This window comes from Crinia signifera, chromosome 6 (assembly GCF_055691185.1).
Source record: "Crinia signifera chromosome 6, ASM5569118v1, whole genome shotgun sequence".
In the NCBI taxonomy this organism is placed as follows: domain Eukaryota; kingdom Metazoa; phylum Chordata; class Amphibia; order Anura; family Myobatrachidae; genus Crinia; species Crinia signifera.
The window spans coordinates 203,268,381-203,340,469 of NC_139222.1; the positions used below are offsets into that span (position 1 = coordinate 203,268,381).

The 72,089-nt window shown below is 43.5% G+C and overlaps 1 long non-coding RNA gene across 1 annotated transcript; it reads right to left on the reverse strand.

Moving 5' to 3' along the window:
• Positions 1-19,424: 19,424 nt before the first annotated feature.
• On the reverse strand, positions 19,425-58,185 carry LOC146007193 (uncharacterized). The gene is made up of 3 exons (XR_014444273.1): positions 58,078-58,185; positions 30,442-30,553; positions 19,425-19,700 (listed from the first exon to the last, which is right to left on the reverse strand). It is a non-coding gene; the product is annotated as an uncharacterized LOC146007193 (long non-coding RNA).
• Between the last annotated feature and the right edge of the window lie 13,904 nt (positions 58,186-72,089).

A 72,089-nucleotide genomic window follows, 5' to 3' on the forward strand; every position in this document is an offset into this window, starting at 1 on the left:
ATATATTGGCATCTAATTGATTCCAATTCCAAATAAGAAGTTTTTTATGAGGATAGGTATTTGAATAAGTGGGTCATGTGATGTCTTGCAGAAGATACATAATAGTGGGTTGTTTGGCGTAAATACTCCGCTTACGTGCGGTAGCACCGCTTGGCTCCCGTTCGGATGCGGTATTCCCGAGCATACTCTGTAATACTCTGTAATACCGTGCAGAATCGGAGTGTTTCTCCCGCACACGCATGGTTTGTATGTCGTCCGTAAACACGCCCTGTTCTTAAAGAGTGAGTCCGTCCGAATGCGGAGGACCCGTGGGCGTTTCTACGGACGATGGCCGCACGCGGCAGAACACCGTGGCGTGCGGACCGCACCGTAAGAATGCGGGAATATCCGCACCGATCAGAATAAGGGCCAAAGATAGGGGGTGGAAGTAGCACTCCAAAACGACTTAAATAACTGCACTCTTAGATCGACAGCTTAGCGACAACGTTTCATTGGTCTTTATTGATCAATTTCCTCAGGTCCAAATACAATACAAAAATGTGCTTACCTTTATACACCCTGCGTGCAGTGGCGTCTTCCGGGAACGGGACTTCACGCCCGGCCGAATGGCGCTGTATGATGACATCACATTCTGTGAGTCATTCATTCTGTGCTCCCATCACCATAGCAACCTGCGTAAACATAACATGCAGACGCAACTGCGGCTAACACAGCGGGGATCATGTACTACTCTTACTATGAGCTGACAATTATCTATCATCTAGCGCTTGCTGCACAATTAGTATATGGGCAAGCACTGTTTGTGCTAATCACACATGGACCTATGTTACGCAAATATCTTAAGAATAGTAGTACAATAGACAACGCTATTAAGCAAAAAAGCAGTTAGATATATTTAGCAGAGTAGAAAAAAGTGTTGGAAAAACATATAGACAAAGAGTTCCTACTAGTTAAGAAGAAATTTAGCAGAGAAGAAAGAGTTAGAAAATATTGAGATACTATCACTGGTCAATGCAAAGGGGGATATATCTAGTAGAGAAGGATAGCTTGGTGAAATAACATTTACACAAAAGACACAAGATATATCAACTCCTAGCTTCAAATTTGGATCTCACTGTTTATTCTTTAGTGGACCATCAATAAATATTACATATGCTATGGCTCTCATCGTAGTCCTCTCAAGAATTATAGAGAAAAATAGAATGATATATTTAGCAGAGAAGAAAAAGAGTTGAAAAAAACATAGAGACAAAGACACATCATACATACAGAAAGGTAGAAAAATTTAGCAGATAAGAAGAAGATAGAAATATGGGGAGTACTCATCCATTCAAGTCAGAAGAATTTAGTAAGAAGAAACAGGTTGGTGAAGAACACAAATACGTAGACAAGATACTAGAGAGCATGGTCAAGTTCAATGTTGTTAAATCCCGATGGCAAACTTTTTCTATGCCATCTGTAAGAGATGGATATGGCAGGTTTACACATTATAGACTAAATTGTCCCCAGTACAAAGTCTCTTGAAGATGAAAAGGTCTTTGAAGGAGGTACAGATCATAAGAAATAACTCAGGCTCATATGGTCATTCAGGCCCCTCGGAGTTAGTGTCCCTAACCTAAATATCCAATGGGATTACAGCTGCATAAGTTTAGTGGACCTGTCTCCCCCTCTGATGTTGGGGGGGGACATGGTCTATCATTCTGTATCTCAAAGAATTAAGACTGTGTTTGAGTTGGCAAAAGTGTCTCGATACCGGCTGTTCGCTGTCCCCCTTCTCAATCCTTATGGCTGAGCAGTATGCTGTCATTCGCTCTTTAAACATTGTTTCTGTCTTCCCGACGTAAGACATCCCGCAGGGACAGATCAGTTGATATATTATGAATGTTGTGTTGCAGGTAAGGGTATGCTTGATGAAGATCTTCTTGCCCATTAGGGGAAGTGGGAAAGTGTTCCCCGAGATAAGGTATTGGCATGTGGTACAGACACATTTGACACATCCTTTTGGATAAACCCAAACTTTCTGTTCCTAGTTGCAGAAGAAGGAGGTGAATCTTTTAATTTAACATTCTCTGTATACAGTAAATTTGAAAATTTGACAGGGTTATTAAAAGCTTATGTACAATTATACAGCTTACATTGGGCCTGATTCATACCTGATCGCTAGGCAGCATTTTTTCGCAGCTTAGCGAACAGGTAAACGCCGCTGGCCTAATGCCCCCTCCCCACAGCACGAATGCCTGCATTTGCATGCAAGTGGATGTGTACGCTCATAAGACTAGCTACCACTCCTACTGCAATGCTTTGGACACTGACAAACAAACATACTTCCAATCTCTCATCTCTTCTCATGCCACCAACCCTAAGTGACTTTTTAACACCTTTAAGTCTCTTCTGTACCCTCCCCCTCCTCCCCACCGGCTACCATCAGTGCACAAGAACTTGCATCCTACTTTATGGACAAGATTGATAACATCCGAGATGAAATGTATGCTCTTCCTCAACCTCTAACCCACTTTTTTCCCCACCTGAACCCTCCTGCACTTTCTCTTCATTTGAGCCCACAAATGAAAAGGAAGTACAGTATCCACACTCTTCTTATCCTCCTACTCTACTGCCTCTTCACTTAATCTTATACCTGCACAAGTCATTAAAACTGTATCTCCTGTGCTTATCCCAACCTTAACTAAAATCTGCAATCTCTCTCTTGCTACTGGTACTTTTCTATCTCTGTTCAAACATGCAGTGATTACTCCCATTTCTGACCCTAACTCTCTCTCTAACTATCGTCCTATTTCTCAGCTCCCATGCCCTTCCAAGCTACTCAAGAGACTTGTCTACTCTCGCCTCAAACACTTTCTTAACTTTCACAGCCTATTAGACCCACCTCAGTCAGGCTTTCGTTGCCAACACTCCACTGAGACTAAAGTGGTGAATGATCTGGTAACTGCCAAGTCTAAAGGCCATTACTCATTTCTTATTTTTCCAGATCTCTCTGCTGTGTTTTACATTGTTGATCACACTCTGCTCATACAAACACTGCACTCCCTAGGTCTTAATGATACAGCCCTTTCTTGGTTCTCATCTTACCTATCTAAGCGCTTTTTCAGTGTTTGCTTCTCTGAATCTACGTATTTCCTCTTCACTTGTCAGCTGTGCTGAAATATGCGTACTGCGGTGCTGCCGCAGCAGGGTTCCCCGGCTCCCTGAGAAGGGCGTTCCGGGTACTCCTATTGGCAGCGCCGGCATCTTCTATCGCCTGGCGTTGCCGCAGCAGAAGTCCGGGCGCCCTTAGTAGGGTGGCCCAGGCAGATGACGTCATTAAGGCCCGGCCAGTGCGTGTCATCGCCCAGTTAGCCTCGGCATCCCCCAGCAGCCGCCTAGCGGTTGCCAGGCAACAGGGGCATCGGGGATGGCGTCGCCCGGCAGTTGCTTAGCAACCAGGATACACTGGGTGGCTCGCGCCCAGCCAGCTGACTGTGGTTTTAATCACAGTGGGCTGGGTGCACGGCGGGGGCTGATTGGCTGGGCTATCCCTCTTAAGGGATCTGGCCCAGCTCAACCCCGCTGGTGATATTGGTCCAAACAGGGAGTTCTTTGCTCATTGCTGTCCTGTTTAAGTCATGGTTCTGTCCAGTGTCTGGAACATAGCTTCTCATATTGTTCTCTGCAGAGTGTCTGCTGTCCCGGTCCATCTTGCCCCATTTGCTTTCCAGCTGTGTTGCAGCCGTGCAGCATTTCTGGTGCGGCTACCATCCAGCCGTGGTTCAGCCATGGTGCAGCTGCCATCTTGCTGCAGTCATTCTCCAGTCCTGGTCCGGATCCATCTTGGTCAGCGATATTCCCACCGGGTCCTGCCAAGTAACTCCTGGCGTGCATGTTACCATCCTGTGCTGCCGGAGGGTCCGGTCTGGTCACGTAAGTGCTCCATTGAAGCCTGGTTCTTTACCTTTCCCTTCTGCGGGCAAGCTGCCCATTATCCTTAGTCATTTTTGTTTTTGTCTCTGCCCAGCTCTCCGGGGTTCGGAGAGGCTCACATTAGTGGGTTCATGCACATTTTGGGGTACCAATATAGTAAGTGTACCATTTTGTGTTGGCGTGTATTTTGTTTGGTGGCACCCAGTCATTATTTGCTCCGGTGCCTGTGACTTGGTCACGCTCCCGTCCTTGGCCTGGTGCCGTTAGTTAGGGTGTTTAGTCCAGGTAGGCCCTATTAGTTAGATCATCCTTTTGGTCCAGTCCCTGATGGTCACTGTGGGTTTGTCACATCTTAAAACCTGGTTGCTTCGGGGTTGGAGTGGGCTTAACTTGCTCCTTCGAACGAGGCGACTAAGGGAGAAGCCTAGCACCTCGCAACCTATGGTCACCAACCCAGGACGGCCAACAGAGTTAGTGTAGGGCTTTGCCGTGGCCGTTCTAAACAGCGGTCCCGGCTGAGGGCTCTGTCCACCACCATCATCCACACGTGCTTGTCACAGTACTTTAACAGTGGGTTCACACCCAGATCCGTAACATCACTACCTCTGTCAGTCGGAGTTCCGCAAAGCTCAGTCTTAGGTCCTCTGCTGTTCTCAATTTATACCTCCTCTCTTGGCAAACTAATCAGCACTTTTGGATTTCAGTATCACTTGTATGCGAATGATACTCCAATCTATCTATCGGCCCCAGAGCTGTCGCCACTGGTTTTGGGCCGAGTCTCTGAATGTCTCTCTGCCATCTCATCTTGGATGTCTTCTCGACACCTCAAACTCAATATTTCCAAATGGAATTACTTATATTTCCACCAGCCAAGAACAGGTACCATCCTGATATCTCCATAACAGTTGACACCTCGACAATCTACCCTTCCCCACAAGCTCGTTGACTAGGGGTCATCCTTGACTCTGAACTGTCCTTTGTTCCCCTCATTCAATCTGTCGCAAAATCATGTTATGCATCTAAAAAACGTATCCAAAATACGACCCTATCTCACACAAGACACTACAAAATCTCTCATCCATGCACTAATTATATCCCGAATTGATAATTCCAATAGTGTCCTAACTGGTCTTCCCAAGAACAGACTCTTGCAACTGCAATCCATTTTAAATGCTGCTGCTAGGCAGATCTTCCTAACAAGATGCTCATTGTCTGCTGATCCGCTCTGCCAGTCCCTCCAGTGGTTGCCTATATTTTACCGTATTCAATATAAAATGCTTCTACTCACATATAAAGCTATTAACCATACTACACCAGATCTGCGTCTCTCTTCTGCACGGATCACTAGCTCCCATTCACTATTACAGGACTTACATCGGGCTGCTCTCATCCTATGGAATGACCTTCCGTGCACAATAAGACTCCACTAGCCACCAAACGTTCAAGCGTTCCCTGAAAACTTACCTCTTCAGGCAAGCCTATCATATTTAAGTTCCACATGCATAACCCTCTGAGGCACTTATGTATTATATAGCTTCCCTTCTGGACTTGCAACTTGGTGGGACTGCTATGCTATTACTGATGCCTGTCCTTGTGTTTCCCTCCTATGTCCCTATAGATTGTAAACTTGCAGCAGGGCCCTCTAACCTCCCAAGTCTGTCTGTTGTTACCCAGTTTGTTATATCTCTGCTGTGCTATATAAGAAACTGTTAATAAATAAATAAACAATTCACGTACATGTGGTCGCACAGGCGAAAAATCATTCGATCGTCGCTGACCATCGAATTCTTTTTTTCCCCGTTCGGTTATAAAAATCAGTCTAAACTGACTTTTTTACTGGCCAGAGATGGCCGAATTCGGTCCCAAGCAGACATAGACACATCTGCAAGTCAGTGGGTACGCCCAGCGCTTTTATGGGCACGCTCATAAAATGCTGAATGTTCCCCTGCTTCCACAACCCATGCCTTTTACATGGTATCATAAATGTGATATTGTCTGAACTTACATACTGTATCTCTGAAAGGCATACAACTACAATAGACAGACTAGATAGAATGAGGACACAGGGTTGTGATCTGTATGGTTAGCAATGAGCTGCAGGTAAGGATGGAATTCAGCAAACATTGAGCCTGTACACCAGGTAAGGTCATTCGGCATCAGAGAGGAATAGTGCTCAGAGAGGAAATGTAAATTACCTAATTTGTCACAGATTTACATTTTACCACAAACAGTATATATCAGAGATGGCTAACCTTGACACTTCAGCTGTTGTTGAACTACACATTCCTGCATGCCCATTTTGACATGGTCAAATAGAAAAACTGTAGCAGGGCATGCTGGGATGTTTAGTTCAACAACAGCTGGAGTGTCAAGGTTAGCCATCACTGGTATATGGGATTGGTTCTAAATACCGGAGGTCAGAATCCCGGCGTTCAAAATCCCGCCGCCGAAATCCCGACCACCAAAATCTCGACAAAGGGGGGACGTGGATTCCCCCCCCCTTTGCGGATTGCCCCCCCCCTTGTGGGCTCGCTGCACTCGCCACGCAGCAGGCCCGGTGCCTCGCTACGCTCAGCACACTAAATTATTCTCCCTCTATGGGTGTCGTGGACACCCACAGAGGGAGAAAGTGTTGGGATTTCTGCGGTTGGGATTCCGGCATCGGGATTTTGAATTTTGAATGCCGTACGGTATATATATATATATATATATATATATATATATATATATATATATTTATGTATGTATATATATTTATATATATATATATATATATATATATATATATACATATATATATATATATATATATATATATATATATATATATATATATATATATATATATATATATATATATATATATACAAGAGAGAAAGGAGAAAAAGCGCACCAGTGAGTATTTTAAAAGTAACACTTTACTGAAAAATATATATACTCACATACATCGAGTAAAGGAATTGTCAGCTTGCCAGCAATAAAAGTAATTCGGCACATCAGCATGGTGAATGGATGGACACTGCGAGGAGGACACCGCTGGATACGGCGCCCACGCCGAGTAGATCTCAACCTCCAACACCGACCACACGCAGGATACACTGGAGAGCCTCCAACAGGACAGCCACACTTGTCAGGATTCTGGCACGCCCAACTAGTTTCGTCACCGGATGGACTTCTTCAGGGGGTGTGATATATATATATTTATATATAGATAGATAGTGCAAGTGGGTGGGCGGCACTTTCAAACGTTATGTTTTTCTTCAGGATGTACCCTATATATTATATAGATAGATAGATAAAAAGATGGCGGGATTGAGGCAGGGAGGATGGCGCCGGATGAGCAGCAGCTGCTTACACGGCACTGTCCTCCTGTCTGCTACTGCCCGCACCATTCCGCCGCCACCTGCACCCTCTCATCACCTTCCGTACTGGGCTAGGTGAGAGCAGCTAACCCAGCCCTTTCCCGGCCCTGTTCAGACACCGTCCCGGCTGCTGCTGCCTATCTCTGCCTCCCACCACCGCGCTCACCCGGTCCCCACGCTGAGCATCAATCAGCGGCCAAATCCGACGTCGTATTTGGCCGCTGCATTGATAAATTCCTGCAAAAGAATTTCGGAATGGATCCGGCATCAATTGAATATATACCAATACCCCTGAGTCTTTAAAGTACTCCTGAAGTTATAGCCCTTGAATACAGATATTTTAATTTGGTCATACTGCCATTGTGAATCTATATCAATGTGAGTTTTTGTTTATGTGAGTCTCTGTGATAGGGGCCACATCTGTGTGTCATTATATTAGTGGAAATCTCTGTTGTTAAGAGCTGTTTAATATATCTTAAAATAAATGCAAAAATAAATACAACTTTCACGTTTTAATAACTTTTTTTTCTTCTGTGTGTGTGGTTTTGATATTTAAATTCAAATTATTTTTTCCATAAGGTATTAAACATGAGAAACCCACTTTTTTTTATTGGAAGTCTGATAAACATTTTACAAAATCCTATTACATCCATGAATAAGAATTTCGACAGCATGTTTCACTAATATGAATTGTGAATGCAAGCGTCCAGTCCTATCCCTTCAGTTTAATACTGACAATTACCTGGGTGGCTTAATTCTACACACGTAGACCTGTTGGCTTATGCACAATATGATCTATTAGTAGTTTTATGCCTGTTCATTGCAATGTATCTAATCTTTAACAAAAAAAAAGAGTAAAACAAAATGGCAGTTGGCAGGGTTTGAGTGAATGAAACCAAGAAGATAAAAATTACCTTAATTACTGTACATACAATACCTTAAACCACACACACAACCACATACACAAACACACACATACACACACAGAACCTTTCTAAGTCCTGATGAAATACAGCAATAAGTTAATAAAACAAGTTACTAAAATGCATCCTACATTTTGTGCAGTGCTACACAATTTCTAAATTAGTCTAAAAGTAAAATAGTGAAAATTCTAATTAACGCTTTACATTTTATAAAGCCTCTTCAACTTTTTTTTTTTTTACAGTTTTCTCTTGTCTGTCCAATCAGGTGTGAAAAGCATTCTAACGGCATTCTTAGGGCAGTACGGACGTGCAATGGTTAGCATTACTGCCTCACAGCACTGAGGTCATGGGTTCGATTACCACCATGGCCCTAACTGTGCAGAGTTTGTATATTCTCCCCGTACTTGCATGGGTTTACTCCGGGTACTCCGGTTTCCTCCAACAATCCAAAAATATACTGGCAGGCTAATTGGCTCCCAACCAATAAACCCTAGAATGTCTGTGTGTGCATGTACATGTGGTAGGTAGTATATATTGTAAGCTACACTGGGGCAGGGACTGATGTGAATGTTCAAATATTCTCTATAACGGGCTGTGGTATATGTGCGCGCTATGTAAGAAATTTGTTTTTAAGCCCTTCAGTGTTTTTTTTTAAGGTAGTGCTCCCCGCTGGGTGAGTTTTTTAGGGGGAATGCTACCTAAAAAAAAAACACCATGCAGTGTCTAGGGTCCGGGGAGCGCTGATGAACACTATGTCAGACCCTGCTCGGCCCTGTCTCCCGACAACCGGTGTGATGTCGCCGCACCGTCATAGACTGTCACATGGCCAGGGGGAATGACAGGAGAGGAAGGGGACGCACCACTGAGCATCCTGAAACGGGCATCACTGAAGCTGAGCTCAGCCATCAGCTGAGCGGCGCTGCCCAGCTCCAACCAGCGGCAATACCGAGAATTTTCTAGCCTTTCCAGTCTGGGCACTAAGGCATAGCCCGGAAAATTCTCGGGATTACCACTGAAGGGATTATTAAGAAATAATAATTAATCAACCTGACTGTAAGGATACAATCACATCAAATTGTGATCCATTGTGTTTGCAAAACTTCAAGGTCTTTCACTACCATCACTCTATTTACCTACATAATTGTATTTAAAATGGCTTAAAGAAAACTATAATATAGCTTATGTATAAAAACACAAGTGTAGCCCTGATTATAGTGTTTTCAGTTACTATTCGTCTCTAGTGCAATGCTCCAACTTTGTATTAAACAGCAATATTTTTCACGGTAGAATTTTCTGAAATCAAACGTACTGAGAGTTAAAACTAAAGAAAACAGGGTTGTATAGATGTGTACCCAGCTTAAGATGTGGCAATTGCAGTTAACAATGGTATTATCTCCACCGGGAGATATTCCAAAGATACCGATAGAAATACTTTGTTGAGAGCCTCTAGCCACCACCACCCCTCTCTGAAGCGGGGGTTGCCACTATCACAGATGCTGCGGGTAGCACGCCTTACTAGCAACAGGGAAAAACTTTCATGTGAATTAGATCTCATGGTACAAAAATTTGTTCTCAGATAGTATGAGCTGGGTCCCCTGCTTGTCCAAAAACAGCAAATTCTGGACATGGATCCTAAATTGCTCTGGACCCCTAAACATAAGAAAAAAAGGATTCCTTGGGTACATGAGTTTTTATTGTCCAGTCCATTAGTACAGAGAGCATCCAGGGCTCTTTGGCCTATAGTTCAAACGGACAAGGATTTAGTGGGTCTTAACGATCATAAACCACTACTGGCCTACACTAGAGGAAGGAATCTGAGAGATAGGCTGGTTAATGCCGACATAACTAATTACCAACCTGTGATCCCCCCAAAGCCCCTGGGTGCTACAGCTGTGGCATCTGTGCTACTTGTAAATTCATGGTTAGCTGCAAAGAGTTTGCACACCCTCATTGTAATAAAAAATACGACATTCGTGCAGTTCTTACATGTTCGTCAACCTACGTGATTTATATTATTATATGCCCTTGCGGCTTGAGGTACGTAGGCCAGATAACACGGAAATTCAAGGAGAGGATGGCGGGCCCCTCTGTCTGCTATCCATCTCACCTTGAAGGAGGTGGACTAGCCAGTTCCTCGACATTTTAAACAAGCAGGTCACCCCTTGGAATCACTTAGATATTTTATCATTGATCGGTCCCTCCCTTGCCTCGGGGGAAGGGGGGGGTTAGGGCAAAAAGGCTGTTAATTAAAGAGACCCAATGGATACTAAGGTTGGGCACCATCCGACCTGGGGGTTTAAATGACAAAATTAATTGTCCTAACTTTCCTCATTCTAGTGCCATAGGTAGATGATTGTGTTACTTCCCCCGACTTTTTGCAGATAAGGCATTACCCACCGGGTACATTTGACCTGGTATATAGATGTACATGCATTGCTATTTTTGTTTTGTTAGTTCTTTTCATTTTTTGTTTTTCTACATTTATATGTTTTTTAGCTATTATTTTTATGTATCTCTGCTCGTTTTGGTATTTATTTTATTTGTATTGTAATAGTTTGTATATGTGTGTTCACTGATCCCTTGCTTGATTACAGATACACCACCAACGTTGTCTCCGGTCTTCCGGAAGCTGTGAGGTCCCCCAGACTAACTGGTGGAACGCGGAAGTGTGGAGCTGGAACACAGATGGCTGCGGCCCAGGGCTGACATCCGGGGAACTGCAGGAAGCGGGAGGAGGCAGTTCCGGGAAGACGGACGGAGTGGGGCATTCTGATGGAGCTGGTGAGTATAAGTTTGTTATGGGGGTATGCAGCACTTGTTGTCCACATTCTGCATTCATCTTTCCATTGATATTGTCCAAGTTTCCAGTGCCTTTGTAACTCACACATCCCTAAAACTTCAGTGATCCACCTCCGTGTTTCACAGTAAGAATGGTGTACCTTTCACCATAGGCCTTGTTGTCTCCTCTCCAAATGTAACGTTTATGGTTGTGGCCAAAAAGTTACATTTTGGACTCATCACTCCAAATTAATTTGTTCCAAAAGTTTTGAGGCTTGTCTCTGTGCTGTTTGGAGTATTGAAAGTGGGATGCTTTGTGACATTTGCATAGTAATGGCTTTCTTCTGGTGACTTGACCATGCAGCCCATTTTTCTTCAAATTCGTCCTTATTGTGCATCAGAGAGTCCTGTATTTCAGCTGAAGTTATTTGTGGAATTTATTTGCATCCTGAACAATTTTCCTGGCAGTTGCGGCTGAAATTTTTGTTGGTGTACCTGACAGTGATTTGGTTTCCACAGAATCCCTAATTTTTCACTTCTTAATTAGAGTTTGAACACTGCTGATTGACATTCGCAATTGCTTGGATATCTTTTTATATCCCTTTCCTGTTTTATACAGTTCAATTACCTTTTCCGGTAGATCCTTTGACAATTCTTTTGCTTTCCCCATGACTCAGAATCCAGACACGTCAGTGCAGCAATGGATGAAAGGTGCAAGGATCTTTCAGGAGTTCAGAAACTCACTGACCTTTTATACACACACACACCCACTACAAGCAAACAGATCACAGGTGAGGATGGTTACCTTTAGTAGCCATTCAAACCCATTTGTGTCTACTTGTGTGCATGTTATGAGGCCAAAATCTCCAGGGTATGTGAACTTTTGATCAGGGTCATTTGGGTAGTTTCTGTTGTCATTATGATTTAAAAAGGGTAAACACCTGTTTATCTGTTTGTTTGTTTTTTGCTGTATGGGGGGAGGGGAAAAAAGTAAATTATAAGTGATATCTATAAGTACGCATGCTTGTCTCTTCGCATAGTACCAACGTGTGGTTTGGTGGCAATTGCCTCTCAGTTACACGTATTTATCTCTCCTTACTCACTACATATATTATTGTCGTATTGTGCTAACTTTTCCTAGCAATGTACTACTTGAACAAGCTATCAAGGGTCATGTCTTGATCTCACACTAATAATCTTGGACTATGGGCCTAATTCTTGTTCACTCTTTCTGACAAAATCCTACATAGATGGACAAAACCATGTGCACTGCAGAGGGGCTGCAGTATATACTGCTGCACATGTGTATAATGCTGGTATGTACCCTTGGGCTCATATATTGTGTGCAAATCTGGCTCTGGTATTTGCCAGGGACTCCATGGACCTTACTGCAGCAAAGATGTATTAAGACATATAAGTAATTTAGTGATGCTGTATTTAGTTGGAATATCAGATTTTAATGGTCCTTGGTAGCAATGCCCCTTTGTTAGAAAGATTTGGTCTAAATGTCCCCCCCTGTTCATCCCTTGCGCCATCCTGGTTTTCAGGGAAAGAGTGTAGATAAGAATGTGAAAAGTTTTAAGGACATTCTGCAAAATACATTCTTGTAGTTGTCAAGAGTTCATCAAGGGTTGACACATAGGGGTGTTGTTGAAAGAGTTGAAGGCACTGTAGGCAATGTAAGGGGGGAATGATCTCAAGTGGATTATTAAATACTCTGGACATTTTAGAGATTTTCAACGTGATGAGTACACAAAGTGAACATGATCAGATCATACTGGATATGTCATAAATTGTACTGAAAAGGTAATAGGTTTCTAAAGAATATGGGGGAGTAGGAAGTTTAAAAAAAACCCCAGAAGTTATTTAAAGACTTGATAAGAATTTAGCATCTTGGGTAGGAAACCAGCATAATCTCGGATTACTTCTATTGTCTGGCCACTCCAAATCTAGGCAATAATGTTGGGAAAGTGACTGGATGTGCAGGGGTACATTTACTAAGATGGGAATTTTACTGAAGATGGAATGTTGCCCATGGCAACGAATCAGGATCTACTTCTTATTTATTTACCACCTTCTAGAAGATAATAGATAGAATCTGATTGGTTGTTATGCGCAACATCCCATCTTCAATAAAACTCTGATTTTAGTAAATTTACCCAGAAGAGTGTGGCGTCAAGAGTCACGAGGTAGAGGCTTGGGAGACTGAAGAATAATATTATAAACTTTAAATAATTATCCCCCAAATATTTCTGCAGTGCAGTGGGCCTAATAAAAAATTACCCACATGTCTCTTTAATTCTTAAGCCAAAAAGACACAGCAGATGAACCAGACTGTTACAGAGAAGCATCTAAAGCAAAATGAGTTAAAGCATCGCATGCCCACCAACTTAAAATACAGGCAGCCAATCTGGAGTGATCATCATCGCAGGAAGGATCAGCTTTGATATTGTCAAGCACTTGGCTGTTAAATAACATATTGTATGCGAAAACAGGATTGTATGCTCTAAACTGCATGTGGTTCACCATTCATTAAACATGCAATTTAAAATTGTGAAACTTCCACACATTGTTAAGGTGCCCACAGACGCATCGATCCCGGCGTGCGTTCTGTGCTTAACTAGCACACATAGCATCGCATCGTATGCCTTGTGCATGCGATAAAAAGCTAGTACAAAAAGTATGTGCAGCACATACTTTTTGTACTGTGCGATGAGGTGCCGCGGGAGCGCGCACCCCATCGCATAGCATTGCACCGCCGGGATCGGTGCGTGTGTGGGCACCATTAGTAGTATGACTTTTTGTCCGCCAATCCTATGACTTGGCAGTGAAAGCTGTTGGAGACGGTGGTTTCAAATTCATAAAACATTTTTTTTTTATAAAAAGATAAATAATTTAGTTAATTTTAGTCAGTATCCATATAGCGTAGTATAAAAGCTACGATGAGTTTATTAATGAGCAGAGTACCTTTCAGAAATGGTTTTGCTAAATATTTGTGCAAAAATTATTTTCCATCAAAACAAGATAATGTAAAGGGACATATCCGAATCTTAAATTTATAATTTGCTATACAATAAAAAAATCTATAACTTAAAACAAAGGGGAAATCCTTCTAGCTCCGATAAGCTATTTTTGTTGTAAAAGAAGTGAAAATGCTTGCATGCAATAATTCTCCATTGAGTTTATCAGGATAGGTATATTGGGGTGCTTTATTAGATGAACAAGCGTGTTTAGGCTTGGAAGTGAGAGTAATACAGTTAGTTGTATTTGCTATGTTTTTGAAAGTGCCTTTAATTGACCCAAATATTTACTAATACCCACATGTATGCTCCCCAAATTTACTGGGGGCATGTCTTTTACACTTAAAGATTGTTTTTATCTTTTTTCAGCGTTTTAAATTAAATATTGAAGCCATTCAACACATTTTAAGTCCCACGTCTTTTTCATTATGCCCTACAATATTCTGTTATCCTATATTACTTTGCCATTTTAGGGGTTTATGGGTAAAGGCTGATTTCCCTATTTTCACCTACAGTATACTGTTATACAAGTCACCAGTTTTTGCGATTTTCAAATAGGATAGGTTGAGAAATGGGAAAGTTCATACCCGCAATAACATTTTGTTTCAGGAAATACTGTAGGTTCAGTAGCTTTACCCATGATTGCGGATCTTATTAAGCAGCTAATATTGCAGGATTCCCTCCAAAGGGTGAAATCACGTAATTCACAGTAAACGAATGCACTTTAACTTAAACTGTTGCTGTGCATATGGCCACAGAGAATGTTTTTAGATGTTGGAATTGTAAGATTCCTTAACCTAATTATCCCTTAACCCTTTGCAGTCCAATTTTTTTTTTGCAATTCAGTCTGGTTTCAATGTTTAAATAAATTGTCATTTTTTTAATTCAAAAATAGTCTTTATTGAATGTTGAACAATGTTAATGTTCTTATTTTAAAGTGGCTCACCATTGGATATGCTACTAGCGCTAGGGCTGTTGAGCCTGACTTGATGTCGGACCTGAAAGGGTTAAAAACATCATAGTTAAAATGGATTGCTTTTTTCAATTATATACAGTATATTGTCTTTACCACTGTTTCCCCATCATAACAGATAGGCAAAATTGAATAGAAATTGGATAAAAATCAAACCGATTTCAGCCACAGTTGATGCCGATTTGATCCCGATGGGTGCTCCCGTTTTCTCTATATTGAATAGAAAAATAGACTGTGCTGGCAAGACTATATAGTACAGATATAGTACAGATCTGTATTATACAGTCATAATCAAATGCGTTTTGCTTGCTGTGCTATTCGATCCTGATCCAATCCCAACTGATTAAATTGGGATCTAATTGCAAGGCAATCACACCGTGTGTACACTCATTTAGACTTTGATTCATTGCCTGTCCTACATATTGGTGGTCAGTTCTACTGCTAAATCACTTGGGCCTCTTTATTGTGATCATTCTCATTCTCATTCTCCCTATATTGCAGTCTCCTAATGCTAAGGCATTACCTTGGCGTTATGGTGCATTTTGTGAGGATGTTACATGATCTACCCTTGATAATCATTTCACACCACACCTCAAACCCAGGTAATTGCTGGGTCGAGGTACGGTTTAAAAACACTATTCCACAGGATATAAGAAAGGTTAAAACTGGGTAGCCCTGTGATTAATGTGAAAGTACCGGACCCGATCGGAGCCAGGTTGGACCCGAATTGATATCAAATGCGAATGAAAGCGGTTTTATACATATGTGTTCCTTCTGGGTGCTGAGATTATCATCCACAATTCATGACCTTAGAATTCAACTCACAATTTGCAGGCATAAAATATGGAAGTCCTGGAAGTCTCCAATCCCGAAAAGACTTGAAACGTGTTTGTCTACACATCAATCATGAAACAGGAGTGTGAATTATTGACAGCAATGGCAGTCAGTTATCCAGAGCCCTCTAAATTTTATGTCTCCATATTTTGTGCTGGATATCGCGATACTATGGTTTGTGCCAGGAATATCTGCCAAACTTTAGGGAATGTTTTAATACAAAGTTGGATTGTTTTTTCAATAAAAGATAATATGCAAGGACATTGTTTTTGTCTGGTATTCTCCCTTTATCCTCCTGAGGCACATCTGAAAGAACAGAAGTAATAAGAAAAAAGAAGCAGTTTTGAAGTGGTGTACGATCAGCTAAAAATATTCACACAGCTGCAGTTCATATCTCCTATGAGTATACTAACAGAACAAAATCACCAACAGCACTGGACAATTTGACTCCATATTTTTTCAGTTTAAAGAATTTTACAAAAAAATTCTATAACTTTTTAAATATATGTACTCTTTGTTACACATTAATAATTGTTATGTCAACTTGATAAGTAAGAACACCATTGATCTTGGATTTCTTATATAACATATTTTACTGTTTATTTTGGCTGGTTTTGGTGCAACCTTCTCAGAGATCAGACAGCATTACTTTAAGGAATATCAGTTCATTTCATATATTCACATACTGGAAATAGTTTGAAAGAGCAAAGGAAAAAACATATAGTATATTACCATGAGCAAACATTAGTCCATAAAAGTGTTGGTAGAAGTATGGAGTATGCAGCTCCCCTTTTTTTATCTTCTTGTCAGGAGATAATTGGCTGTTCTATTCAACTTAATAAAGAAGGGTGTGCACTATAGTGTATTACATTTACATTTATTTGGCAGGATATGTTTTAATGATCTTTTTACCTGATGTACATTTTTATGTGCAAAAATAAATAAGACCTGCACTAATAATGACCCTGTGCCACGAGTAGACAATGGAGAGACCAACATATCAATGCTTTGTTAATAATAATTGCATATATTTATTATCCCAATAACATTTATGGAAATAACAACATAAAAATATAACTCAAAATAATAATATAATACATCAATAACAACAAATAATAATATTAATAATAATAGTAGCAACACAATCACGACAGAAAAAAAAAAAAAAAACCTACAAATATTATTTAAAAAAGTGGACTTCAAATAGACTAGGATTGGAACCGTAACTGTAATGGTAGAGTGCAATATATTAATTGCACTAGTTACCTCTGGAGCTCTGAAGATACTGTAGTTCAGATGTCTGTTGTACTAGAGGTGTTCTGAGTAAAAATCTAGATGGATAATTTGCCTGTATTGGGATCAGTAACCAAAGATGTCCAATATTAATAAATATACTGTACAGTAATAAAATTGAAGAATCTTCTAGGGAGTAGGGAACATTTATATAGTTACAGCCGAACACATTTTTTAAATTCTGGCATTAATGCAAAAACTAGTGGATGAATTTGGATTGTGTTTTCAAGATTGTATAGCTTAGTTATCTAGAAATAAACTGTGGTGTTAACAGGGGTTTAAAGTGTGGGTGTGCAGGGGGGAGGCACCACCTGTAATGGTGAGGTAGAACATTTTAACCTCCACAATTTTTCATCTTAGTACATCCAACCCATTGTCAGAAAAAGGAAAAACTGGTGTTACTCTTAATAATTTATCAAATTTGCTTGGGAAGGTGTATTGAATTAACTATATATATTCTGTGTTCACAAAAGGAAATTCATCTATTATTCCAAATACATTTTAGTTTTTGTTATAAGCTTATATTTGTGATTGGTTGATTCTTGTAAAAAAAAAAATGTCAAAAAAGAGTTAAAATGTTTTACTTGCTGTATATTGCTTCTGATTAATTTCCATGAGAAATGCTATGTAATGCATATTTTTGCATTTTTTTCCACTGGTTACACCCCGCTAGAATACTCCCAGATGCCATAAGAGTCTGGGATTAGATTTATCACATCTCCCTTTACAATCCTGCCAGTCCACTGCGCTCACTAATGCATGCCATCTCCCTTGCCTACTGATTACTTCCTCCCACTCCTACCTCCATGACTTTTCACTTTCTGCTGCCTTTCTCTGGAATTCTCTACCTCTCCCTATGAAACTCTCCACCCAAGAGTGTAGGGAGGGTGTCTCAGATGGAGCGCAAGCTCCAGGAGCCAAGGAGGATAGAGGGCACTCCACTGGTCCAGTCTAATTCCTCCTCCGCTGCTCTGGTGGACAGTGACAGGACCTAGAAGCTGCTGTTGGGGGTGGGGGGGGGGTGGGTGGTACCTGGAAGTGCAGATTCTGGGAGCTCTGGCACACTGTGCACCTGCAGCCCCCTAAAAATGAGTATGTGACCCGGCCTGGCAACAAGCATTTAACTCTCTCCTGGCAGCAAGCATGTAACCACCCCCTGACAATGACCTTGAACCCCCCCCCCCGCCCCCAGCAACAACCATGTTATCTCTCCTGCCAATGAGCTTGTTTTTCCCCTTTGCAACAAGTATGTAATCCCCCATGGCAATGACCATGTGAAACCCCTGGGTATTTAACCCCTGGTAATGACCATGTAACTCTCCCCTGGTAAGGAGCATTGGGGGGCACTTCAGGGGATATTATGTGTATAAGCAACACTTCAGAGACCATTATGTGTGGAAGTGACACAAGTGGGGGAATCATTTGTATAGTTGCATCTTTTGCTATGAAAAGGAGCATTTTTATGAGTGGGACATAAAATGGAATCAGCAGCATAACTGTGTGTGGCATAATATTGAATAGGCATTACAGTGTGTGTGTGGTATAATATGTAATCAGCATTATGATGTGTGATATAAAATGTTAAAGGCCTTATGCTGTGTGGCATAATATGTTATAGACATTATGGTGTGTGGCATAATGTTTAATAGGCATTATGGTGTGTGGCAAAATGTGTAATGGGCATTAGGGTTTTTGTGTTATAATGTGTAAGTGACATTATTATAAGAAGGAAAAAGGACTGGGGGTTTCGGAAAATACCCATTCTTCCAGCACCTATTTACCTAGCTGTACCTCTCTACAACACTTAAAACTGGTTCTCAAGACCCACTTCTACAACAAACCCAGCTAAATCTTACCCTAACTCTCCATGCTCACTTCTACCCCATCTGTTTCACCCCCTATTTACCCCTTCCCTTTAGAATGTAAGCTCTCACGAGCAGGTCCCTCTTCCCTAATGTGCTTTTCCTTCTCATATTTTTATAATATATATTTATATTTTTTCTCATATTTTTAACTTTGATGGCACCAAATCCACAGTTTTCTGGCACCTCATACTTATTTCAGTGTCATCTGCTAATATTATAGGTTATAGGTGAATGTTGTGTGGTCTAAGCTTGTTATTTTATTGCCCTTACTGGGTTATGGGAAAAACATGACACACTGTATTTTTTTTAAAGGAAAAAAATGTTATTTATAATCATTTTTAGACCACATATACAGTATAAACCTGTGTTAAAGTAGAAATGCATAAATTACACTATGATTTGCAAAATAAATACAGTATATGATTGCAGTTCCACCATAACATGTTTTAATGATTGTTCATGTAGTTTTCTCTATTGCTGTTAGGGAACTCCATCATAATTGTGTAATTCCAGTAGAGCAACTGTGAGATTCTACTACCTACAACAGCTACCCATTGTTTCCTTAGTGTATGACACATACACAGTGGTACTTAGGATGCCAACAGGTCTTGTATCTTCAATGGTAGAGGATTATTCTATTGCCTGGAGGCCACAGCTTGGGTTAGGATCTCAGCAGATGCACACGAAACACAGTTGGAATTCACTTGTACCCTGAGAATGCTGTACTGCACTGGGGTCTAACAAGACAGGAAAAAGGCAAGGATTCAGATAAGGCAAGGAAGATTACGGTACTTATGTAGTAACTGGGCTGCCGATTTTGAAATCGGGTCCATCGCATCGCATCGCACCCGACCAAATCGCATGCGATGCGATGCGATGCGATGGACCCGATTTTTCCATAGGATTCAATGTTAAAATGGACTGAGTCCATTTTAACATGGAATTCAATGGGAAAAAGGGGTCCTTTTCATACCCCTACTATCCAAGTGGGCATGGAGTTGGATATAAACCTGTGGCGAGCGTAGCGAGCCACCGAGCCCGAAGCGTGGCGAGCGTAGCGAGCCCCGCGAGGGGACACAGAATACCGTCCCCTCGCGGGGCTCGCTTCGCTCGCCACGCTTCGGGCTCGGTGGCTCGCTACGCTCGCCACAGGTTTATATCCAACTCCATGCCCACTTGGATAGTAGGGGTATGAAAAGGACCCCTTTTTCCCATTGAATTCCATGTTAAAATGGACTCAGTCCATTTTAACATTGAATCCTATGGAAAAATCGGGTCATCGCATCGCATCGTATGCGATGCGATGCGATATCGCATCGCATCGCATCTGATTGTATGCCTTAACTTAAGGCATACAATCAAAAAATCGGCAGCCCAGATACTACATAAGTACCAAGATTACTTATGACAGGCAGAGTATCCATCAAACAAGCAGAGTATCCACAGGACAGGCACTAGGTACATGTAGCTGGCACATGGAGCAGCAGTTTACACCAAAATATAAACTATAACCAACAGGACTTTGCAGGACTAACTGCCCTTTTAGGCAGCCTTATTGCAGTGCTATTCATGTGCTGCAGGAAGGGGGGAATCACTAAGCACACATCTACATACATGTTATCAAGTATGTAATATATATGAATAATGGATCCCCCAGGAATCGGCAGTACCATGTGGTGCGTGGGAATTGGAGTCCCTAGATCGATAGTTCTATTGGGGCTGGAGCCTTGGTTGGATTTGCATGCGATATATCGCATAAAGAAAGGCCCGCCTATGATATATCACATGCAATCCTGCTGCCCGTTAAGCTCCTGGGCAGTTCAAGGGAATTCTTATGCAACCTCTCCATCCAAGAAGTCGCATAAGTGTATGGCCAGCTATACTTTTTCATGACTTATTATACTGATCTGTATTGTGTATACTGTACATTAAATTTTTATTATCTTTCAACATTGTACAGCTTGTGAAGCCACAAATGGCTATATTATTGCAGGAACTATACAGTTCAGCTACACATCTAGTTTTATTATTACTTTTTGTGACTCCATGTTACATTCTCTTTTGGGGTTTAATATAGCATGTAGTTGTATGTTGATGTCCCACAGAGGATAAATCCAATAAAACAGAGTGGTAAAATTCTTTTCAACCCTCAGGCACAACTGTTCTGATATATACTACAGTGAGGAAAGTATTTTTTTCACATTCTAAAAAAAAAATGAATTGAAGTAAATTGATTATGCAAATACATCACTAACTTCAGAAATGATGGTCAGAAACAGCAATAAGTGGGGTTAGTGTAACCTCAAACACAAGTACACAGGAAAACAATGTATGCCATCTCTGTCTGTGTCACATACAGTATTAAGAATGCTCTAATGTTCTAATATTTGCTCACACATTATTGAAGCTAAGCCATAATGAATTTAATATTTACATGTTAATATTTAATACATGTAAAACAGTTTAAGCCATTGTATTAAATACAACACCAGTTAATTAGATATCGTCAGAGGCGTAACTAGCACCTTCTGGGCCCCATAGCAAAACCTTGAAAGGGCCCACGCCCCCTGCCCCCCTGAGGGTGTCGTGAAAATAGAGAGGTGTGGTCAGGGATAGATAGCACTTTATGGAGGGAAAAGAGGGGAGCAAGAGAGAGTGAGTGGGTCAGGTAGGCAGATGGATAGGAGAAAACGAGAGAAAGTTGATGGAGTGGAAGTGGGTGGGAGCATGAGAAAGAGAGACTGAAAGAGAAGAGAGGTTAGATGAGGGGGAGGTGGGTGGAGAGAGCAGGAAACAGAGAAAGGAGGAGAGAGGGGAGATGATAGATAGAGGGGATGTGGTGATAGGTAGAAGGGAGATATTAGAGGGGAAGGGGGGAAAAGGGGGGTAGCAGGAGAGACATGGAGGGGAGGTAGAAAAAGAGAGGAGGTGGAGGGAGATAGAGCACAGAGAAGAAAAAAGAGAGAGGAGGTGGAACCTGTATCAGTTCTCACCTCCTAATCAAGTATTTTCAACTCCCCACCGACCCCCATTCAGGCTGTCCTGTCCACCGCTCACCACTGTGTGATTGATGTTGTGTACCTGTGCACTGGGGGAGGCTCTCCTCATCCATGCAGAGTTGCCGTCAACTGACAGCTCCGGGTCTCCACCGCTCGTGGGACGGAGATCCTCCTCTACATGCGGCTTTTGCCTGGGTCTCACACTCCTCTTCCACACATCGCTGGTGCCGCGTGTTTCGCGCCGGGGCTGGTCACTAGATAGTGACGTCAAGCCCCAGCAGCATCATAGAAGGGAGACAGGAGGCTGGATCATTATGTAAGCATTAATTTCCCCACTCCATTATGTAAAACATTGCCGCTGGCAGGTGGAGGGGGCATGTGACGACGCTGCTCATTGATGACGCTGCTCATTGTCAGTGCTGACACTGCGACTATGGCACTTCTTCAGTAAAAAAGGGTGCAGGGGATTGCCTGCTGAGCTATGGGGCCCCCCCAGGGCCCGGGCCCCATAGCAGCTGCATCCCCTGCACCCTCCATAGTTACGCCACTGGATATCGTCCTAATGATAATCTGAGAATACTTAAAATAAGTCTCTCACGTCTTTGAAGCATTGTACTGTAGGCAGCCAACAGATGTGGCAAGCTATAAATATATTGTAGTAGCCTGGTCGCTCAAATATGGATTCCACAATACACCCAGAAGAACATAGCAGAATACAAGAAGGCAATGTTTTTTTCTTTGGAGCAAGATGGTCTGGAATTCTTTATAATTTTCTGTGGCAGGGATAGCAGGATTTTCCTGTTTAAAGTTAAACACATACAGTAAGGTCCATACATGAGTGATTATGCCCAGTGTGTATGGACAGTGATGACCGATGTCATCGCTGGGGGGAAAGCCGCTCAGTGCATACACACTGAGCGGCTTTCCCCCTGCTCTGCACTGTCAGCGGGGGGCTTTGCATAGCGCAGTGCTATGCAAAGCCTTCCACAAAGACAACCTGCTACAAACTCTGTCTGGTATGGTTCAGCTATAGTTTTTAGCAAGTTAGGAAATTATCCTGTGATTAGTTAGAGCCAGATAGCAAGGATTTATTTAGATATTTTGTTTTCATTTTTGGGTACTTCTGTAGTTTCACGGCGCCGCCGCGCGCACACTCTGGCTCAGAAACTTGGCAGACTGCCAGAGGCTCTGATTAACCGTGCGCGTGCCGCTCTAGCTCAGACAGAGTGTGCTCGCGCCGCTCTAGCTGTACTGACAGCTACGTAAACAGCGTGGCGCGCTGCCCAGGCGCTGGCAGGTCACTGTGGTACTTGTAGTTCCACAGTGAAATAGGCAGCGCCTGGGCAGCGCTGACAACAGCGGTGGCAAGTGGACACACCCCGGGCACAACGCTGACGTGCCGGGGCTTGTAAAGTACTCACCCCGGCACAGCGCAGTATCCCCCATGTACACGCTAAATCCAATGGCTTGCAGCCTAGATCTAGGCGCTAATGCCCCTGGATTCACACTCCCTGCAAGCCGCTAAGAAGGAGGGGGGCGCCTGGATTTAGGCGCAAAAACCAGGCTCCCTGGGAGCCGCAAAGGTGGTTTAGCATCTAAATTTAGACACTAAAGCGCCTGGATTTAGTTGGGTGGAGGGGTACATCTAAATTTAGACGCAAAAGCATCTAAATTTATCTGGGTTTAGGGGTACACTATTAAAGCCCGTCCACAGTGGCAGTAGTCGACGCAACAGCTGTCGACTGTGTAAATCCCACTATCCACGCCCACCCGAAGCGTGGCGAGCGCAGCGAGCCCCGTGAGGGGCGGCGGTACGCGTCCTACGACCTTTTCATACCCCCACTATCCACGTCGGCGTGGAGTTGAGAATAGAATAGTGTGGCGAGCGCAGCGAGCCACCGAGCCCGAAGCGTGGCGAGCGGACGCGGATACCTTCACAGGTAAATGCGTCCCCTCGCGGGCTTCACAGGTGTCCGCGTCGCTGCGGACACCTGTGAAGCCCGCGAGGGGACGCGTTTACCTGTGAAGGTATCCGCGTCCCCTCGCGGGGCTCACTGCGCTCGCCACGCTTCGGGCTCGGTGGCTCGCTGCGCTCGCCACACTATTCTATTCTCAACTCCACGCCGACGTGGATAGTGGGGGTATGAAAAGGTCGTAGGACGCGTACCGCCGCCCCTCGCGGGGCTCGCTGCGCTCGCCACGCTTCGGGTGGGCGTGGATAGTGGGATTTACACAGTCGACAGCTGTTGCGTCGACTACTGCCACTGTGGACGGGCTTTAATAGTGTACCCCTAAACCCAGCTAAATTTAGATGCTTTTACGTCTAAATTTAGATGTACCCCTCCACCCAACTAAATCCAGGCTCCTTTAGCGTCTAAATTTAGATGCTAAACCACCTTTGCGGCTCCCAGGGAGCCTGGCTTTTGCGCCTAAATCCAGGCGCCCCCCTCCTTCTTAGCGGCTCGCAAGGCGCCTGGATTCAGAGGGTTTTGCGCCTAAATCCAGGCGCCCCCCTCCTTCTTAGCGGCTCGCAGGGAGTGTGAATCCAGGGGCATTAGCGCCTAGATCTAGGCTGCAAGCCATTGGATTTAGCGTGTACATGGGGGATACTGCGCTGTGCCGGGGTGAGTACTTTACAAGCCCCGGCACGTCAGCGTTGTGCCCGGGGTGTGTCCACTTGCCACCGCTGTTGTCAGCGCTGCCCAGGCGCTGCCTATTTCACTGTGGAACTACAAGTACCACAGTGACCTGCCAGCGCCTGGGCAGCGCGCCACGCTGTTTACGTAGCTGTCAGTACAGCTAGAGCGGCGCGAGCACACTCTGTCTGAGCTAGAGCGGCACGCGCACGGTTAATCAGAGCCTCTGGCAGTCTGCCAAGTTTCTGAGCCAGAGTGTGCGCGCGGCGGCGCCGTGAAACTACAGAAGTACCCATTTTTGTTTGACTAACTTACAAAACTGGTTGATGCCAGTTGCATCAAAGTACTGGAGTGATGTATGACCTCCCAGCTGTTGCATCTTACCATATACCCCAGGAGATGGTACCTGTTTTCCTGACCCTCTTACAATATGTTACATTATACATGGTTTATTTTGGACAGTGCTGTTATAGACCTGGTACATTATCATGCATGCATTAGTAATATTATATATTTATCAAAGGTCTCAGACCATGCACTCCCTAATGGTTATCCAAGCCTTTAAGCATGTGCCCCTAGCACTGCATACACCAGTGGTTCCTTCGTGTCTCAGACCAATACTGATGGAGGCACAAGCAGCATGTGAGATCTGCCCCCTGCAGTGCTCCTGTGGATGGGTGCACCTCCTGCATGAATATTCATTTACCTTTCCAACCTTCTCATAGTCCTCATCCACCTCCTCCCAGCCAGGGCCCGAGACCTCCCATCACCCAGACTAGGCACTCTTTCTCCCCACATCCTCCCTGTGGCTCCATGGGCTCCAACTGTATTGATTTACCCGGTACAGTACCGGTTTTTAATGGTCTATGCCGGCTAAAACCCGCTGTACAGATTTGTACCAGTTTTTAGACCTTACAGAGCATTTCATCCTACATAGAAGTGATGAGAAAATAAGACTACAACTCCCAGAATCCCTCAGACAAAAAGCACCACCGATAGCCAATGACATCACAGCTATGGCGGTGACAGCGAGGTTTGGATATGCCCTGTTCCCCGTTCGTTGTCTGGCTGGCAGCAATTACGCTGGGGTCAGGCATCACTGGGTGACTAATGATGGGTAACTAACAACACATTGAGCCCTGGCCTCTCCACTGCTTCCATCAGACTCCCCTTCCCACACCCTCTTTACCAGTGGCTACGCCCCTTCAACATTTTGTACCGATTTTGGTACTTGTTTCCTAGCACGGCCACAATCGGGAGTAATCGTGTACCTCAAGTTAAGGTACAAGATTAACGCGATGGACCCGATTTCCTTTGAAATCAGGTCCATTTGGCCGGCTAAGACAAAATATCGGGGGCATCGCGTCGGTCGGGACCATTAACAATGGTCCCGACGCGACCGACGCGATGCCCCCGATTTCCCCATAGGCTTCAATGTTAAAAAATATTTTAACATTGAAATCGTGTCGGGAAAGGTAAAATATCGGGGGCATCGCGTCGGTCGGGACCATTAACAATGGTCCCGACGCGATGCCCCCGATTTTTCCATAGGCTTCAATGTTAAAAGATTTTTTAACATTGAAATCGTGAAAAAATGTGAAAAATGTGAAATGGGCCAATATGACCCATTTCACATTATAGATGTCCCCGTCGTCACCCCACGATAGACGCCAACACGAAGCGTGGCGAGCGCAGCGAGCCCGCGAGGGGCGGCGGTGCGCGTCCTCCGACCTTTTCATTCCCCTACTATCCACGTCGGCGTGGAGTTGAGAATAGAATAGTGTGGCGAGCGCAGCGAGCCACCGAGCCCGAAGCGTGGCGAGCGCACGCGTATAACTTCACAGGTATACGCGTCCGCTCGCCACGCTTCGGGCTCGGTGGCTCGCTGCGCTCGCCACACTATTCTATTCTCAACTCCACGCCGACGTGGATAGTAGGGGAATGAAAAGGTCGGAGGACGCGCACCGCCGCCCCTCGCGGGCTCGCTGCGCTCGCCACGCTTCGGGATGGCGTCTATCGTGGGGTGGAGTGTATGCCGTGACATTTGGGGGGGTTGGGAATATTTTACATTGAATCCAATGTAAAATCGGGTCCCAGGGACCCGATTTACATTTCATTCAAAAAAAAAATCGGGTCCAAAATCGGTCGGTCGCGTCGATCGCATCGCATGCGACCAAATCGCATGCGATGCGATCGACCCCGATTTTTCCGACACGACCACCCCGATGTAAATCGGTGTGGCCGTGCTAGGAAACAAGTACCCCGATTTTTATGTATGAAATGTTGGAGGGTATGCGGCTCATGATGATAATGATGAAATACACAGGGCCAGAAAGCAGGGGAACCAGTAGTGCAAAGACAGAAAAATTATAATTCTGTTTCATTATAACGATTCTGTATGTCTTTCTCCATATATCTCTGTGCAATAAGGTGTGTTATATTTTGACTTGTGGAAGTATTTATTGACACTTTTTTGTGTGTGTGAAAAAGCCAAGTTATGGCTTGCCCCTCGTGCCAAAATGCTAGTTTCAGCATTGACTAAGGAATATGGGAAAAGTAAGAAGATACATGTTCTGTTACGCTAGCCTTCTATTATATAGAAAACAAACAATATCCAGCTGCTGGGCGAATTCATAAAATTAGCAAACCAATTAACTGATAGCAGGAAGAGTACTTAAACAAACCCTTTCTGTAATGAACATGCAAGCGACGCAACAAAAAACCATCACAAATAAGTCATGCAGCTAATTTATTTTGCAGAATGATAAAGTAATAAAGATGTATTTAACACACATTATTATATTTATTAAATACACAAATTACCAACATACATCCATCCTTATCTTTGCAAAACCAGTCTGTTGTATCTATTCTCTACACCCACATGTCTGTTCACATTAAAACACAGCTCATTAGCCTTTAAAGGGGAAGTAACTTGCGATAAAATATTTTCAGATGTGTTTCTATTTTTGTCTCTAAAAACATTTTACAACAATTGTTATTTTAAGGAGACATTTGTTTGATATTTTTTATTCAATTTTGACTAGTTTTTATGTTTTTTTTTCCCTCCCGCATTAATTTATACTGAAAATCATTCCTCATGGTCAAAATATAAAATTGCTTCGTTCTAATACCTATTTCATACATGAACGTGACCCAGGATTTTTGTGCCTGGGAAAGCGGTGTACCGGAACAAAGCTCAGAGTAGCAGACCCTGCTCCTTACCTGGGTTTGGTATAAGATCCAGGAATTGGCTAGCTTGCCACAGCAGGCAAATTCCTAGCAGTGTAGTGTAACAGGAGTATAAATTGGTTCAATAAAAATCCAGTTGCAGCTACATTACCTTGAAGACCAAATCTGCAACAACTGACATGGCTGCAAGGATCAAAGAAAGTAGAGAAGCTTCAATAGATCACTTTTGTCTGGGACAGCAGAAACCATACAAGCCCAACCTTTCAAAGCTTTCAGAATGATAAAACTCATGGTACTGTACAGTATAGAAGACTTTTTAACTGGCAGAAAAACAAATACCTGCCAAACATCTTGAATCTACCACTCTGCAACAGCCAGAGACATATGGTGTGTATACACAGTCAGATGTGCCTTCAGATACTATCCGCGATCCGATCAGATTGGATCATGGATAGTATCTGAAGGCACATCCGATTTGCATACAAGTCTGACCATATAGTGCAGATCTGCACTATATAGTCAAGGCAGACAAGACTTTCTGCCTTGCGATACGTGAACGAGCATTGGAATCGGATCGGGATCTGAAGGGTTAAAACCCTTGCGATCTGCATCCGATTCCGATCCGATGTTGACTATATCGTCAACATCGGAAGGCAAAAAGTACCGTGTGTACACACCAATAGAGATTATAAATAAATAAATAAATACAAAAAAATAAAGCATCAATTGATGCCTGCTTTTGTCTACACACTAGCATCAATGGCATAAAAGCTTCACACTTTTCCGAGGCTTGGGGGTAAACACTGAAAATGCCTGATTGAAAAATCTTTGCATTAAGCCCTCCTTGCCTACTCAATGACTTGCTAAAAATCAGAGGGATTTAGCACACAAATTACATCAGCCTCATGGGCCAAAGATCAAAATCTAAGACATTGAAACTGGTATAACTCATAGGAAATCTCCATGAGCAAGGAACAAAATGTTACATCACAAGCAAGTTCAAACCAGCTACTCCACAGGTTGTGGCATCTGAGCAATATACTGCAATTATGCAGCCTATCTCTTAAAACTTCCATTTCAACATGATTAAAAAAAGTTTCAGAAGCAGTACATCCCTGGTGAGATCCAAATGTGCCCATTCCTCAGATCAAGGTGCCACACATCAGGATCGATCAAGATAGCAACCATTGACCCTACTGCATGGATATTGTCGACTAGAGTCATTCAACTCCAAACATCAATAAAATCCCACTAAAAAGAAGTACAAATTGGACCATTCCAGTGTATGACAAAAAATTTGACCATGGGGAGAGCCCTACAGGCAAAGTTCAACAGAGCAAAGAGTGACTGAGCATAGAGAAGGGTAATTGTATAAATCCGCTTAGACATACAGTAGCAACAACATTGTGCAATTTTGCAACCTTCAAGACATGGTATCAATTTCAATATGACAATACAAATCCAACATGAAAAAATAAAAAAGGCAAGTTGTGAGAGCCCATGCAAAAGGAAGATCTAGATAGTGTGATACCCCGTGATTCCTGCAAGAAAACTCTATGCATCAATAAAGATACAGTAGGTGCTAATTTTTTCAAAAATGGTACAGGAAACAGGAATATCTCATAGGCAAGCACTTTTCTACATAATATTCGCTCCCAAAGCAAAAATCCATGTACTGGGATGAATCTGGATGTAATTGGAGGTATAGCATCATTCACTGATGACCCTCATGGATAGTATATATGTTGAATTAGCCTAAATGTCCTATTTTGAAAGCTTCTTGGGAATGACACTCAATGGGGAAGGGATGAAGGGGGCCATTCTGATTTTCTCACAATATTGCGAGTTCGGCCCCGTCCCAATGGTTTGGGGACTGCGCATGTGCAGCTCCCCTTTTGCAAACAGCTTTGGCGACTTGCACAGTCACCGAGCTGTTTGCAGGGATCAGGGCAGGCCAGGAGAGGAAGGTGGTGTGGATAGGGGTCGCCCATGGAAAAGCTGGGTGCCCATGAAAATGCTGGACATTACCCATGGGTACCCTGGTAGGCAAATGTCACAGGACATCAGCCGCCTGTTCCGCAGACACATGCAAATAAAAGTCAGTTCAGACTGACTTTTATTTGCGAAGACAGGAGAAATTATTCGGTGGTTGGCAACCACCGAATGTTTTCTCCTGCTGCGGAGACACGCGAGGGGATGTGTTTTCCTTAGCTCAGTAAGCTATGATGTTTGCAACTTACTGAGCCAACCAGAATCAGGGTGTAAATTCTCCATGTGGGGTTGTTCAAATGGCTCTGCCATGTGTCCAAAGCTCACCTACAATAACTCTGCACCTTAGCCCTCAGAACATCAAGTAATTCCTGTGCTGATCATAGGTTTCTATGTAACCCCATTTAAGTAAATAAATAAATACTGCACCCCTAATGAGCAATGGAAAACCAAACTCATATCCTGCCAACAAAAATATTGCTCAGATGCATTGGGGACAATGCATTACTTAAAAGCTCTGCTCTGAGCCAGTTTGGCTGCCTGTTGCTCTGTCAGCCTATATCAGTTGGAGACAGGGCGAGCTTTGCTGCAACAAAACAAAAATTACACTGATGATTCTGAGTACAGGTTAGAATACATTTTTTTTTAAATGAAACATTTACCTTTACTTGAAGTATAGGTCACGAGCCAACCTGGACCTGGCAACCAATGGCTAATCAAAGCTTTGCCCCCAGAATGGGGTATCTGCAAGACCTCCAGCAACACATCCATATCCTTGAACCCAAGACAGGTTATTAAATAACAGACAGTGAACACAAAAACCCTGGTTTTGCCTTATAAATGATTGGCACTTTAAAAATAAAGCTACTGTATTATTGGTGGACATCCTGAATCTCTGACTGTCCCTATTTTACATACCAAGGGCAGGGAGGGAAGGCTGTGGGGACTCCAGACCCGGGCCCCGACAGAAAGGAGCCCAGGACTGGAGTCTATCAAGTATAATTTGTCATAAAAAAGTTCCCATTTCCATGAAACAAAGCAGAGGTTAAGTAGTCCGGCCAGTGCTACAGACAACGGAGGTCTTACCAGGCAAGCCGAAGGCTCAGGAAGCGGAAAGTTGGCCCTGCCTATTTGATCAGTCCTATATATACCCCACAGTAGCAAACTAAGTGCTTCATATGCCAAATACAAAGGTAAGAGGATGATGACAATAGATACCACCTACAATAATTATAATTACATTGTGTCCAACATCAATAATTGCATGTTTTTTTTATCTGTAGTTAAATATGAATACGCATCACATGCTCACTACAGAATGATGTTACAGAGTATAATTGTTTACTGTCACATACATTGAGTGTGGAAAATAGAATCTACAAATAAGATAACCCTACCATCAGCTAGATAACACACTGTAATATTGCAATACACTATATTATAGATACTGCCATATGGATGCATCCACAGCAATTCTATGAAAGTTATCATCTACTCCTTCTTCATGCTGTTTGAAAAATATTTTTACTGCTCAGCCAACCACAAGCGGTCTGCATGGGTAAGCCATTTGTGATTTCAGCTTGTCTGGTTCCATGCAGTTTACTGTTAATTAGTTTAGCAGTTGTCTTTGTTGGTTAATAGGTTTAGTTAAACTTCCCTTTAGATTACATTGCCAAAGAAGATATTATCTGGATTTAGCAGTTTAATAAAATAGTAAATATAGTAAGGCTGCATCTGAAACTATTTTAAATATGTTGGGTGGAATTTACTAAGATGTGAAATATACTTCACAGGTCATGTTGCTATGGGCAACCATTCAGATGCTACTTCTTATTTATTTACCACCCTCTGGAAGATAGTAGACAGGATGTGATTGGTTGCCCAAAGCAACATGACCTGTGAAGTGTATTTCACATCTTAGTAAATTTCAACCGTAATGTGTCCGTGCAGTTGAGCTGGCTACCAGAAACCCAATGGGTTATAACCAGTTTTTCCCTATTTTATATTGTTAACTACTGTAGGTGGAATCACATTTTTTGTAGGCCCTATCCACATTAAATAGTGTTGGGCTGAGATCTACTATGACAGGAGATCACACAATGTGGCTCGAAATATTGTAATGGGACTAGGCCAGTGTGGCATGTCTGTTAATCATTCAACCTTTTGCCCTGTACCCCATGATTTTTGTATGCATGTTGTTAACTATGGAGTTGAATCTTACTTTAATGCAACTGTGTCAGCTAAAACCTAATATATACTGTACAATTACTAGAGAGGAGCACGTCCGGATTCCGGGAATCCGTACACCCCCGGACACCCCCCTATCTGAACACGTTTACGAGCCTGTTTGGGTTTTCCCGCCCAGACTCGGAGTTCGCCTTTACGGCACCTGCGAGTTCCCGCTGTCGGATGTGGCGACATCCGGACACCGTCACTAAAACGTCACTATACAGATGTGTCCACATACATCTTGGTTTCACTGCACCATGTACGGCACAATTTGGCACACCTTGGACTCTAAGCCGTGTTTTACATGCTGTGACAAATTGAGAAAAAAAGTCAAGATGTATGTGGACACATCTGTATGTATATAAGGACGGCCTGGCGGGTGCCATGTTCACTCCAGTGTAGGAGATTGAACAGTGTGCATGTCTGGCTGTCTTCGCTGGTGCCCATCCATGTGTTCCCTCTCCCGCCCCTCTGTGCAACCTGCATGGTGTAGTAGTTTTAACTACTATACTGCTGTCTGCTGATAGTGACAAGTTCAACCTACATGGTTTAGTAGTAGTTCTACACTGCTGATAGTGACTACCTGCGTGGTGTAGAACCACTTCCACCAAGTGCTGAAGCTGCTGCCACTAGTCAAGATCATGATGGTGAAATGCCAACAACGTCTTCTGCCAATGCCGATGCCCAATGTCATCATCGAGGTTGTGTGAAATCCAAAAAGGTAAAGTTGAGTACGTTTAAGAAAAAAAAAATGTAAATCCTTGGAGGAGAAATGTAAGCTTGCCAATATGCCATTTACCACATGGAGTGGGAAGGAACGGCTAAGGGCCTGGGCTAAGTTCTTGATTAGTGGTCCAGCTTCACAAGATGATCTCAGCCCTCCTCCTCATCCTCCCCTTGCCCCCTAGAAATGTAAAGAGAGTTAGCTGTCAACGAAAAGACAACAAATGGTACTCATATGTTAGTTGGGCGCCCACTAAGCTATTTGCTTAGTTTTCTGCATCCCCTCTGGGCTCGCTACGCTCGCCACGCTTCAGGCTCGGTGGCTCGCTGCGCTCACCACACTATATAGAATCTACTCCATGCCTACATGGATAGTAGGGGTATAAGCGTACTAACTATAGTGGGCACCCAACTAACATATAAGTACCCAACAAACAACTCAGCCTTCTAAAGACACAGTATCACAAATCTACAAGGAGAGTCCAAGGGTGTTGGTGGTTGTGAAGCCTGACCTTCCCATCACTGTACAGGAAGAGGTGGCTCCTTCCACCATTTGCAGCACGCCCTCTGCACAAGCTGGAAGGATCTCCCACAATCCAGTTCCTGATTTTGAAGTTGTCAATGTTGTACACCAGGAGGGGGAAACTGATGTAGCTGGCACTGAGTGTTCTTAAATGAGGCAACGGGCAAGACAGTTTTTGACCGTGGGATGCAAAAGGCCATCACCATGCCTGGGCCAAAGGCCAAAAAATCCACCTCTTTGGTCTGGAATTATTTTATCCAGATCCTGACAACAACAGTCTCACCATTTGTAGCTTATGCAAAGCTGGAATAAGCAGGGGTAGGGACGTTGGCCACCTAGGGACATCCTCGCTTTTGCGTCACCTGAAGTTAGTTCATAAGTCACTGTTTCGTTCAGAAACTGTTGCTAGGACCGTAAGCAATCCAGGGACACCTAAATTCCTTGATCCAGTTGTATCCAAGCACCTGCACACCACACCAGCAAGTCACTCCTCGTCAATTTCCTTCTCCATCTGGATTGAAGGTAGTCCTGCAGGCCATGTCACTGTCATGACTGACTCCTCTTCCATCTGGGATTCCTCTGGAGGATCCTGCAGTGGTACGCCTTCTACTGCTGCCACTGCTGCTGTTGCTGCTGGGAGTTGGTCATCGTCCCAGAGGGGAAGTCGTAATTCCACTATGTCTTTCACTAAGCAATTGACTGTCCAATAGTCATTTGCCATGAGAATAAAGTACGACAACAGTCATCTGATGGCAAAGCGGATAACTGCGACCTTGACAGCTATGCTGGTGTTAGATGTGCATCCGGTGTTCACCATCAGTGGATTGGGATTTAGACAGTTGATGAAGGTATTGTGTCCCCAGTACCAAATCGCATCTAGATTCCACTTCACTAGGCAGGCGATACTGAGGATGTACAGAGATGTCAGAAAAAGTGTCATCAGTGCCCTGAAAAATGTGGTTGTACCCACTGTCCATTTAACCACAGACATGTGGACAAGTGTTTCGGGGCAAACTAAGGACTATATGACTGTTAAAGCCCACTGGTTAGATGCATCGCCTTCCGCAGCAACAGCATCTCGTGCATGTCAGCTCCTTCCAGGGTACGCTGTGTATCACCTATTTTAGTAAGAGGCACAGCACCAACAACCTCTTAGAGAAACTGAGGGAATCATCTCGCAGTGGCTTACCCCACTTAGACTCTCCCAGGGATTTGTGGTGTCGGACAATGCCAGTAACATTTTGCGGCATTACATATGGGAAATTTCAAGCACGTGCCATGTTTTGCCCACACTATAAATTTGGTGGTGCAGCGTTTCCTAAAAAATTACAGGAACATGCAGGGGATGCTTACGGTGGCCCACAAAATTGCTGAACACTTTTGGCATTCTGCCACTTCTTTCCGAAGGCTATAGTGGCGGCAAAAACTCCTCAACCTGCCCTGCTATCACCTCAAACAAAAGGTGGTGACGCACTGGAACTCCACCCTCTATATGCTGCAGAGGATGGAGGAGCAGCAAAAGCCCATCCACACCTACTCGGTCACCTATGACATAGGCACAGGAGTGGGGATGCACCTGACTCAAGTGCAGTGGAGGCTGATTTCCATGTTGTGCAAGATTCTCCAGCCATTTGAACTTGCCACACGTGAAGTTAGCTCCGATACTGCCAGCTTGAGTCAGGTGATTCCCCTGATCAGGCTGTTGCTGAAGCAGCTGGAGAAAGTGAAAGAGGATCTAAAGTGTTGCAATTCCACAAAGCATGTAGCTCTTGTGGATGAAGCCCACTATACACTTTGCCAGGATACGAGGGTGGTCAGTCTGTTAAAGTCAGAGGAATACATTCTGGCCACCGTGCTCGATCCTTGGTGTAAAGCTTATGTTGTATCTCTGTTTCCAGCAGACACAAGTCTACAAAGGTGCAAAGACCTGCTGGTCACGAGATTGCCAACTGAAGCAGACCGTGACATGGCAACAGCTCCTCCCTCATTTTCTACCACACCTGTGACTGCAAGGAAAAAGCTGCAATTTCCCACACAACCCGCTGGCGGGATGCAGGGCAGGCAGGAGGGAGTTTGGAGTTGGACATCTGATCCTGACTAAAGGACCTGCCAATGATTGCTGACATTTCTACTGTCGCTACATTGGATGCTGTCACCATTGAAAAAATGGTGAAGGATTACTTTGGTGACAGCATCCAAGTAGACATGTCAGACAGTCCTTACCTGTACTGGCAGGATAAAAAGGCAATTTGGAGGCCCCTGTACAAACTGGCTCTATTTTACCTGAGTTGTCCCCCCTCCAGTGTTTACTCCGAAAGAGTTTTTAGTGCAGCTGGGAACCTAGTCAGTGAGCGGCGTAGGAGGTTGCTTCCCAAAATGTGGAGATGATGATGTTTATAAAAATGAATAATCAATTCTTTAATGAAGATCAGCAATTGCCTCCAGAGACAACAGAGGGACCTGTGATTGTGGAGTCCAGTGGGGAGGAATTGATAATCTGTGAGGATGAGGGAGTATACGCTGAAGGGGGTGAGGAATCAGAGGAGGAGGATGAGAAGGGCATCTTGTCTCTATAAAGCCAGTTTGTGCAGGGAGAGGTGATTTGCCCAAGCAAACCATAATTTTAGTCACAGTCATGTGGCAGACCCTGTCGCTGAAATTATTGGTTTGTTAAAGTGTGCCTGTCCTATTTATGCAACATAAGGGTGAGTGGGAGGGCCCAATAACTATTCCATCTTGCACCTTTTTTTTGACCATTATGTGCTTTGTGGGGCCTAGTTTTTCAAACTGCCATCCTGTCTGCCGCTGCAGTGCCACTCCTAGATAAGTGTTTGTGCCGCACACTTGTGTGGCTTAGTATAGTTAGTCAGCTTCCTTTGTGCTTTCATTGGCTTGTCTTTTCCACCCGCGTAAGAAACCCTTGGACATTGACAATGTATTTGTGTATTGCTTCCTCTCACCTAACTTGCTGGAAAACATTTTGTTTTGGAAGCTCCGAGCAGATCTCAGTGCAGCCCAAATCATCCGCTGCTCCTTGGCTATATGTATTTAAATACCCATCAACCAATGATGTAAAATCAGCTAACATGGCATCCAACAGTGCTAGGTGCAGAGCCAAGCGGTGTAAGACTTCCATAGTCATTTCTTTGAGCAAATGTGTAGACATTGGATGATCAAGCTATATAGTGAGGTTATCATTTATTAAACTGTTTGGAAGTTAGCTTGTAAGTCTCGCCTAACTTGATGGAAAACACAAAGTTGCTTAATTTCTTTTGGAAGCTCCGAGCAGATCTCAGTGCAGCCCAAATCATCCGCTGCTCATTGGCTAAATGTATTTAAATACCCATCGACCAATAATGTAAAATCAGCTAACATGGCATTCAACTTTGCTAGGCGCAGAGCCAAGTGGTGTAAGACTTCCAGGGCCAATTCTTTCAGCAAATGTGTAGACATTGGCCGATCAAGCCATATATTGGGGTTATCCTTTTATTAAAGTTTGCTTATAAGTCAGGAATGAAACTTGTGAAGATGGCATGTTGAGATGTCGAGTCAAACATTCCTTAAGTGAACACGTACGGTTAGGAAGGAAGCCCCGGGTTTCCATGAAGAACAGGTATACATCTCCTACCTGTGTATCAAAGACATTGCTAAGAACCACCCCATATTGGTAGGACGAGACATCCCCTAGCCAGCGACAGTCATGGACCACATTTAGTATGCTTTTGTCTTGAAGCGCCATTTGTAACACATTTATGAAAACTACAGGACCCAAGACAAGGACATCAAAAAGATAAACGCATCTTTTCGTAGCCACCTTCAGCCAGCACAACTTTTCATGGTGACACAAGTTCAGTCCCACTGCACCTAAGCTCAGGACTTTCTGGCTCTGTAGATGTCAAATTGCAGGACCAAGCATAGGCTTAAACTGGTCTATCACAACATAGTCTGCATCTTCATCCTCAACTGCCCATTTAATGGCCTGTAGGATACTGTCATGCATCCCATGCAGTGCAGGTAGATCAGGCTCTCATTTCCCCGGCAGGCTTCCCAGCTTCTTCAACGCTCTCTTGTGATCTCTTTCATTAGCTGTATTTTCTGTCTCTTTACTTGAAGGACCAGACAATTCTCTCCCCCCCCCCCTTTCAGGGGGGGGGGATCTTAGAATGCACACCCTATATACATGAGGTGCCATCATGCTGAGACTTGTAGTTCTGCAAAGAAAACTACATGGTGCAGATGCACACTCCATATTATTAAGCAATAATAGAGGTTCTTGGTATATCAATTGGCCAAGAAATATTTGCCCACCAACCAGCTTCACGGTGACCTAATTTCTGGTGGGTCCCTAATACTAAGTTTGAATCTGGGGCACGGAACCCCAAAAAGGTTGGCATAGGCCAGTCACCCTAGGGCAGCACACAAGTGAAAAACTAAGATAAAGGTGTATTAATTATAAAGAAGCAGAAGCTAGAGGTTAAAAAGTGAAGTGCTAGAAAGTATAATATATTAGTGAAAAATAAATAGTGCTAAATAAATGTTAGGGTGTGCGACCCGGAAAGCAACTCAGCCACACCAACCCAAGGGGAGCCGCGCCCCAAATCCATCCCCAAGACTAGCAATTAATGTCAATTTTAGGTCTTACCTACATTTTGCCTCCAGTTTGCAGTCTGTGGCTACCAGGGACCAAGCTGGTAAAATAATATTCAAATCAGGTGGGTGGGGTGCTACTCTAAGTTGAGGGAATCCCAACCTTCAGGTGTCAAGGTGTTCACAATATTAGCTTATGGGGGGGGGGGGGGGATCTTAGAATGCACACCCTATATACATGAGGTGCCATCATGCTGGGACTTGTAGTTCTGCAAAGAAAAATACATGGTGCAGATGCACACTCCATATTATTAAACAATAATGGAGGTTCTTGGTATATCAATTGGTCAAGAAATATTTGCCCACCAACCAGCTTCACGGTGACCTCATTTCTGGTGGGTCCTTAATACTAAGTTTGAATCTGGGGCGCGGAACCCCAAAATGGTTGGCATAGGCCAGTCACCCCAGGGCAGCACACAAGTGAAAAACTAAGATAAAAGTGTATTAATAAGAAAGAAGCAGAAGCTAGAGGTTAAAAAGTGAAGTGCTAGAAAGTATTATATATTAGTGGAAAATAAATAGTGCTAAATAAATGTTAGGGTGTGCCACCCGGAAAGCAACTCAGCCACACCAACCCAAGGGGAGCCATGCCCCAAATCCATTCCCAAGACTAGCAATTAATGTAAATTTTAGGTCTTACCTACATTGTGCCTCCAGTTTGCAGTCTGTGGCTACCAGGGACCAAGCTGGTCCCACTTTCAGAATGGTATGCCCAAAGAGGACGTTTGTTCCAGGCACTTCTTTCCCAGTTTTGAAATCCTTAACTTTTCTTAAAGTGATTGTATGTCTGGCATCAATACTCATTGGCACACCCTGAAAGCATCCATTGGTGGTTGTAAATTTGATATTCTTCACAATGACATTCGTTAGGAAGCTAGTATCAGTTACTACGTTCCATGCTAAACGTGTATTATGGGCACAGGACCGAGCACAGCACAAACCGCTGGCAGCAACTGCAAACAACCGCGCCCTCCTAAAGACATGTTATCACAAATCCCCAAGGAGAGCAAAGGTTGTTGGTGGTTGCGATGCCGGACCTTCCCATCACTGTGGTGGAGGATTACTTTTGTGACAGCATCCAAGTAGACATGACAGACATTCCTTACCTGTACTGGCAGGACAAAAAGGTAGTTTGGAAGCCCCTGTACAAAGTAAAACTCTATTTTACCTGAGTTGTCCCCCCTCCAGTGTGTACTCTGAAAGAGTTTTTAGTGCAGCGGGGAACCTGGTCAGTGAGCAGTGTAGAAGGTTGCTACCGCAATATGTGGAGAAGATGATGTTCATCAAAGTGAATTGGATGAGGATGACATCTTGCCTCCATAGAGCCAGTTTGTACAGGGAGAGGTGGCTTCTTTTTTTGTGGGGCCCAAACAAACCAATCATTTTAGCCACAGTCATGTGGCAGACCCTGTCACTGAAATGATTGGTTCGTTAAAGTGTGCATGTCCTGTTTACGCAACATAAGGGTGGATCCATCTTACACCTTTTTTTGCCATTATGTGGTTTTTGGGGTCTGCCGCTGCAGTGCCACTCCTAGATGAGCCATGTGTTTGTGCAGCACACTTGTGTGGCTTAGCATAGTTATCCAGCTACCTCTGTGCAACCTTTTGCCCTAAAAACAATATTGTGAGGTGTCCAGAATAGACTGAAAATGAGTGAAAATGTATGATATTGAAGTGAATAATAGTGTAGGAGCAAAAAAAAACCCCAAATTCTGCAATTTTAGCAGTTTTTATGCGTTTGTAATAAAATTCAGAACACAAAACACGAAATACAAAACAAATACAAATACAAGTAAAAATGGTGGTGTTTTGGAACAGATCCACATCCAAAACACTGCCCAAGATACAGACCCAAAACGTGTTTCACAGAACACGAAAAGTGCCCGGTGCACGTCCCTAATAATTACCACCCCAATGAATATAGTGTATGAGTATATATACATATGCAGAAACCCCCCATGATGAATCCTTCGTTTGCCTCTGTGAGTGGTAATATTAGGAACTAGCTGGAATACCTGGATTTGCTGGGGATGAACATTGGATTCTCAAGCACACCTGCAGACTCTAGTGTTGCCATTGCGGCATTCTGCCTCTGTCAACTGCCCAGTCTCTTCTCATCACTGCAGGCTGCACCATGCCACTCTTCCTCATCAGTTCTCTCCATGGGTAGTGCCATGACACTTCTTGGTTCTGCTCCAATCAGCACTGAGCAAGAGGTATAAAGCCCAGCTCCAGGCATTGGTAGTTGTCAGTGCTTTTTTGCCTGTCAGCATGTAAAGAGCTCCTGCCTTACTCAGCTCCTTAAAGACACAGTGCAGGTACCATCTCCAGTACTTTCTGACTCTAATACCATCTGGCTATTCTGCTCTGCTGGGATCCCCAGCTTCCAGCTATCCAGCTAACATGCACTACTGGTGATCCCAGCTTCCAGCTGTCTGACTATCCTGTTTTACTGGGCATACTGTCTCAATCTATTCAGCTATCCTGTCCTGCTGATGTCCCCAGCCTCAAGTTATCTGGCTATTCTGTCCTACTGCTGCATACATTCTCAAGCCATTCAGCAAACCTGCCCTGCTGGTGTCCTCTGCCTCAAGCTATTCGGCTATCCTGTCCTGCTGGTGCATACAGCCTCAAGCCATTCTCAGCCTCTTCTCCTCTTCTCTTAGCTCTATTGTGAGTAGTTCTAGCGAGGGGCCACAACCTACTGATCAGATGCAGCTAAGTTCAAACCTCTTTATGGGGGGGGGGGGCTTGATGAATACCACTGATCAGATACACTCCACGCCCTCACCAAGGAGTCTAGCCAATACTCATGTTCTGCTAGGTCAATGCAAGTCTTCCAGTATTCCTGCAGTGCTGACATCCCCGGCTCAAGTCACCTGTAAATCCTGCTCTGCTGATATCCAGCTTCGCGTCTTCCAGTCTCTCTGCATTGCTGGCATCCCCAGCTCAAGTCATCTGGAAATCTTGCTCTGTTGCTATCCAGCTACACGTCTTTCAGTCTTCCTGCAGTGTTGGCATCTCCAGCTCAAGTCATCTGGAAATCCTGCTCTGCTGATATCCAGCTTCCTTCATATCCATGCACCATTATTCATGTTTGCACAACAAGGTTCATTTTTTATTTTCTATTTTAGTCTCAACTCACCAGCTGCTCCATCATCCACATGTGGACGTCTCAGCCTTAGCTTAGATGGCCTCCTCACCTGTTGTGGAGCTACTGAAATAAAGTCAGATGCTATAACAATGCATCATATTTACATATGTATTTAAATATATACATGTATATATTTACATATATTGAACCATGACCTCACAGCACTGAGGTCATGGGTTCAATACCCAGCATGGCCCTAACTGTGCGGAGTTTGTATATTCTCCCCGTTCTTGCGTGGGTTTCCTCCGGATACTCCGGTTTCCTCCCACAACCCAAAAATATACTGGTAGGTTAATTGGCTCCCAAAAAATTAACCCTAGAATGTCTGTGTGTGCGTGTACATGTGATAGGGAATATAGATTGTAAGCTCCACTGGGGCAGGGACTGATGTGAATGTTCAAATATTCTCTGTAAAGCGCTGCGGAATCTGTGTGCGCTATATAAGAAACTGCTAATAAATAAATAAATAAATAACATGTCTGACCATCATTATGAATTGAATGTACAAATCTAACACCAGCACATTGGAATGCTACAAAGTGCACATTTGCTACTGAGTGCAACTATAAATACTGTGGACTGTTTTCATACATTTATATTTTTGTAATTTCCTGCTGATAAAATGTAAGAAATATCGGAACATGCTTCTGTTTTTGTGTTATGCTAACTCGCTGAACTTAACAAGCAACTTTTAAAAACATTGTAAGGTTATTTTGTGTTAATGAATGCCTTCTGCTGCTGTGGAACTACAAGTCCCAGAAATGTCATTACAAAAAAATATTTTGCAGCATAGTAAACTATAGTGCCTGCATGTGTAGTACTACACACACACTAAAGCGTACACTTGCAGTTTTCCCTGGCAAACGGCCACCCTTATTCTTCTCCTCCACAAAATGGCCATCCTCCTGCCACACAATATTGGTATGTTTAGGCTCCTCCACCTCCTCCTCCTGCTTCATGACAAATACTTCCTCCTTCTTCTGCTGCCTCCTCACAGTGGGGCAGATGTATTAAGCTAGGAGAAGAGATAAACTGGAGATAAAGCGGAGAAAAGGTAAAAGGAGATAAAGCACCAGCCAATCAGCTGTGTTTGAAAAAGACAGTTGGGAGCTGATTGGCTGGTGCTTTATCTCCTTTTACCTTTTCTCCGCTTTATCTCCAGTTTATCTCTTCTCCAAGCTTAATACATCTGCCCCAATGGCCTTTATTCTAGTTGAATCGGACGGATGCATATTTTCGGACAGGAGCCGAGTGTTCATAGCCCTGCCTTCCGTACGGATCGCTCACACCGTTCGAATGTGGTAAGACGCCGATCGAACGGACCGCGAGTGGATTTTTCATGTGAACACCTACTCCATCTGTGGGAACCTCCCCCATCATTCGATGGTCGCAGACCATCGAATGCTGGACCGAGTGGTCAGGCAGCACCGAGTGCTCCAAACCACTCAGGCATTTCTACGTGCAAAAGCAGGGATATGGGTGGGCGGCTGGCATCCGGCTATGTCATATGTCCGCCTCCCACACGTGCGTCACGGCTGGATTATCATACGTACACCCAGTGTTTTCATGGGAACGTCCATGAAAAGCGGGGCGTACGCATATGTTAATGAGCCCAAACAGCCCTTCACGCCCCTCTTCACCCCCTGATCGGATGGTTCCGTATGATAATTTTCTGCACGGATCTCACGCCGTGTTCGTACGTGTGAGGCGTTTGCACATGCACAGATACGCCTCTGCACATGCGCAAACACCAACCATCTCAAAAAATTTGTACGCAAACTAACTGTTAAAAGATTCTTTTTAAGTAAAGAAGAGGATGTTCCTAACCCTCAAACAAGCACTACGCACTTTAGAACTCCCTCTACTTTTTATCCTACACATGCTAAAGGGAGCTGTATTGATTGTTTTAGTAAAGTTGTCTGTAACGAGGTGGAAAAGCTTTTTGAACAAGAAAAAGGAAAAATGAAATATAAGAATAAAAAATGCAATCTTACAAAAAAAGAAATGCTGGCTGTGAAATCCCTAAAGGAGGATTCTGAGCTTATAATAAAACCGGCCGATAAGGGCGGATCAGTGGTTCTGATGGATAAAATTGATTATATGGCAGAGACCAACAGACAAATTAATGATGGTGTGACATACAGGAAGCTGAAGTCAGACCCTACAAACAAGATAGAAAAAGCTCTACTTGTGCTAACACAAAAAGCACTAGATGATAATATTATTGATAAAAGAGAATTCGATTTTATTAATATGAAAAATCCATCAACCCCCACCATGTACGTCTTACCCAAGATACATAAAAATCCTACACATCCGCCTGGTAGGCCCATAATAGCTGGTTGTAATAGTATCACATCCAACTTATCGTCTTTTATTGATTTTTATCTACAACCTTTAGTACGAAAAACAAGGGCCTTTTTAAAAGACACAGGCGATGTTTTACGTAAATTATCTGAGACTGAGTGGAAGGATGGTATGGTTTTAGGTAGTGCCGATGTCAGCACGCTCTACACTATTATAAATAAGGAAAAGGGCCTAAATGCTGTCACATTCTTTTTAAACCAATCAGATTTATCCACCCCGTTACAGTCTTTTATTATTGAGGGTATTGGTTTTATTCTTGATAATAACTATTTCATTTTTAATGGCTCTTTTTATCTGCAAATTGTCAGAACTGCTATGGGTACCAGGTTCGCCCCCAGCTACGCAAATCTGTTCATGGCGCATTGGGAGGAGGAACAGATTTGGCGAGATGGCGAGATGGCGTTCTGGGGGCGGGCTTGGTATCCTGGCAGCGTTTTATTAACGACATTCTATTTATTTTGAATGGGTCTCAGAGCGATTTGGATGAGTTCTGCCAACTACTCAACAACAACGATCGTTCCATTAAATTGGTTTTTAATCTAAGTCATAAGGAATTATCCTTTTTAGATTTGTTAATTTATATTGATGAGGCTAAAATTTGCACAAAATGTTATCGAAAACCCACAGACTCCAATGGGTTCATCAATCGCTCTAGTGAGCATCACTCCAACTGGCTGGAGGGCATCCCTTTCAGTCAGTTCGCCAGGATTAAAAGAAATTGTACAAATACTGTGGTATGTGAAGAACAAATAGAAGAGTTGACTGAGAGGTTTGTTAGTAAAGGTTATGAAGCCTCTACGATTGAAACTGCAAAAGAAAAACTGCAGCAAGTAGAAAGGAGTGAACTACTGGTAGAAAAACCCAAAAAAGACACCAGTGACAAATTCAAATGGTCCTTTATTTCACAATACAGCTCTTCTTTTAAAAATATAGAAAAGATTTTTTATAAAAATTGGAAATTATTACTACAGGATCCAGTACTTATTAATCATATTCCTGAACGCCCCAATTTTATTTATAGAAGGGCACCGTCCCTGAAGGACAAATTAGTGAGGAGTAGTATAGAGGAAGAACCCAGACAAAGCATACGCACCAAAGGCTTTCACAGGTGTGGGTCTTGTTTGATGTGTAGGACAGTGAAGAGTGACACATCCAAATTTTTAAATTTTACGGTGAACGTCAATACCCATAAGATTAATAATTTTTTAACATGTAACTCCAGAAATGTCATTTATTTATTGGAGTGCTCATGCAACTTATTTTATGTAGGGAAGACATCGAGAAATATGCGTGTCCGGATGTCCGAGCATATATATAATATTAGAAAAGGCCTGGACACGCATTCGGTCTCCTCACATTTTAAACACATTCATAATAAAAAGGAATGTTGTATAAAAAACTTTTTGGGCATTGCACAGATCTTACCCAGATCGAGGACCAGAGATATTGAAAAGCGTTTATGTCAAACTGAAATGCAATGGATTTTTAAATTAAAAACTCTCGCACCTCTGGGTCTTAATATGGATTTTGAGCTTAAAAGCTTTTTAGAATAGATGATCACTCTTCACGTCCTTTTTTATCTATGTAAGCCTCTATTTTTAAATCGGTATATGTATTTTTAACCGATATATGTATTTTAACTTTTTATTAACTATGTCCCGTTATTTTATACTAAATATTTATATCCTTGTGCTTAATATCATTTAGATATCAAATCTGACAAGATCACAAACTGTGGGAATTGAAATAAGTCTTTTCCAGTATCCAAAATGGCGGCCGCAACAGAAGTAATGCTGGCACCCAGTGTAACCAAGCGGGTTGCACGGGGAACATCCGCCCAACACGTCCGTTGCTAAGGACGCCGCTGATGACTGCCTCACTTCCGGCGGGGGTGATGCATCGGACGAAGGAATTATACCGCGATCGCGGCGATTCATCACTTCCGGCGGAAGTGACGCGCACAGCCCTAACAGGATGTGGAGGGAGCGTGTACGTCCGAATAGGACTTACACGTGAAACCAATTTGTTTTTTAGCCAATGGGATGAGTATTTGTGTATCGGGACTTTGTTATAAGGACATTCACCAACAGTATGCACTCACACTTCTGATGAAGGGTCAATTCGACCCGAAATGCATTAAGTGAGACGCATACTTTATTTTCTGCTGGACTGCATACCATCTTCCCTGGACCTGAGGAACTTTTGGGATACTGGTGCCCTGAGTCTCTATTTCACCACCTGAATCCAGTGTCGGATGGGAGGAAAAATTTGACTGTGCAGCAGCTTTGCCGTTTGGCTTTTTACACGCTTGTTATCATCTGCAATATTGTGAGTTTCCTGTACTTATTAAAACTTTCTGTTTACCTGGAAACTGCACCATGATCTTTCTGTATTGATATACCCTTTATATCCACACATCCCATTCATTTGGGAGAAAAGGGCTATATCATTTTATGTTGTTTCAGGTGCCGACCTCATTTGAAATACATCAAAGATCAATACCTGGTTTAAGATACGTAATATTTATCTTATGTACCCAATTATAGGGTTTAGCGCTAAGTGGTGTCATCAATCTTTCTTTCACCATAGATCAGGGCTGGGCAATAGTGGCCCTCCAGCTGTTGATGAACTACACATCCCAGGATGCTTTGCATCAGTTTTGCTATGTGGCCATGCTGAAACTTATGCAAGGCATGCTGGGATGTGTAGTTCATCAACAGCTGGAGGGCCGCTATTGCCCAGCCTTCATATAGATGGTACATGATGGACAATATGCGCGTGATATGTACTTACCGATATCGCCCATATTGTTAAATACATATCGCCCAGTGTGTACCCAGCTTACGAATTGGCCATAACACTTTTATCCACAGAATATCTCCATAAACAGAATACATGCATTAAAAATAACATTGTTATTATGATCCCTAGGTTGTAACACCTTCATCCACTCGCCTGTTCAATTGCCTTAAGATAGATGTATCACTCCGGCATCATTTTAGCAAGCAATTTCTATGGAAATATCGGTGATATTTACATTGTTCACATTTGTGGAATTGTGTATTCACTTAGCGAGAAATCGTGACTGGTATAATAATATAAGATAAAAGCCATACATTTCCTGGAAAATACAGCTAGGAAATATGCCTGAAACTGTCAAAATATACATATTTGTCGGTACAGTGTGATTGGGAACACGAACAGCAAGAACTGATAATGTGTTTCCACATAGAACACTTCAATAAAACATTATTTTAATGCAATTTTCACAAGAAGATGTTTTATTAATGTCAGTGTGACCAGTATAGTGGTTGACACTCAAAATGTAACTAGAGTTCAAGATTAAGGTGCATTTACCAACTTAAATGTTGTTTAAGATTTGTATCTAAATTATAACTTATTTTAACTATTTCTTTAACATCAGAAGGTTTGTTGCAGTGTTTGACACAATTAATGTGAAATAAACAAATTTTCATTTCTTTGAAAGACAAAAACTACCATAAAATGGGTACTCTATGCTAACTGCATGCATCTTAAAATACGATGGAAGCTTAAAGTCAACAGGATGACCAGTAAACCTCCCAAGCAGCCGGGTCAGGGCAGTTCATGTAGTTTTAGTGATATATTTGTTTCTATAAACAACATTGTAGCAATGTTATTCATTGGATTTAATGCTGAGATCCCACAGCTAACCAGTAAGGTATGCACAGGTCCGAATTGTCCGAGGGACAAGTCAAAACTGAATTCCCTTCAACTCCCCTGGCAGCTCCTCGGGAAGGTTGCATGTGATTTGGCACTTAATGTGCCATTTTTTACATGCAATAAATCACATGCAATTTATCGCATGTAAAGGACTCCAGGGGAGCTGCTTGTGGGGAGGAGATTTGAAAACTGACATTTAAAAGAATGGGGCCACTGATTGGCTGAGAGAACTCTCTCAGGCAATCAGTGGTCCCCATTCTTTTGAATTGGAGTTTTCAAATCTCTTGCCTGCTGTTACATGCAACCACAGTGGTGGGGGGAGGAAACAGGGGGTTTCGGGGATGGCACTTCCACGCTCTGAAGGCTGTAGGTGGCTGGCACACTCATACGGATCAGATGCGATACATCGTGGGTGCTAAAAAGCATCCGCGATGTGTACCGGATGCATCCAATCCGACAGATCATATGTGCTGCCTATAAGATCGGTAAGCTCTGATCCGATGCGCACATGAATGCTCATCGGATCGAATGTGAAACACATTCGATTTGACCTAGTTTCATCCGATACCGGAATGAATGTGAAACACATTCGATTTGGCCTATTTTCATTCGATATCTCGGGCCAATCTGATAAAATCAGCCTTAAGCTTTCTCACACTCTAGCCAATAGGACCAAAGCCACTATTTTTGATTAGGGTAACCCAGCCTGTCATTTCCAGGTTCAAGAATTTAGACGTGCAACCAAATGAATAAAAGACATTGGGCCTAATTCAGACCTGATCACAGAACAAATTTGTCCTCAGCAGTTATGTCCTGCTTCTTTGGCTCTTTTTATCGTCACCCACATTGCTACTGCACGTATGCTGCCCTCCCCTCTTCACACACACACGCATACACACACCTGGCCAGATGTACTGGGCAAGCAGGAGACACCTCCTGATATCGCAATATCTCATGAGCAGCCCAGCATTGTCCCTGTTGTGGGGAGAGGACAACACCAGCCCGAGGCTGGCGAAGCGGACACAGGGGCATATACAAGTGATATATGCCTGACAGGCATTCATACTTCATCCACATAGCAAACACCAGTGAGGCCCCGAGCTCATGTTAAGTGCGCAATTAATACATTCAGTAAAACAGACAAAAAAAACAATAAGCGTTAGTGCAGCATATGCCTTAACACTGGTTCACACATGGCCTCCCTCAGCCTGTAAAATGATATTTCTAATATATCTCTCTCCGAGCTTTGATCAATGTAATGGAATCATATTTTTTCTTCACTGTCCAGAACCACTTATTTGTATAGACATGTACAGAGTATGGGTCATAGTGTCAACAATAGGAAGGTCAACATGCATTGGGTAGACCAATGAAGGTTGACATGGGGATAGGTGGACAGGGGCATTCGGTCGACACAAACATTAGGTCAACTTGGGCAAGGTCGCCAGTCAAAAGGTTGACATGGGCTTTTTCACTTTTTTTGTCCCGAATATCGACAAAGTCCACATGGACACCGTAACATTGCACTGTGTCCCCTCGCATGGCCCGCTGCACACGCCATGCTTCGGGCACAGTGTCTCGCTATGCTTTGCACACTATTTTATTCTCAAATCATGCCCTAGTGGATGGTATGGCAGCACATGCGGCACAAAATAAAGTGAAAAACCCCATGTCGAACTAATGCATGTGTTGACCTAATGACCCTGTCCACCTAATCCCATGTTGACCTTCAGAGGTGTCGACATTGGTGCATGTCAACCTTCAATGGTCGATCCAATGCACGTTGACCTTCGTCTTGTGTACCTAATGACCGTATACCAAATTTGATACTTAAGCCCCTTAGACAAGGGGTGATTTTCCTTAACCTTCATGCTAAGCGATGCAGGGTAGGGAAATCACCCTTGTACTTCCTGGCGGCTAGACCATACACCTGTAGGGATGCTGTTCTCATTGTTCCCTGCTCCCTGTGCCTAATCCTAACCTCCCACAGCCTTACCTTCTCCACTGTGCCTAATCCTAACCTCCCACATCCTATCCTTCTTCCCTGTGCCTAATCCTAACCTCCCGTAGCCTATCCTTCTCCACTGTGCCTAATCCTAACCTCCCGCGGCCTATCCTTCTCCACTGTGCCTAATCCTAACCTCCCGAAGCCTTACCTTCTCCACTGTGCCTAATCCTAACCTCCCACATCCTATCCTTCTCCCCTGTGCCTAATCCTAACCTCCCACATCCTATCCTTCTCCCCTGTGCCTAATCCTAACCTCCTGTAGCCTATCCTTCTCCACTGTGCCTAATCCTAACCTCCCACAGCCTTACCTTCTCCACTGTGCATAATCCTAACCTCCCACATCCTATCCTTCTCCACTGTGCCTAATCCTAACCTCCTGCGGCCTATCCTTCTCCACTGTGCCTAATCCTAACCTCCCGCAGCCTTACCTTCTCCACTGTGCCTAATCCTAACCTCCCACATCCTATCCTTCTCCCCTGTGCCTAATCCTAACCTCCCGTAGCCTATCCTTCTCCACTGTGCCTAATCCTAACCTCCCGCAGCCTTACCTTCTCCACTGTGCCTAATCCTAACCTCCCACATCCTATCCTTCTCCCCTGTGCCTAATCCTAACCTCCCATAGCCTATCCTTCTCCACTGTGCCTAATCCTAACCTCCCGTAGCCTAACCTTCTCCACTGTGCCTTATCCTATCCTCCCGTAGCCTAACTTTCTCCACTGTGCCTTATCCTATACTCCCGCAGTCTATCCTTCTCCACTGTGCCTTATCCTAACCTCCCACAGCCAATCCTTCTCCACTGTGCCTAATCCTAACCTCATGTAGCCTAACATTCTCCACTGTGCCTAATCCTATCCTCCCGCAGCCTATCCTTCTCCACTGTGCCTAATCTTAACCTTCTGCAGCCTAACCTTCTCCACTGTGCCTTATCCTATCCTCCCGCAGCCTAACCTTCTCCACTGTGCCTAATCCTATCCTCCCGCAGCCTATCCTTCTCCACTGTGCCTAATCTTAACCTCCTGCAGCCTAACCTTCTCCACTGTGCCTTATCCTATCCTCCCGCAGCCTAACCTTCTCCACTGTGCCTAATCTTAACCTCCCGCAGCCTATCATTCTCCAATGTGCCTAATCCTAATCTCCTGCAGCCTAACCTTCTCCCCTGTGCCTAATTCTAACCTTCCGCAGCCTAACCTACTCCCCTGTGCCTAATTGTAACCTCCTACAACCTTATCTTCTCCTCTGTGCCAAATCCTCTTCTCCCGCAGCCTAACCTTCTGCCCTGTGCCTAATTCTAACCTTCCGCAGCATTAACCTTCTCCCCTGTGCTTAATCCTAACCTCCCTTCCCGCAACCTAACCTCACATCTCACATGTCCTCCACCCCCCACAACTATATCATCCCCATTCAAGCCCCCCCCCATGTCATTGTTTTCTGTAACCTCCCCTAAACACAGCCACGTGTGTGTGCTGTTTCTTGGTGCTTATTTGCAAATACTGAGATTGCGTACAATCATCCATCATGGAGACAAGAGTCCACATGGTTTAATATAAACTTTGTCTTTAATCCCATTCCATTCCTATGATTGAACCATTCAAGCCATTCAAATTATAGATATCCCTGATTAAATGAGGATTATGGACACCCTCATCATAGGTCTCAGCCAGTTATAAAAAGTTAACCTGTTTATAATATTAATATTACTATTATTATTATTATGATTATTATATTTAAAGTATTTTATATCTTTTTACAAGGAAGTAATGGCAAGCTTTTGCAGGTAAGCAGTCTCATTGCACTTGCTTGGATGTGTGTTTTGTGAAAGCTGTTTCCAAGCACAGTTCAGGCAATTATGGAATAGTAAAATGTACACATGCCGTGCCTGTAGAAAGAAGCTTTGCTCTTAGCTGGAAATCAGCTTTGACTCTAATTGGCAAATAAAGCAGTGAAGGACATTGTGTGCTAGTAGGAACCTAGCCCAGCCGAGGTGAAAGTTGCTGGCACACACATTAGACACATGAGCGTGGTACAGACAGTGATGCCACCCTGCCTGCAATTGTTCCAAATGCCTGCTGCCCATTAACAGACTTCTTGTTTACGTCTTGACTCATTCAAGAAATTATATTTTCACTTCAATCTAAGTAAAAACCTACTACAGTACATTTACCATTTATAATGTAAATAGGAGTACATCTGCTCCAGTGTATACTGTATTATACTGTAATAGCAAAAGGAAATAACACGTGCAAACTGTACAATCCCCCAGTACATCACAGCATGCAAGGTAATTGGTGTCAGCCAGTAAGTTGCCATCTGTAAATGCTATTTGCAGGATGGCTGTTTCAGAAAGCATAATGCACTCATTGGAATTGTCTTAAATGTTTCATTGCCCTGAGTTTTCAGGATCATAAAATAATACGCAGCCTAGCAAACAGAACTGAATCAGGCACTACATCACATTTCCCAAAGGGGAGCTCATCCTCTATTGCTCATGGAGGTTCTTAACTAAAGGTGCCCACAGACGCTACAATTATCGAATGCGTTTTGTACTTTTTAAGCACAAATTGCATCTTATGTACAATTATTGGATGGTGTTTATGTTCCCTGGAGCCCGATATTGTATGTCTAAAAAAGTACGTGCTGCACGTACTTTTTAGACTACATCTGAAATTTAACATTACAAACATGGGTTCATCACATGCATCCAAGTGCACATCTCATAGCAAGCTGGAAGAAAAATTGTATAGAACCATTATACAGTCAAAAACGCATAGCACAGTACAATTGTAGCGTCTGTGGGCACCTTTAGAGGAGAAAGTCTTCCCCAAAAGGATGGATTATGCAGCCCTGAAAGCATAGAGGCTGCTAGATTGACAGCTTGTACTTTGACCTTAATCAGTAGGAGGGTTTTTATCATGCACCTGGCTGGTTTTATAGATATAACTGACCCAAACAATAGAACATTGTACATTGGCTGATGCATGTAGCATGGTGCAAGAATCCTGTGAAAGTTTCATTTCAGAGTTGACTAAGTTCTACTGTCACCCAAAACAACCAAGGCTTCCCTGCTCTGGGACTCATAATGTAATAAATAGGGTAATCTGAGCCAAAAGTAGACAGGTTGCAGGTCATGGGTTAATGCATACCCTCCAACATCTGAAGGGCAAAATTCGGTACACATTCACAAGGGGGCGTGGCCACGAACAAAATGGGGCGTGGTCACACCCCATTTTCGAATGTGTACTGGGCATTGATTGGACACTTTTTTTATTTCCCCCACATATTTACAGTTATATACATAGATGTTAGATCAGGCACCTGGGGCAACAGAATAACATATATAATTGTAGTCTTAGTTAAGGGACTGATGTGCAATCATTAACTTAAAATGTATAATTAACTTAAGTGTACCCCAGTATGAGCTGACTGTGAGACACTGCTGCGACCGGGCCTTGCGGCTCCGAACCGAGACACAGAGACGTGGCTCTGCTGCACAGCTTCCCGGGTCCAGCAGATATCTCAACGGCGCACAGAAGGAGCAGGAAAAGCAAGTGTTCAGCGCTGACAAGCCGCGGCACCCGGAAGTGATCCAGCAACAGCTTGTGTGCGTTCCACTGAAGGTGGAACGCATGCCGACGGGTGATGCTTTATCATTAAGCTGGCTGCCCTGACTGGACCGCAAGGCCCCACGGGATGGGGAACGGGTGCTGCTGCATTGCTAGACACAGAATTCCCGATCCGACCAGCGCAGCCACCGCAAATCATCAGAAATCGGTACATTCGGTACATTTCTTTTTAGCCGGTACAGAATGTTAAAAAACGGTACTGTACCGGATACATCGGTACACTTGGAGGGTATGGTTTATGTAGTCAGAGACATTGGCCCTGCACCACTACAATTAAAGCATTCTGGTCCTGTTACTATTATGTAGTTAGTTTTAGACCATCACAGCGATGCCTTGGTGAATATGGTGGCTTATCCTCAGTCTGGTAATGGTCCTTATTCTGGTCCATTTGCAAGGTCCCCTTCATTCACATTTCTGCGCAGACTGTTCGCCGGGTGCACGCACCAAACATTGCGGACGGCGTGCGTGGGGTGGTGGACCGCGGTACTCGCCCATTAGAACGCCCAGTGTTTCATGGGCGTTTCCATGAAAATGCTGGGTGTTCCCATGGAAATCAATGGGTGACATGGGTGGGCAGCTGACATCACCGGATGTTAACTGCCCACCCAGTTCCTCCCAAATGTGCAGGCATATATAAATGACCTGAGGGTCACTTTATATATGCGTGCACGCACCACATCTTTCGATGGTCGATGACCATGGGAGTTCCCCCCGGCCTGCAAATGGATGTTTATGTTAGACATCGATTTGCATGCCGGCTGAGCATACATGGCCTGTGAGGGGGTAAGGTTGGGCGTACCGCCATTCGCTGGGCGGGTTTTGATGGACTTGCAAGGGTGAAAATTCGCATCCTTGCAAGTCAACCAGAATACGAACCCTATGTACTGTATGTAACTAAGATCTATGCATTTTTCGGTACTTGTTTCCTAGAACGGCGCCCAGATTTTGTACGTACACTAACGTAGTGAAATCGCATTGCATCGCATTGCATGCGCTTTTTGCATGACATGCGATGCGAGGCAATGCAATGTCGTCTTTACTGTCTCAGATGTATGATATGGCTGGTGTGAATGTGTTCCTGAAACACCCCCACTATCCACGCCACCCTGAAGCGTGGTGAGCGCAGCGAGCCCTGCAAGAGGCAGCGGAATGCGTCCTCCAACCTTTTCATACCCCCACTATCCATGTCGGCATGGAGTTAATCTTATATAGCGTGGCGAGCGCAGAGAGCCACCGAGCCACCGGGTCTGAAGCGTGGTGAGCGCAGCGAGCCACACGAGGGGACGTGCATTACTTCACATGTATTCCGCGTCCGCTCGCCACGCTTCGGGCTCGGTGGCTCGCTGCGCTCGCCACACTATATAAAAGCAACTCCACGCCGACATGGATAGTGGGGGTATGAAAAGGTCGGAGGACGCGTTCCGCTGCCGCTTGCCATGCTTCGGGGTGGCGTGGATACTGGGGGTGGCGCAATGGCATAGTAAGCACCCATCACATTACATGGCATGGGTGCTCATACAATGAAATATCGCATCGCATTTGGTGCCATGCAATCCTATGCAATATTTAATTGTATAAGCACTCCTGTGCACTTAATATGGACATTGCATGCAATTTTCCTACGCAGAATAGCCCACTTAGCTATTTGCTTAGTGGGCACCATGCTAGGAAACAAGTACCCATTTTTCTTATAATTATGTACAGTTAAACATCTTTTGCTGACCAACTTAAAGTCTGCTGGGGGGATTTTTCTTCTTGTCTATATCAACCCATCCCTGACATGAACATGTGATGGGATAATAATCTATTTCCCTGTATGCAAAAACACTGATCTCCACTTACACAGAATGTGTGTAATACAGATTACAGACACAGCCACATTCATCATTGCTGTGCCAATCATCACGTGCGACTCCCATGGTAACTGGCACGATCCCGGCTCCACCTATGTGCATATGTAATATACAGGTAAGTTTATCTTAGCTTTCTAGTGGCAGTCAGGTAAGTATCTCTCAATTTTGTTGGTAGCATTCAGGTGAGTGTCACTCTAACCTTAATTCGTGTCTTCTCGTTCTTTTCACAGAGTAGGGGTTCTTTGCAGATTTTACTTAAACAATTTATTAAATTACAACAAATTCTATGGCACAAATTATAAATAAACCTTGACAAACAAAATACATTTATCCAAGTGGAGCTCTTTCATGCTGATGATGTCCCTATTTTGGTTTTGCAGGCCTATTTAACCGTTTCCAAATGGTTTATTACATGCTACCTTTGTTAATACTGTCAGTGGGAAAACAGTTAACGAGCTAAAACAGTTAATAGCTGCTTTGAGCATGGCAAATAAAAAAGTAACAAATGCATTTGCAATCAAATATATAACTCTTTCTCTTGGAACACTCTAACAATTACAGTGTCTATACTATACTAGTGTCTCAATAAACCTTTTCACTTCTGCATAGTCTTATTTAGATGTCAGCTGTGTAGAAACCCTTTCTAGTTTTAGTCTTCTTTAACTTATAAGAGTTCGTCTGCGGAGTGAAAACTATGCTGACTCCTTTGGTAAAGAACTTTGTAATCCACAGAAAGTTAATCTTTTGAAGTAATATCAGGGACGTGCAGTCAGGGGAGGCAGTCCTTCCCCTGTCATTTTGTTTCAAAATAATACAAAGCATATACCTATGACACATATTCTGTGTCATAAGTTTTTTCTTTAGATTATTTTACTAGATCGAATTATTTAACCTAGTTTGGGAGGCACCAATAAGTGTGCCTCCCACAAAGAATGGCAAGGGGATGAAGCGGGGGGCAGGGCTAAGCAGTTGGCTAAAAAAAAGCCATTAAAAATAACCCCAAAAGCGGCACTTCTAGAAGTGCCTAATTGACAGGGGCTGCTATGATTGCACAGCAGATCCAGCTGCTATCCAATCACAGCAGCCCCTGTCATTTAAGCATGACAGTGTCACTTTTGCTTCCCCCTCCCCTGCTCCCCTGTGCCCTGGCTCCTGAGTCCCGGTTCCCTGCTGCGTGCGGTGTCCCTGTCCCCTGTCTGGTAAGTACAATTTTTTGATGAGGGACAGAGGTGGCGGCGGGGGACGGCTGCTGCAGCGCTAATGTCGGCGGGGGCCAGGTGCGGGATGGGGAGGTTGGCGGGCGAGAACGGATGGAGATGGCAGCAGGGAAAGGTTGCTGGCTGGCGGCTGCGGGAGGGGGGGAGAGGGGAAAGTGCCTCTCCATTCACAGCCACCACCGCACGTCCCTGAGTAATATCCATACATATATATTATACACCTTTGTAATCCTTATAGATGTTCCTGAAGAACTGCATTGTTTTTTTTTATATAAATAGCTATTTATAATTGTCCCTTTATATTCGTATTTCAGATGAATATATCCCTGTTGAATTGTCCTCCTTTGTGCACCGGCAAATAAGTCTTTCCAGTAGTCAATAAATAAACAATATCTGTTGTTAATTTGCCTCTGCTTAGTGATAGTTGTTAGCTGTAGTTGACTCTTTATGAATGAAGCTCACAATGGGGTTTATTCTAGTTCATTCTTTCTGACAAAATCCTTCTTAGATGGACAAAACCATGTGCACTGCAGGGGGGCAGATGTAACATGTGCAGAGAGAATTAGATTTGGGTGAGTTATTTTGTTTCTGTGCAGGGAAAATACTGACTGCATGATTTTACACTGCAATATAGATCTCACTTTGAAGAAAACCCCCACCCAAATCTAATTCTCTCTGCACAAGTTACATCTGCCCCACCCGCAGTGCACATGGTTTTGTCCATCTAAGAAGGATTTTGTCAGAAAGAATGAACTAGAATAACCCCCTATGTCTTTACTTAAGCCTGAAATTGTAGCTGGATTGCAATTTACCTATAAAGAGTATACATTGCTCAATAAAGTCTAAGCTTTGCTTCCAAACTGGCTTTGTATAGGCTGAGTAACCATGTGACATGGAGTAATTATGAACAGTCTTTCTGTACTATATTTTAGTCTGTTATTTCTGGCTAGTTGAGCTGCATGTAAATAAGTTCAATTTATAACGGCATCCGGGGATTCCCTGCCAGTCATTACGGCATTCAATTACCTCTAGGCTGCATCTCCATAGCCGCCCTCCACCAGCCTCCTTACAGTTAGGATGCATCACTGTTGCCCGGTCTCACTGGGAGGCTGTTGCATCACTTACAGTAATGGGCCCCATACATCAGCAATCACAATTAATGGTTTTCCAGAACCAGTGATTTTTTTGGCCAGATAAATGGTTTCTACACACTTGCTCCTGAGGAAGCCGGAGGTTCCGGAGAAACGCGTTGAGCGACTCTCTAATTGCTGATCCCATCCCTATTATCCAAGTGACCTGGTTCAACTATTCCACCCTGAGACGTCCACCGCCCAAATTTAACATCTTGGACAATCCTCATTTTGGGTTATCAAGCTTATCCCTAATTATCCAAGGAGAAGGAAAGGAGGACAGTCGATTCAGGACCCTTGAGCCTTTGAAATTATAAGGCAAACTGAACCCCAATTTTTGGCACAAGCGAATTGAACTGGCCGACACAACAAGCGCCAAAGGATGGTAATATAATTCATCAGCAATCTTTCACCCCTAATACGGGACTGTGTGATATACCTCACAAATTCAAAAGCCACTTATGGCTAATAGATTCACATAAATACGAGATTTTGCATTTTAGACTGTATTTTATATTTATAATTGTATGTATTAATTGATATATTTTTTATTATAATTAAAAGATTTACATATATTTTTTAAGAGAACCGTGTTGAGAATTATTAAAGCAGCAGGCGCTGACACAAAACCATTTCTTGGTTTCTACAATCTATTTGACTTGCCCACACACTACAGATTTACAGTATTTCAGTGATCGGCAGATTTTTCCCATCTAACAATTGCATCTTCATATCTGGAAATTGCCCATACATCACCTCAATCGATTGTCATTTCAGATGTTACTTCTTTTCATAATGTAAACAGAAGAAGAAGATGAATTGGGAATGCCCACACATATAAAAAAAACACTGCAGATAATACCAGATTATTAAACATGTTTAAAACTCTGATTCAGCAATCGATCGGCCATCCTGATCAATTTTTGATCGGGATCGCCAAAAGGGGGAGCCCACACATTAAAGATTAATTGTGACAATCGTCTCCAGATCTGAAGATTGTCACAATTAATTGCTGATGTATGGGGCCCATTAGCCCGCACCTCCTGTCAGCTCTGTCTGGCAGTCTCTCCTCAGACCACACTTCAAACCTTATATGTCTGTAGGTGCCTGCTTCCTCACGCACCTCTCCTTCACAATCTCCACAGGGAGGCTGTCTCTCACCATCTGTCCCCAAGGTAGCACACTGGGTTTTCACATAACAGTCCAGTATGGCTCAGTCCCTCAAAATGGCTACCTCCAACCCTCTCCTCTCAGCCCAACTGTCAGTGCATGGCTTCTATTTATATCCTGCAGTCACATGACCCACTGTCTACACATGCTGCTGTAACAGATAGCTGCCCCTAACAGTTCAGTATGAAAGGGGGAGATTTTCTAAGCTAAAAATGCGGTAAAAAATCCGTTATTGGGGTTTTTACCCTATTTTGGGATGCTGTAAGCATCCCCCGCCGTGTAAGGTGGGGGGCATCACCAGAAAAATCTGGCGATACCCCATAGAAGCCTATGGGCTTCTACCGCAACCCTCCGCTGCCCACACCGTCCCACCGCCGCCTCACACGGACCCCTGCCGCCCCGCATCTCCCCCCCCCTCTCACCTGTGTCTGGGCAGCACATAGCTGTGCTGCCCGGACCTGTGATCTCCTCCTCCCTGCACTGATCCTCTTCCGGGTGCAGGGAGGAGGAGAGCCCGGCGCAGCAGCGCCGGGTAAGGGAGGGAGGGGAGAGCTGCCGGGTCCCCATGGGACACGCTGACTCTATAGCAAAGGACAGCTCTTAACGCAAGAGCTGTCCTTTGCCTTAATTATGTTAGTGCATATGCGATATTTATTAATGCGAAGTGCGGCGATAGGGGGCTGAGCTGGGGTGCGGATGTTAGAGCATCCCCCCCTTTACAAGTATTGGGGTACCATGTATTTTGAGGGTATCACACATATATATCACTCGCATGGCTCAAAGAAATGCATTGAGCATTGATATCGCAGCATGGTTATTCCATGCACGAGCAGCAAATCGCATCAATAATAAGCATGGCTACACGGGAAAATGTATATTTTAAAATGTACTGTAATTATTATATAGAGTGGGAACAGACCCTGATATCACATGATCCACACAGGATTTGAAAGCAGCTAATAGAAGAAGGAATAAAACATCCCACGAACAGCGCTGTCCTGTACCCCTCCTTATTTTGCTCCTAGTCTCTCTTTTCCTTATATTTTCACCATCTCCTTTGTTGTGCTCTGCTTCTCAATGTTCTGTGTCCCATCCATGCACTGCTGTGTTTCTACATTGCATCTTATGCATCTGTCATCCTCACACCTCCTCCTCTGGAATCTTACCCTAATGCAATGAGATGCAGATTCATCTCTTCCTTATAAGAAAAGAATGATGCTTTTTTTTTTTTAATTTGTTCTCTACTTCCCAATGGGTCTCTTCTATATGGATTGAGTGGAAGGTCCCACTCAATCCATACAGGAGATACCACCTACCACAGCATTCCATACAGTACTGTATGTCACTGTATTCCATTAGTCATGCCACCGCAATAGCTAGATATAGTGATGTCCTTCACACATCAGGCCATTTTCAGTAATGTCCAGGGCAGTATTATGGGGCAGTGGGGGCGGTGCGGCGCTTGCCTGTTTGCTATGCTGCGAGTATTCACAGCCTAGTGAACAGGTCTGAATCAGGCCCTATGTTCCGAATTGAGATATAAACTGAGCATAAACCTGTGAGAATTACCTTTGGGCTAAAGTTTATCATTAGGGGCCACATGTACTAAGCTTCAAAAGTGATAAAATGGAGAGTGTTAAAATGCCAGCCAATCATCTCAAATCTGTCATTTCACAGGCTGAGTTTAAACAATGAAGTTAGAGCCAATTGTTAGGTGGATTATCACTAGAGACCGGATTATATGCATTTGCATATTTGCATATGCATTTGCATATTTGCCCGATTTTCAGCAGAAATTGCATATCTGACCTAAATGTCCTGATGGTGCATATTTGGCATAGCGTGGTCGGCGCGGAGCGTTCACCCTCACTTCCTGACTTTTTTTTTCTTTATGTGAGGAAACGCCGCTGATAGGCTGACAGAATCGCCCATCAGAGGAATGGATTGAGCGGCCTGTCAGCGCGGCGGGGGGTGGGATGTGGGTGGAAGAGCTGATACGCCGCAGTGTGTACTGTAGGCTCTTCCAGCTACATCCCACACCCGCCGCGCTGACAGGCTGCCCGCCGCGGTGACAGGCTGTCCACCTCTGCTGACACGCGGGGAATCACTGCGCGCCACATGGGTGCTGGAGGCCCCGAACAGTGGTGCTTCTGGACAGAACACTGACCTCAACCAACGGATGGCAACGGTGAGTGTAACTTACAGCACAGTTTCTGCTGGGGCATTACAGTATGTGTTATTCTGCTGGGGGCATTATCTGTGTTATTCTGCTGGGGGCATTATCTGTGTTATACTGCTGGGGGGCATTATCTGTGTTATTCTGCTGGGGGCATTATCTGTGTTATACTGCTGGGGGCATTATCTGTGTTATACTGCTGGGGGCATTATCTGTGTTATACTGCTGGGGGCATTATCTGTGTTATTCTGCTGGGGGCATTATCTGTGTTATTCTGCTGGGGGCATTATCTGTGTTATACTGCTGGGGGCATTATCTGTGTTCTACTGCTGGGGGCATTATCTGTGTTATTCTGCTGGGGGCATTATCTGTGTTATTCTGCTGGGGGCATTATCTGTGTTATTCTGCTGGGGGCATTATCTGTGTTATTCTGCTGGGGGCATTATCTGTGTTATTCTGCTGGGGGCATTATCTGTGTTATACTGCTGGGGGGCATTATCTGTGTTATTCTGCTGGGGGCATTATCTGTGTTATACTGCTGGGGGCATTATCTGTGTTATACTGCTGGGGGCATTATCTGTGTTATACTGCTGGGGGCATTATCTGTGTTATTCTGCTGGGGGCATTATCTGTGTTATTCTGCTGGGGGCATTATCTGTGTTATACTGCTGGGGGCATTATCTGTGTTCTACTGCTGGGGGCATTATCTGTGTTCTACTGCTGGGGGCATTATCTGTGTTATTCTGCTGGGGGCATTATCTGTGTTATTCTGCTGGGGGCATTATCTGTGTTATTCTGCTGGGGGCATTATCTGTGTTATTCTGCTGGGGGCATTATCTGTGTTATTCTGCTGGGGGCATTATCTGTGTTATACTGCTGGGGGCATTATCTGTGTTATTCTGCTGGGGGCATTATCTGTGTTATACTGCTGGGGGCATTATCTGTGTTATACTGCTGGGGGCATTATCTGTGTTATACTGCTGGGGGCATTATGTGGGGTATACTGCTGGGGGCATTATGTGGGGTATACTGCTGGGGGCATTATGTGGGGTATACTGCTGGGGGCATTATGTGGGGTATACTGCTGGGGGCATTATGTGGGGTATACTGCTGGGGGCATTATGTGGGGTATACTGCTGGGGGCATTATGTGGGGTATACTGCTGGGGGCATTATGTGGGGTATACTGCTGGGGGCATTATGTGGGGTATACTGCTGGGGGCATTATGTGGGGTATACTGCTGGGGGCATTATGTGGGGTATACTGCTGGGGGCATTATGTGGGGTATACTGCTGGGGGCATTATGTGGGGTATACTGCTGGGGGCATTATGTGGGGTATACTGCTGGGGGCATTATGTGGGGTATACTGCTGGGGGTCATTTACTACTTACTAATTGTATGCTGATTTAAATAAAAAACTATAAAATTTCACTTTATTTTGTATTTAGCATATTTTGACGCTTTTCATGCATATTTTAAGTATTTTTCATGCATATTTGCATGCATATTTCGAGCTTTTTATGTTGCATATAATCCTGTCTCTAATTATCACTCTCCATTTTATCACTTTTGAAGCGTAGTACATCTCGCCTGGGAGTGAGTAAACAGAGTGTACTTGAAATTACAAGAGTAATAGTCAGTTAAACCATGAAGATAAGTAGACAATCAGGACTGTTTCACCGTGATTTCTAGATGCCTAGAACACCAGATATACTTATATTAAAGAATATAATTTAACAGGATTTTACCACGCATAATATACTGAGTAACATTAAATTACTCACAAATATGACATTGAAAATCATCAGCAATACAGCGTGTATGTATGTATGTATGTATGTATGTAAGTATGAAGGGGTGTGTGTGTATATATATATATATATATATATTAGTGGTGGGCAGATTAACACGTTATTATCGCGTCAACGTGGAAATCTCATAACGCAGATAATATCTTTAATGCGTTAACGCATAAGGCACGTGACCCAGCAGATCTCAGACCCGGAAGCCGGAAGAACAGCGCATTTTCGCGCCAGGACACAGCAGCCGAGGTCCGCGCGCATGCACATCCGCACTCAGAGGATGTCAGGACGTGGTTGCTGTGGTCCCTGCGAATGTGCTGCAGTGCTTGGAAGACTCCAGGATACCGCTGCTGACATCCCCATGCATGTGCTGCCGCACTTGAAAGATGCTAGGACACCAGTGAAGAGGTCCCCGTACATGTGCTGCCGCACTTGGAAAACGATGTCCTGGCCAAATGCAGAAAGGTTGTGGGCCACTTTACACACAGTGTAAAGTCTTTTATCACTGCTTTATCCATACCTCCCAACATGACCCATTCCAGGAGGGATAGAATGCTCTGTTTCTGGACTTCCCTCTTATTTTGTGATTGCCATCACCTGTTTTAAACAGGTTAATAATGGATAAGAAAGGTGTTCCACAACAGATGATGGCAATCATTAATTAAGAGGAAAGTCCTGGAATAATGCATTCTGTTCCTCCTGGAGAGGGGCATGTTGGGAGGTATGCTTTATCCCCTTCTCCAGGCTTAACCCCTTCCCGACATTTGACGTACATTTACGTCATGGTCGGGAAGCACTTCCCGACACATGGCGTAAATGTACGTCATGGATTTAAACTGTCACCGCGTCTATAGACGCGGTGACAGTTTCAACATGTCTGCTGTCCCTGACAGCAGACATGTCCGTGCATGCCCCGGGGGGGCTGCGATGCCGCCCCCCCGTCGGCGATCGCTGTGATTGGCTGTTCAGTGTGAACAGCCATTCACAGCGTTTTCCTGTGTCACCGGCGAATAACGTTCGCCGGTGACACGGGATCAGAGGTGATTGGTGCTGTAAAGTACAGCACCAATCACCGCGGGGTGTAAGGGTGACACTGGTGTCATCCCACCTCACCCCGCCCGCCCCCAAAGGCCGTGATTGGTCCGTCGGTCCGACGGACCAATCACAGCCAAGGAGGGGGATTTAAACTAACGGTGACTGCACTGCAGACGCCATTCCGGTCTGGAAAGCGTGCAGTGCGGTCACCGTACCCCCCTGCCGCCATACTGACCAGAATACTTGCTGCAATACTTACCTGATCGCTGCTGATTGCTTCCTGGATCCTGTTCAATAATTGTGCCTTCCTGTGAAATTGTGCTGCTGCAGTGTACTAGCTAGATAGATAGAGAGATAGAGAGATAGATAGAGAGAGATAGAGAGAGATAGAGAGAGAGAGATAGAGAGAGATAGAGAGAGAGAGAGAGAGAGATAGTGTCAGAGAGTGCTATATTTTGTGCTGCTGCAGTGTGATATAGTTATAGATAGAGAGAGAGAGAGAGAGAGATAGAGAGAGAGGCCTACTGACAGAGTGCTATATTTTGTGCTGCTGCAGTGTGATAGTTATAGAGAGATAGAGAGAGATAGAGAGAGATAGAGAGAGATAGAGAGAGAGATAGTGTCAGAGAGTGCTATATTTTGTGCTGCTGCAGTGTGATATAGTTATAGATAGAGAGAGAGAGAGATAGAGAGAGAGGCCTACTGACAGAGTGCTATATTTTGTGCTGCTGCAGTGTGATAGTTATAGAGAGATAGAGAGAGATAGAGAGAGAGAGATAGAGAGAGATAGAGAGAGATAGTGACAGATTGTGCTATATATTTTTTATATAACTGACTGCTGCCCCCTCCTTTTGTGCTGATCAGTATAAATTAACTGATCAGCAACTTTTTGGGGGCGCAGGTTTTTTTTAATATATAGATATACCTGTCAGTGCTGCTGCTGCAGTGTCATAGAGTGATAGATAGTGATAGATAGTGAGAGATAGAGAGATAGAGAGAGATAGTGATAGAGAGTGCTAAATTTTGTGTCTGCTGTCCCCGCCTTTTGTGCTGATCACTATATCTGAGGTGATCAGCAACTTTTTTGGGGGTACAGAGGTTTTTTTTTTTTTATATATACCTGTCAGTTGCACCAAAGGTTGTGCACCTGCTGCACCTCACTGGTAATCAGTGTCGCATCACTGATCACCTTTTTTTTTTGTGTGTGTGCTGTGGGGTATTTTTTTAATTTTTTTTTTTACACACACTGTGATTTTGTGGGTGTCCTGTGGCCGCTGTGCGCTGATCAGTGACGTACATCACTGATCATCTCTTTCGGCACAGGGTTGATCTATTTTTTTTTTTTTTTTGATCAAATTCCTGTTGCCTTTGAGCGCTGTTCAGTGACAGACGTTACTGACCAACATCTGTGCTCAATTTTTGGCGCAGGACCTTTTTTTTTTTAACCCCTTCCTTTTTTTTTTTTTTAACCCCTTCATTTTTTTTTTTTTTAACACCTTCATTTTTTTTTTTTTTTATTGGTATAAAGTATTTTTTTTTTTTTCTGCACCACATACACACTACACACTACATACCCCCCGGATTGAAATAAAGTTTGTGCCCCCCCCTACACTATACACGTGTTGAAACATTTCACTACCGGTAACACAAAAATAAAAATGGCATCCCAAATGTCCTCCCAAATGTCCTCCCAAATGTCCTCCCAATCATCCAGGAGAATGTATTCAGTGGAGGAGGCATATGCCATGCTTGCTTCTGACTCTGACACAGCCAGTGATGCAAGCGGGGAATTTGAAGGATTTGCCTTAAGCTCCTCTTCCTCCTCTGCTGATGAGGGACCCCCTCAAAGACGCCCCCGTAGATCAGCTGAGATTCCCCCCCCAATAATTGATCTAGTATGGACCCCACCACCAGACAATTTTGAGCCCCAGGTTCCTGAGTTTTTGGCCATGCCAGGAATCCAATTTGATTCCACAGGTCTCAGAGAAATTGACTTTTTCAAATTATTTTTCTCTGATGATTTTATAAATTTAATGGTGGACCAAACTAATTTATATGCCCAGCAGTTTATTGCTCAAAACCCCACGTCATCATTTGCTAGGTGGACCCCTGTAGATGCAGTAGAGATGATGACGTTTTGGGGTCTGGTGTTTCATATGGGCATAGTAAAAAAGCCAGAAATTAGGCAATATTGGAGTACAGATGTTCTGTACAGTACTCCATTTTACCGTATGGCCATGCCCCGGACTCGATTTGAGACAATTCTTAAATTCATACATTACACCGATAATGCACAGTGCCCACCCAGAGATGATCCCACCTTTGACCGGCTATTCAAAGTCAGGCCGGTCATTGATCATTTCAGTGCCAAATTTGAAGAGGTGTACATCCCTGAAAAATTTATTTGTATCGACGAGTCCCTTATACATTTTAAAGGAAGGGTTAAATTCCGCCAGTACCTTCCCAGTAAGAGGGCAAGGTATGGCATAAAAATGTATAAACTGTGTGAAAGCACCTCAGGGTACACCCACAGGTTTAGGGTTTATGAAGGGAAGGATTCAAGAATTCAACCGCCAGAATGCCCCCCCTCCCTCGTAGGTGTTAGTGGGAAAATTGTCTGGGATTTAGTGCACCCCTTCCTGGATAAAGGTTATCACCTCTATGTGGATAACTTTTACACTAGCATCCCCCTGTTTAAGGCCCTTGGTTCAAGAGGTACAGCAGCTTGCGGTACTGTGCGCAAGAACCAAAGAGGCCTCCCAAAAACGCACATTGCCCAAGTAATGAGAAGGGGTGAAAGCAGGGGAATATGCACCGAAAATATGTTGTTGGTCAAATATAAGGACAAGAGGGATGTCCTTATACTGACAACAATTCACGGAGACAGTACCACCTCCGTCCCTGTACGAGGTACCAGTACCCACACCTCAAAACCTAATTGTATCCTGGATTACAATAGGTACATGGGCGGAGTGGATCTTTCAGATCAGGTACTGAAGCCGTACAGTGCCCTGCGGAAAACAAAAATCTGGTACAAGAAGGTGGCCGTGTATATCATCCAGATGGCACTGTATAACGCTTACGTGCTATTCCGTTCTACCGGCCAGAGGGGGACATTTATGCACTTTCAAGAGGAAGTCATAAAGGGCCTAATATTTGGGAACCAGCAGGCAGAGGGCCCCAGTACTTCTAGTACTGGCCCCCGTATTGTACCAGGGCAGCATTTTCCTGATGAAATCCCCTCCACTGGAAAAAAGGGCAGGACACAAAAAAGGTGCAAAGTTTGCTATAAAAAGGGAATAAGAAAGCAAACTATTTTCCAGTGTGACACTTGCCCCGACAAACCCGGCCTATGTATAAAGGAGTGTTTTAAATTATACCACACATCTATGGAATATTAGGTTCATAATTTCACCGTGCTTCGGGGGTCTTGCTAATGCCACATAGCACCCACCATTCATTCCACCAGAATCTGAGCCGCAAAATCCAAAAATCACTCCTTCCCTTCTGAGTCCTGCCATGCACCCAACTGGTATTTTTTGGTCACATGTGAGGCATTGCCGTACTCGGGAGATATTGGGGCACAGATTTTGGGGTGCTTTTTCTCCTTCATACCTTCTGAAAATGAAAAATTTTGAGCCAGAACTGCATTTTTGTGTAAAAAATGTAATTTTTCTTTTTCACTGCCCACTTGTATCAAAATTGGTGAAACCCCTGGGGGTTTTAAATGTACACTATACCCCTAGATGAATTCCCTGAGGGGTGTAGTTTTCAAAATGGGGTGACTTGTGGGGGGGTTCCACTGTATTGGTGCTTGGGGGGTCTTGCTAATGCGACATAGCACCCACCAAAATTCCACCAGAATTTGTGCTGCAAACTCCAAATATCACTCCTTCCCTTCTGAGTCCTGCCACTTTTTGGTCACACATGAGGCATTGCCGTACTCGGGAGAAATTGGGGCACAGATTTTGGGGTGCTTTGTCTCCTTCATTCCTTGTGAAAATGAAATATTTTGAGCCAGAACTGCATTTTTGTGTAAAAAAATGTAATTTTTCATTTTCACTGCCCACTTGTATCAAAATTGGTGAAACCCCTGGGGGTTTGAAATGTACACTATACCCCTAGATGAATTCCCTGAGGGGTGTAGTTTGCAAAATGGGGTGACTTGTGGGGGGGTTCCACTGTATTGGTGCAACATAGCACCCACCATTCATTCCACCAGAATCTGTGCTGCAAAATCCAAAAATCACTCCTTCCCTTCTGAGTCCTGCCATGCACCCAACTGGTATTTTTTGGTCACATGTGAGGCATTGCCGTACTCGGGAGAAATTGGGGCACAGATTTTGGGGTGCTTTTTCTCCTTCATACCTTCTGAAAATGAAAAATTTTGAGCCAGAACTGCATTTTTGTGTAAAAAATGTAATTTTTCTTTTTCACTGCCCACTTGTATCAAAATTGGTGAAACCCCTGGGGGTTTTAAATGTACACTATACCCCTAGATGAATTCCCTGAGGGGTGTAGTTTGCAAAATGGGGTCACTTGTGGGGGGGTTCTACTGTATTGGTGCTTGGGGGGTCTTGCTAATGCGACATAGCACCCACCAAAATTCCACCAGAATCTGAGCTGCAAAATCCAAAAATCACTCCTTCCCTTTTGAGTCCTGCCATGCACCCAACTGGTATTTTTTGGTCACATGTGAGGCATTGCCGTACTCGGGAGAAATTGGGGCACAGATTTTGGGGTGCTTTTTCTCCTTCATACCTTCTGAAAATGAAAAATTTTGAGCCAGAACTGCATTTTTGTGTAAAAAATGTAATTTTTCTTTTTCACTGCCCACTTGTATCAAAATTGGTGAAACCCCTGGGGGTTTTAAATGTACACTATACCCCTAGATGAATTCCCTGAGGGGTGTAGTTTGCAAAATGGGGTCACTTGTGGGGGGGTTCTACTGTATTGGTGCTTGGGGGGTCTTGCTAATGCGACATAGCACCCACCAAAATTCCACCAGAATCTGAGCTGCAAAATCCAAAAATCACTCCTTCCCTTTTGAGTCCTGCCATGCACCCAACTGGTATTTTTTGGTCACATGTGAGGCATTGCCGTACTCGGGAGAAATTGGGGCACAGATTTTGGGGTGCTTTTTCTCCTTCATATCTTCTGAAAATGAAAAATTTTGAGCCAGAACTGCATTTTTGTGTAAAAAATGTAATTTTTCATGTTCACTGCCCACTTGTATCAAAATTGGTGAAACCCCTGGGGGTTTGAAATGTACACTATACCCCTAGATGAATTCCCTGAGGGGTGTAGTTTGCAAAATGGGGTGACTTGTGGGGGGGTTCCACTGTATTGGTGCTTGGGGGGTCTTGCTAATGCGACATAGCACCCACCAAAATTCCACCAGAATCTGAGCCACAAAATCCAAAAATCACTCCTTCCGTTCTGAGTCCTGCCATGCACCCAACTGGTATTTTTTGGTCACATGTGAGGCATTGCCGTACTCGGAAGAAATTGGGGCACATATTTTGGGGTGCTTTTTCTCCTTCATACCTTCTGAAAATGAAAAATTGTGAGCCAGAACTGCATTTTTGTGTAAAAAAATGTAATTTTTCATTTTCACTGCCCACTTGTATCAAAATTGGTGAAACCCCTGGGGGTTTGAAATGTACACTATACCCCTAGATGAATTCCCTGAGGGGTGTACTTTGCAAAATGGGGTGACTTGTGGGGGGGTTCCACTGTATTGGTGCTTGGGGGGTCTTGCTAATGCGACATAGCACCCACCAAAATTCCACCAGAATCTGAGCTGCAAAATCCAAAAATCACTCCTTCCCTTCTGAGTCCTGCCATGCACCCAACTGGTATTTTTTGGTCACATGTGAGGCATTGCCGTACTCGGGAGAAATTGGGGCACAGATTTTGGGGTGCTTTTTCTCCTTCATACCTTCTGAAAATGAAAAATTTTGAGCCAGAACTGCATTTTTGTGTAAAAAATGTAATTTTTCTTTTTCACTGCCCACTTGTATCAAAATTGGTGAAACCCCTGGGGGTTTTAAATGTACACTATACCCCTAGATGAATTCCCTGAGGGGTGTAGTTTTCAAAATGGGGTGACTTGTGGGGGGGTTCCACTGTATTGGTGCTTGGGGGGTCTTGCTAATGCGACATAGCACCCACCAAAATTCCACCAGAATCTGAGCCGCAAAATCCAAAAATCACTCCTTCCGTTCTGAGTCCTGCCATGCACCCAACTGGTATTTTTTGGTCACATGTGAGGCATTGCCGTACTCGGAAGAAATTGGGGCACATATTTTGGGGTGCTTTTTCTCCTTCATACCTTCTGAAAATGAAAAATTGTGAGCCAGAACTGCATTTTTGTGTAAAAAAATGTAATTTTTCATTTTCACTGCCCACTTGTATCAAAATTGGTGAAACCCCTGGGGGTTTGAAATGTACACTATACCCCTAGATGAATTCCCTGAGGGGTGTACTTTGCAAAATGGGGTGACTTGTGGGGGGGTTCCACTGTATTGGTGCAACATAGCACCCACCATTCATTCCACCAGAATCTGTGCTGCAAAATCCAAAAATCACTCCTTCCCTTCTGAGTCCTGCCATGCACCCAACTGGTATTTTTTGGTCACATGTGAGGCATTGCCGTACTCGGGAGAAATTGGGGCACAGATTTTGGGGTGCTTTTTCTCCTTCATACCTTCTGAAAATGAAAAATTTTGAGCCAGAACTGCATTTTTGTGTAAAAAAATGTAATTTTTCATTTTCACTGCCCACTTGTATCAAAATTGGTGAAACCCCTGGGGGTTTGAAATGTACACTATACCCCTAGATGAATTTCCTGAGGGGTGTAGTTTGCAAAATGGGGTGACTTGTGGGGGGGTTCCACTGTATTGGTGCTTGGGGGGTCTTGCTAATGCGACATAGCACCCACCAAAATTCCACCAGAATCTGAGCTGCAAAATCCAAAAATCACTCCTTCCCTTTTGAGTCCTGCCATGCACCCAACTGGTATTTTTTGGTCACATGTGAGGCATTGCTGTACTCGGGAGAAATTGGGGCACAGATTTTGGGGTGCTTTGTCTCCTTCATACCTTCTGTAAATGACAAATTTGGAGCCAGAACTGCATTTTTGTGTAAAAAAAATAATTTTTCATTTTCACTGCCCAGTTGTACCACAATTGGTGAAACCCCTGCGGGTTTGAAATGTACACTATACCCCTAGCTGAATTCCCTGAGGGGTGTAGTTTGCAAAATGGGGTCACTTGTGGGGGGGTTCCTAACTTTTAGCATGTTATGGTGCCTAGAAACCTACATGGTGCCTAAAAAATAATCTCATAAAAAGGAGGCTCCAAAATCAAGTAGGTGCTCCTTCTATTATGAAGCCTGTGGTTTGGTCACCGTGCACACTAGGGCCACATATAGGATATTTATGAAAACAAAAGAATTGGGGGAATCAATTTTTAGTCACATTTCTCTAGTAAAATGTACTGTGTTCCTTAGAAAAATGTATTAAAATTGCAAATCTGCAAAAAAAAAGAAATTTTGAAATTTCACCTACACTTTGTTTTAATTCCTGTGAAACACCTAAAGGGTTAACAAACTTCCAAAATGCTGTTTTGAATACTGTGAGGGGTGCAGTTTTTGAAATGGCATCATTTATGGGGGTGTCTCACATACAAGTCCCTCAAAGTCACATCAGAACTGAACTGGTCCCTAAAAAAATCAGTGTTTGAAATTTTCTTGAAAATTTGAGAATTTGCTATTCATATTGTAAGCCTCCTAGTGTCCCAAAAAATTAAAAGGAAGTTGAAATAATGATGTCAACATAAAGTAGACATATGGTCTATGTTAGTTATTCACTATTTTGAGTGGTAAGATTATTTGTCTCACAAGCAGAAAATTTAACATTTTGCAAATCGCTAAATTTTCCATTTTTTCACGATATTTTGGTATTTTTCACAAAAAAACACAGACTGTATCGACGAAAATGTACCACTAACTTGAAGTACAATGTGTCACGAAAAAACAATCTCAAAATCACTGGGATAAGTAAAAGCAAAAAAAAGTTATCCCCACTTAAGTGAGACATGTCAGATTTGAAAAAAAGGGCTCTGTCAGGAAGGCAAAAACAGGCTCTGTCAGGAAGGGGTTAATACATCTGACCCATACACTGTTTATACTGCTAGGTTATGATGGTGGACTCTGGACTCTGAGGGTAACGTTTATCTAAAAAACATTAATGCCACACCAGTGGAAAATAGCTTTGGTTTTATATTTAAATTTTACAATTTATTTTACATTAATGCTAAAGAAATATAATATATTACATGCTAATGTTGATGTTAAAGCATACCTACCAACATGGCCCTCTCCTGTAGGGACACAATGCTCTATTCCTGATCTTTTCTCTTAATTTATGATTACCATCATCTGTGGCGAAGCACCTGTCTCAGATCTGACCTGTTCAAAACAGGTAATGGCAATCATAAATTAAGAGGAAAGTCCAAGAGTAGAGTAGTTTGTCCCTCCAGGCATGGGTCATGTTGTTAGGAACTATTAGAATTATTTAAATGTATTCTTTTACATGCTACAGTATGAGTAAATACTGCTGTGAAAAAGCACATTCTACTAAGTGTTTGCAAACCAAATGTTATTGCACTGTTGTACCTATAGCAGTTCTTAATAAAAGTGCGCAATACACTACTTTTGAATACGTTATTGAATTTTTCGCATAAAAATCGCAAACATTTCCTGAGATTAATCGCGATTAAAAAGTGTAATCTTTGCCTACCACTAATATATATATATATATATATATATATATATATATATATATGAATATATATATATATATATATATATATATATATATATATATATACAGAGGCAGAACTCTGGGAGGCAATGGAGTCATCTGCCGCCGGGCTCCTGCTCCCAAG